The following is a 72,089-nucleotide window of genomic DNA, read 5'->3' on the forward strand; positions in this document are numbered from 1 at the left end:
ATAACGCAAATATAGCGTCCGTATCCACAACAAATTCTCTCCATGTGAACTGAGTTACATTGACCTAGTGTTAAGCATAACGGAGTTATGCCCCCTTACCCTTATACGTGTATGGTCTCTCTGTCGTTGTCTGACGTCATAGAAGAAAATCCATTTTTGACATTTGTTGCGAGTCATTTTTAATGTTGAGCGTATAATGTCATGCATAAGCACATAAATCCAATTCAAATATACTTATGTCGTTCAGATATCAGGCTGTATTTTCTTCGCTCACTCTTTCCTTAAAGATGCCCAAATAAAAAAATCGTAGCACAGTGCTTTTATCGGTGAGCGATAAAAAGCGGAGAAATTTACTGCTTTTTAACGCATAACAAAAACTTTGACAAATTTTAGCAAGGTCTATTTCTCAAACCGCAGAGGTAGTTGCACTTATATTTATACCAACGGATAGCAAATTTAATATTCTACATTTCTGTGTAATTTTATAGCCGTACGTAGATCCAGCACCAAGCGAGCGCAATTCTCGCACAACGTTCACTTTTCAAAGGGTATGAAAATGTGCGCCTGAAAAAAACCTCGGCAGCCAGGGGGTTAAGAGTGCTGAGTACAAGAGATTGGCATCCCTCCTAACAGTGAAGTGAAGATTCATGGATATCTGGATAAACCGCTTGATTATCACTCCACTTGTGCAGTACTACATGCCACCAGAACTTCAGCAATACCAGGTGACCTTGACATTGCTCCAAGCTTAGTCTCCTACAACAGCAAACAGAAGACGGGGGGTGATGTTTATATCTGTAATGTGACCACTAGGGCTGTTGCTATATCTCCTAATGCCATACTATGTGAACTGCAGCCAGTGATCGTTGAAGATGTACCTCAGACAGCTGACTGTGTTGATGAACCATTGATTGAGAAGATGGACTTTGAGGAAGCTGCGGTGACTCCTGATGAACTGGCCAGAGGCAAAGATGTAATCAGACAGCACTTGGACATCTTTTCAACAGGGGATACAGATGTTCGTTATACCCACAGGGTGGTTCATAGGATTGAGCTGACTGATGAGTGTCCCTTCAAGCAGAGACATAGACGGATCCCACCTCCGATGTACCAGGAAGTAAGAGATCATCTGCAACAACTCCTTCTTTGTGGGATCATTCGCAAGTCACATTCACCATGGTCATCTAATGCTGTATTGGCAAGAAAGAAAAATGGCAAACTTAGACTATGTGTTGACTTCCGACAGCTCAACATTAGGATCACCAAGGACAGCTATTCTTTGCCGAGAGTGGAAGAGATGTTTGATGCTCTGGTTGGATCCAAATACTTCACAACGTTGGATATGAAGAGCGAGTATCATCAGGTGGAGTTGGCTGAAGAACACAAACTTTTATGAGTATACCAGGATGCCCTTTGGTTTGTGCAACAGTCCCGCCACATACCAGCGACTGAGGAACGAATGCTTTGACGGACTTCATCTTAAGATCTGCTTAATCTACATCGATGACATCATTGTGTTCTCGTACACTTATGAAGAACACTTGAATCGACTTGCCAGGGTTTTCAAGAGGATCAGAGGGTGTGGACTGAAGTTGACACCAGACAAGTGCTCTTTCTTCAAGGACATTGATCATCACTTCTAAATGCCCTCCAAAGAACCCAAAGTTCTTTATGTAAATAAGCTCTGTGGAATGGAACCAAATTATGAAATATGTAAAATGACTGAGAAACACAGGACAGATGTTTTCCCGCGTTGATACCCTGTGATTGATTTATATATATAGTAGTATACACAATGGTGGAACTGCGACAGGTCCTCACCAAAGGCTTAATTTTAAAAAATTAAGCCTGTGGTAAGTCGCAGTTCAACCATTGTGTATACTACTACTGAGTTGCATGCAAAATTTGACGAAAATCGGTAAAATAGTTTCTGAAATATTTGACTTTTAAGTGAGCATAGGGTTAGTCGGGAAAAGGCAAAATGTCCAATTTTTTGTCGTAATTAAGTTTTAATTAATCTAATGAAGTCATCGAGAGTGTTCCAAATGCCGTTTTGTTATAGCGTAACCATCTGCCGAGATGCATGCAAAATTTCACGAAAATCGGTCAAACAATTTAGGAAATAATCACTTTTTAGTGAGCATGGGGTCGGTCTGGCGAAAGGCTAACAATCCAACGTATTGTCGTACTTGTTATATATTATCGAGGCGAGAGGTGTTTTTAGCTGAATGAAACGCAGGTCTCGGAAGTCATCACCTCGCAATCGTCTCGCGGTTGCTTTGAGCGAGCGCCGTGGACGAGTATAAGTGTGTGTATCTCTCGGCTCGGTTATGATCATGATGCACGGCAGGCTGACTAGCGAGCCACTGGAAAAAAAGTCCACATTTACAGGCTTGGAAATGTCTTGGAAAGATGATGTTTCCAAGACATTTCCTATTTGGGAAAGATGATGTTTCCAAGACATTTCCCATTTTGGAAATGTGAGATTTCCAAAAATTTCCAATTTTGGAAATGTCCACAAGGGGAGATAACTGGTGGGTAAGTGTAAATGATTGTAGTTTGCACGCCACAAGACCTAATCCCCTGTTAATTGATGAGTTAAGATTCAACAATTAACAAGGCGTACTACCTTGCTGCCTTGTTAATTCATGAGTGACATAGTCAAGTCAGTCCCAAGACGGCCTCTGGAAAGAAAAATTATGATAACCAATTGACTCAAGTTCCGGGGTGTTTAATTTCTCGTTTTGCCTGCACGTACTGTTTTGAGATTGAAATTAATGGACCGTACTAATCCTTACAACAGTGGGGATTAAAGCTATAGTCTGTTGTAGAAAAGCAAGTATGCGAGCGCTTGTTGGTAAACAGTAAAGTTTATAACATTTTGTTTATTTCATATAGCAATAGCAAATATACGAATATGAGTTATTTGAAAATATGGTGACATTTTTAATTTTACTAATATTGTATGTAACATCATATGCATACACAATATTGCATGTATACAAATATACAAAAATGAATTGTCTGACAAACATGATGCAATTTTAAATTAGCAAATACATTAATAAGCGTCAAATGTTACACCATGAAATATATACTTTTGTTCACTGTGCATTATACATAAATACATACAAGTGTATTGTTTGTTTCATATGACACACTAATCACGTTCACTATCCCACCAGATTGTGCAGTTTTATAACCCCATGCCTCAATCATGTCATATTTGATTACTTTTAATGACTAAGTTGACTAATCATTTTGAACTTATTCAGTGTGGTCGGCTAGTGACCTTGGTGGTGAGTGGGTACTGAACTCCACTTACTTGAACAGACTATAATTGTGCAGGCACTGGACTGTTAACCCTAATCCGCTTATAGCCAAGTAAAGTGCGGGCAAAAAGAGAATTCACCCAAGTTTCTATGCCTCTCAAAGAAGCCTGTGGAAGGAAGGTACATCTTTGAAGGGCATTTAGAAGTGGAAGGCATAACAAAAGGAAGATTTATAGATGTCAACTTCTGTATTGTGACCTGATTTTTTAGCTGATGAAGGAGCAAGCATACACTCCGAAACGTCGTGTTATTCACAATAAAGAAGTTGACATCCATAAATCTTGCTTTTCTTATTAAAAAGGTAAGTTATTTAAATCTGCTGAGCTGTAGGTTTGTTAAACATGTCGCGATGGTATTATCGCTCTAACACACCTGAGAGATTCGTCAACAGTATTGTATGCACAGGCGGTGAAAGTTGTATTGTATTGAATTTGGTTGGTTGCATATTGCTTTGTGTTGAGCTGTCAATTTGTATGAATGTGTGAATGAGCAACCTCGCATAATTATGACATTAAAATCAGACTGAAATTAACATGAATCCATGGTCAATGTCGCAATATTGGTGAAATGGTAGTATACGGAAGTTTGTTTCAGATTTTTTATAATCCCTTCTTTCATGCAGATAAAATTATTTAAAAACTAATGCCGTCCTTCTCTCAGAGTGAGGGAAGATACTTTATGTAGTGTTTCTTATCAAATTAGATATTTCTTTTTCGTCTGAACAGAATTACCAAATTACGTATGTTTTGTGTGAATGTGTCGCGATGTACTCATATATAACATCTAACTTGATAGGTATTAAAATCAGGCCGTTTGTAACCATAATGACTATATTGGTTGGAACACTCATATATAACATCTAACTTGATAGGTATTAAAATCGAAACTAAACTATATTGGAACCCTTGAAGTACGAACTGATGAATAGTAACATTTCTCATGTCATCATGTGAAATACAAAACATTGAATGAAATAAATGCCGTACGATGAAATGGATCAGAGAACATTATAATGGCATAAATGACGCTTAATGACACATGTAATGACAGTAAATATATAATCATTATGTTAGTTAACTCATGACCAGACACATCAAACTGGTACTGATAGATTTATATCTAATATGTAAAATACAGTATTTCTTAGTACCTGAAATAGGATTACACAAATTCGGAATGAGATGTTTTAATCTGAAATCAAATTATTAGGATGCAGTTTACTAAAGTAGAACTTAAATAATCTTCAAAAGTGTGGTCATTCGCAAACTGAATCAGATCTCACTTATACTGCAGTAAACAGTATGGGGATACATAACGAAACATATCACTTAAGTGATAACAACTCCCTGTTTATTGAATAGAGCGGCATTTCGATGTACATCGTTCAGGATAAACAAGCTGATTGAATGTTGATTGATTCCATCACTTTGACAGTGGAGTGGATTTCGACTTTGTCATACTGAAGTTGATTTACAGTTAGAATCTGTCAATCAGCTGTTCAATTATCATCCAATCAGCCTGTTTACAATTTGTTGATCTTACTCTCCTGCTGCCTCCATCCAACGATGTGCTACTTGCTAAATTATCTGTTACTTTGCTGGTTGTCATTATGCATATATACTTCTATTCACCTGGTTGTAGTAACTTTATATTGATAACGGTGTGGGAATAAACATGGAAACTCCCCTCTATGCATCAACAAGAAATTGGCATTTGTAAAGTCGTAGTCTCTCATAAGTCTGTAAAGATTGGCTCAACGTTTTATTATTCCCTTCTATGTTCATATGTATGATGTTGAGGTGAGATTATCTGTCTGTCTGTCTGTCTGTCTGTCGTACTTGTGGAATGTGGTGTCCTCCCACTTTGCCAGTTTCATTGTCAAGCAATTAATTAACGTTAATGGTGCAACAAAAGGGATTAGTTGGGGATTCAAGACTTTGCCAATTTATTTCATTTTACAAAATTTACAAAAAATATATACGATTCATGTTATATATAAAGTTACAGATATACAAAAATAAACAAATTATACACATATAACATAAAAGTTTATAGTCACATAATCTTTCTTTAACATTTTTCATCATTTTAATCAGATGATTACTGTTATACATTTAGTTACAGATAAATGAATGATACATATATAACTGATAATCATGTAATGTCATTTTAATCAAATACAAACACCATACAAATATTTACAATCCAACTGAGTGGGAGACAGCATAAGAAATTGATATTTGAAGCTACAAATTGTGAACACTTATTGATTAAAATTGTTTTGCATGTGGTGAACACTGTTCATGGCTCACCACGCTCAGAAACGGTTCACTCTCACTTAGCCAGAGTCTTCCTAAATAGGTCTTGTTAAGACAACATTGCGCTATGACTAGGTAAGAGATGCGAGCCAGGTAATTAGCATTAGCCACTGAAGCGTGAACCTTTGTTCTAGGGCTATAGTGTATATCTACAATGCGACACGATTGAATATATATGCAAGTGTGTGTATAGTTTAAACAACATTTATTCTTGTACCACTAGTAGTGTACAGTGGGATTGACAAACAGTGTTTCCCCTATATTAATGTCGCTCCCCAAACTAATGCATATTACAACAGTCCTTCAAAGATTAGATAATGCAGTGTCCCAGTTGCTGCATCCCAGTCAAATACGACAATGTGAAATTTAGTTATTTCTCAATCCATAGTTCTGCACAACTTCGTGTCAACAAGGCTGTCCCACCGCCCAGTGTCACTTATAATCTATACAGGAATACCTATGTGAATGGAATTTGTAAGTGTAACAGTTAAAATGTTACCTTGTCGTACACGTGTTGAGTGGTATTGGCACTGTTTATCACTGTTAAAAAGTGGATGCTAACATACATACATAGGCTTGACTTAAGAACTGGTTCTTAACAAGCAGCAAAACAACATGACTTTAGAACCGATTGTTGACTTTGTGAATAGGCTAGGATTCAGAAGTGGTTACTAGCACCAGGGATACTCTACAACAGGGATAGGTCACTCGCTTTCTTTCTTTACCATTTGTACCAGTGACTTGGTTCGTTCCCAGCGCAACTTGGGCTGCGTTTAACAGTACTTCAGCCAGTGTATTGTATCAGTCGGAATTTTACAATGAATTAAGAGCAAGAATTATATGTGAATGAATGAAAACATAAATAAAACACATAAACAAGAACAAAATAAAAATTCAGATATCTTATTGAACATATGTGAATGAATGAAAGAATAAATGATACACCACAGCCATCCATGTATAACACTCAAGCATCACAAGCATCAATGACGTATCAGAACAGATCTGCGATATGTCATATTTTTCACACACCTCAAATACACCCTAACAAAAAAAATTAAATTATAAAACTATCACTATTACTTGCAAACACCTTTGAACTGATGGTATATTCCCCTCATAAAAATTGAAGGTGTATGTGAAAGATGTTTTAGAACAATAACTAGAAACACTCAAACAACGCCCTGTAGTATTTCAATGGCAGATTGGCGATATGTCATATTTTCACACACCTCAAAAACACCCTAACAAAAAAAATTTTAATTATAAAACTATCACTATTACTTGCAAACACCTTTCACCTGATGGTATATTCCCCTCATAAAAATTAAAGGTGTATGTGAAAGATGTTTTAGAACTATAACTAGAAACACTCAAACAACGCCCTGTAGTATTTCAATGGCAGATTGGCGATATGTCATATTTTCACACACCTCAAAAACATAGAATATGAATTGTTGAAAGTTCCCACATAATGTGTCAACGTGTAGCTGAAATGCATGTTCCACCTTCAACGAAAGTTTTAACACCTAGGTAGCCAAGCGGTTTATTGTCAGACAACAACAGTGCTGCGATGTTGACGACCTCAGAGCTCACTTTGGTTTGTATGAGGAGAGAACATTTGGCGTTGGTCATTTAATGTGCATAAATGTGTGGGTGAAGATTTGACAAATGTACTACCCTTATATGAGAGACACGTTCTTGAGTTTTCTGTTATTGGTCTAGAATTGTAAAAGACACATTTCATTGAAAGGTATTGTAACTGGGTATTGAGTCCTTTACATGTAACAACACATCACTTTATCAACATATATCATCATGTCCGCGCCGTGGGATTGTGACTTTGATATCTGATATCATTTTGGTTGTAGAGCGCGGCCACGCCCTTTCCACATCCTTGAGGCATCTCTGCTAAAAGCAGAAATGATTGTTTCATAGCAATAGCTAGTAATATATTTCCCCCGAAAGAAATGGGAGCATTATGGTACAAGTCAAAATATGGGAATATCATAAGACATCATTTTTCTCACTGATGCGTTAAATTTGGAAAAGTCCTCGACATGTCTACCATAAAATGGTTTGGAAAGCTTTTCTCAAATGTCAGAAACGTAATCAAACAACACATGAGCAAGATCATTTGAGGCTGTTTGAAATCTTGGCAAAAGAGTAGTTCAGTTTGGACCCCAAAAGTTGTCAAATGTTGATACTAAAGGCAGGAATGTTGCTCGATTACTGCTGGAAACTAGACGTCATCCCTTTGGGGATACAGTTTTGTGGAGAGATTTTTGTCACTCTCAATTTGCTGCAAAGATCTAAATATGATATTGATCATGAGGCCTTCTATATTTCTCGTTCTGGTGGGAAAATCAATGGCATGGAACTGATTACTGATTACGTTAGAAGATTTTCGATGTACCTGTAGTTTAGGTTATATTTCCTGGCCAAAGAACTGAGCGATCATGAAGGTTTCAGCTCAGCACAGTTTAACCCTTGTTCGTAGAAACAAATACTTGAAGATTTTCCGCTTGTAAAAGGGACACAACCAACATCTGGCACCTCTGAGCCAGAATTGGCTAATCATAAAGAAACAATAAAAAGGAAGGGAAGTGGACCCTCCTGCACGTGGAGGTGTCTGCCCATCTACTTCAAGCACAATAGAAAACGGATGTCTTCACATTACAGTAGAAGATACTGAAATTAAAGCTCTTCTAATGACATTTATAAGTGATACACATAATTAGTGGTTGGAATCTCCTGATGTCTATGGACTCTTTCTTTAATGTCTTTGTTGTTGGTTGTGTACAGGACTTCCTCGTGATGATGTGGTCTTGGATCTTGCTGATGTGGCGGATCTCTGGTCGAGTTTGTTGACCAGATGTTAGGTGTTCTTTATGTCCGAACTTTACAAAAATATATCTGTCAAGAAGTTGCCACATACATAAATCTAGACATCAAACTTAATATGTTGAACATCTTATGAAACACTCTATTAAAATTTAAACTATATTTTGGATAAACGTTTGAATTCGTGAACCAAAATGTAGATCCTTATCAAACAAGTCATCACTACGAATCAATGATAAATCCTGGTTTGTGCTGAAATTATATTCACAGTTATTTGAGATTATACAGCAAATTTAGGTATCACTCGGATAAGTGAGTGGTGATGTTTTCCTGGATAACTCAAAGTCGCATCCTGAATCAAGCGTGGGTTGCTGGTGATAAGTTCACACCCAGATCTCCACGGAATATATTCACGAGGAATGATGAAAGGAATCACTGCATTCGGTGAACAAGTTTCCGAGATGATAGAACATTTCCGTATTTTTACAAACTGTGGCCATAACTGTATAGAGATCGAGATGACCGTAACACACATATACACACATTAAAACACATACACACAAACAGACACATACACACATAGTAGATAACTAAATTATAAAATTAAATTAAAACATATATAATTGCGTCTTGACCAGACAATCCACTAATCCACTAACAAGAGCATCGATCAATCGATCGATGTAAGTGACACACAATAACGAACAGTCAGGTCTCTAAACCTAACCACCTGAAACATTTGGTTGTGTCTTACGGAAACTTTATTTGCCATTGACTACTTTAAATATTCTTGGTCTGCCAAGACAGGGATCCATAGTGCAGTGGTGCGTTTAATTATTCAACAGTTATTCCCTTGCTTGAAACTGCTATATAACTGATGAAGACACTAAACATGAAGTTGACACTTCCAAGGGCTCCTTGGCCCATAGTTTTAATCCTCTTTCAAATGTATCTGGTGTCGGTTACACATGGAAGCGATGATGGACAGGGTCATTTTCGAGCAATACCATCCCTGGAAAATTATATTGTCATGGATTCTGCTTTGTGGGTTCGAGGGAACGTCAGAGGTATAAGCCGGTGCACCATGATGTGTTTGGCGGACGCGTCTTGTGGGTCTTTCTTCTACAACACTGTCACTGGGAGCTGCATCGGGCACAGCAACGTTCTTACATGGACGGCAACTGCTTCTGCAGCCTCGGGTTCTGTTTACTACAAAAAGAACGTACCATCTGGTAAATATGTTGTTTATGTATATCCTTAAATGTGTCGGATGTATTTCATATATATGTGTATTTCAAGTAGAAATACAGACACTTCATCGACGTTATCATGCCAAGGTCATTCTCAATACCATCATAATTATGAAATACCTGATATACATTGTATGTTTTTGTGTGTTTTTTTAGTTAGCTGATAGACAATTGTGTATATGTGTACGCGTGACTTTATTTTATTGCCTTACAGACAAGAAATATTTAGTGTCAATCAAGGTAACAAACCCATTAAAATTAAGATATCTCAACTAAAACATTATTTCATTTTACGGTTCTGACCATATCGAAAACGTGTAAATGATCAAAATAGTGATGACACCAGGTGTTCCTGTAATAGCGAGCGCGCACTATTCCACCGGCGGTACCCATCTCAAACACATGCCAAGGAAAATCAATTGTTCATATGAAAACATACGGGAAAAGAAGGCACGAGTCACAATAAGGAATTCCATCCAACAATCCTGTTTTACTCTGATGCGCTTAATTTGTAAATGCTTTCCAAATGTGTTCCACACTACACAGGTGTGTATTTTCAATACTTGAATGATGTAACCCTGAACAAACAGTTTGTAACCATCACGACTCTCACATAACTACCACAATACACCAGTCTGTTCATCACCCACAATCAACAACATACATAACTACCACAATACACCAGTCTGTTCATCATCCACAATCAACAACATACATAACTACCACAATACACCAGTCTGTTCATCATCCACAATCAACAACATACATAACTACCACAATACACCAGTCTGTTCATCATCCACAATCAACAACATACATAACTACCACAATACACCAGTCTGTTCATCATCCACAATCAACAACATACATAACTACCACAATACACCAGTCTGTTCTGTTCATCATCCACAATCAACAACATACATAACTACATAATACACCAGTCTGTTCATCACCCACAATCACAATCAACAACATACATAACTACCCACAATACACCAGTCTGTTCATCACCCACAATCAACAACATACATAACTACCACAATACACCAGTCTGTTCATCACCCACAATCAACAACATATATAACTACCACAATACACCAGTCTGTTCATCACCCACAATCAACAACATACATAACTACCACAATACACCAGTCAATCATCAACAACATACATAACTGCCACAATACACCAGTCTGTTCATCATCCACAATCAACAACATCAGAATACAAACATACACAACTCTCACCCACAATACCACAATACACCAGTCTGTTCATCACCCACAATTCATCACCATCAAATCAACAACATACATAACTACCACAATACACCAGTCTGTTCATCACCCACAATCAACAACATACATAACTGCCACAATACACCAGTCTGTTCATCATCCACAATCAACAACATACACTAACTACCCACAATACACCAGACTGTTCATCACCCACAATCAACAACATACATAACTACCCACAATACACCAGTCTGTTCATCATCCACAATCAACAACATACATAACTACCACAATACACCAGACTGTTCATCACCCACAATCAACAACATACATAACTACCCACAATACACCAGACTGTTCATCATCCACAATCAACATACAACTACATACACACTGTTCTATCAATGCAATCCACACATACACCAACTGTTCACTACACATCATCAACAACATACATAACTACTACACAATACACCAGTCTGTTCATCACCCACAATCAACAACATACATACCAGACTGTTCATACCCACAATACAATACCAGACAGTCTGTTCATCATCCATAATCAATCAACAACATCCACATATACTACCCACATCCACAATGCACCAGACAATCAATCAACAACATACATAACTACCACAATACACCAGTCTGTTCATCATCCACAATCAACAACATACATAACTACCACAATACACCAGACTGTTCATCATCCACAATCAACAACATACATAACTACCACAATACACCAGACTGTTCATCATCCACAATCAACAACATACATAACTACCCACAATACACCAGTCTGTTCATCATCCACAATCAACAACATACATAACTGCCCACAATACACCAGACTGTTCATCACCACAATCAACAACATACATAACTACACCACAATCAACAATATCACCAGTCTGTTCATCATCCACAATCAACAACATACATAACTACTACACAAATACACATACTGTTCATCACCCACATCATCAACAACAACACAGACTGTTCATCATAACTACCCACAATGCCACAATAATACAACAACATCAACAACATACTGTTACACCAGTCTGTTCATCATCACAATCAACAACATACATAACTACCACAATACACCAGACTGTTCATCATCCACAATCAACAACATACATAACTACCACAATACACCAGTCTGTTCATCACCCACAATCAACAACATACATAACTACCCACAATACACCAGTCTGTTCATCACCCACAATCAACAACATACATAACTACCCACAATACACCAGACTGTTCATCAATACACCAGTTCCACAATCAACAACATACATAACTACCACAATACACCAGACTGTTCATCACCCACAATCAACAACATACATAACTACCACAATACACCAGTCTGTTCATCACCCACAATCAACAACATACATAACTACCCACAATACACCAGACTGTTCATCACCCACAATCAACAACATACATAACTACCACAATACACCAGTCTGTTCATCATCCACAATCAACAACATACATAACTACCCACAATACACCAGACTGTTCATCATCCACAATCAACAACATACATAACTACCACAATACACCAGTCTGTTCATCATCCACAATCAACAACATACACCACTGTTCATCACACAATACACCAGTCTGTTCATCATCCCACAATTCATCACAACAATCAACACATAACTACCCACAATACACCAGACTGTTCATCATCCACAATCAACAACATACATAACTACCCACAATACACCAGACTGTTCATCATCCACAATCAACAACATACATAACTACCCACAATACACCAGTCTGTTCATCATCCACAATCAACAACATACATAACTACCCACAATACACCAGACTGTTCATCATCCACAATCAACAACATACATAACTGTCACAATACACCAGACTGTTCATCATCCACAATCAACAACATACATAACTACCACAATACACCAGACTGTTCATCATCCACAATCAACAACATACATAACTACCCACAATACACCAGACTGTTCATCATCCACAATCAACAACATACATAACTACCACCAGACAATACACCAACATACATAAGACTGTTCATCACCCACAATCAACAACATACATAACTACCCACAATACACCAGACTGTTCATCACCCACAATCAACAACATACATAACTACCCACAATACACCAGTCTGTTCATCACCACAATCAACAACATACATAACTACCACAATACACCAGACTGTTCATCATCCACAATCAACAACATACATAACTACCACAATACACCAGACTGTTCATCATCCACAATCAACAACATACATAACTACCCACAATACACCAGTCTGTTCATCACCCACAATCAACAACATACATAACTACCACAATACACCAGACTGTTCATCACCCACAATCAACAACATACATAACTACCACAATACACCAGTCTGTTCATCACCCACAATCAACAACATACATAACTACCACAATACACCAGACTGTTCATCACCCACAATCAACAACATACATAACTACCACAATACACCAGACTGTTCATCGCCACAATCCACAATCAATAACATACGTATTCACCCCCAATACTATTTTTAAGTACAAGAAGAAAGTTGGGGAATAATGTTTATACAGGTTATTGTCATTCGGTTGTAATGTCTTGGAACGAACTTTCTTTCTATTGACTACTAACATACTTGCATATGCTACTGAACTTATAATGAATCTCGGTGCCTTCAGTCAACCAGCATCAGCATCGATCCAGCTGAATTAAATATGGAACGTCGATACAAAAGAATACCAAATCCTGACTATCCTCAGAAACAAATTCCGGTCTTTGTTGATAAGATGATCGTGCATCTAAACATTCTGATGGGGCGGTGATAGGATGTCTGGAGGTTATTAATATTGTTATACACACAGCACTCTGGTGAATTGGAGATGCAGGTCTATGGAAATGAGTGTGTAGCTTCCAATACGTTTTGATAGAAACCCTATTCGGTTGACTGTTGCTGTGTCATTTTACATCATGGTACCTTAAAGTCTTAACGCGAAACGTCTACAAACTAAGTGGTTGCTGAATATGTATATATATTATTGTTCACATTGATTTTATACATAATACACATTAAAAATAACCCACATATTTAATAAGCATATCAGGCAATACATGCCTAAGTGTGGTTAAAAAGAAAATGTAGTTTATCTTCAAATATGGAAATCTCAGTGAAAGTAACAAATATCAACCATATTATATGATAAAACAGTATCATACATATACACATATAATGGCTTTGCAAGTATTTCAAGTATTACACACGATCCCGATCCAAAAACATTTTTTTCTCTAAAATCAATAGCCATAAAGAAAATTATTTCTTAAGGATTTCCGCGAGTCCAAAACATACTATTTAAAGGGTAGCGCTGATTCATTCTTTAAATAAGATAAGCAGTATAAACTATTTTAGTTTAAGCATATTAAAACAAATATCTAGGAGAAAGAAAACATTCCGAAGGCAATATTACTCAAATGACATTTACAGGTATTCTGCAAAAAACAAGAGTAAATAGGTGAGTTATCATTATAAATTGTAGATATGTTCTAACACCCATGAAGATCCGCGATAGAATTGATCTTCAACAACCCATGGGTTGGTTAATTGGGTTGTCAAAGATGGAAACGTTGAATTTTCACTCAATGTCCTTTCATATATCCGTATCAATATCATTCCATGCTTAGTCCAAATAGTCCAGACAACATCGAAGAAAGAGAGACAGATCTATCTTGTGAAGAATGAGATGTCAGTTAGAGAACGAAGTTTGGTGTTAAATGCTATGTAATTGGTTTGGATCTAGTTTAGAAAACTGAGAAATAATCATTCTTGTGTAAAATGAAGAGTGACACTTAAATTTTAACATTTAGAATAGGGCTAAAACTAAATTTTCTCTGAACAAACTAATGTTGCGTGTATTGCATTAAATGTTTCTATGGATATCTGGTTTCAGCTGATACCGTTTGAGGATGCCACATTAATTAACTTTTAGTTATTATGGGTCACAAAAGTTAAAAGTGCTGAATGTGGATTTGAACTTCGACATTGTATTGAACCTAGGCTATATACTTTCACCTGTTAAGAGTAAGCTGAAGAGTAACCTCCCTTTGTGTTTTGGGGGGTGTTTTTTTGTTGTTGTTGTTTTGGTTTTTTTGTTGTTTTGTTTGTTTTGTTTTGTTGTTGTTGTTTGTTTGTTTTTGGTTTTTTTGTTTTGTTTCGTTTTTGTTTTGTTTTGTTTGTTTGTTTTTTTGGGGCTTTCGGTGTCTTCGGTTGGATTCTGGAAGCTCTGAGAAGATGATGGTGTGGCATACCTTTTGTCAGAACACTCTAGAACTGTGTAATAGGTATGTACGGGATGGTTGCTGAGATGATTGGGGGGATCACTTTGGATTTACGCTCATGTGTCTGCCAACATTGACGTTTCAAGACCGACCACTCAAGAGGCCTCGTCTGCATTGAACTTTCAACAGCTGTCAACAAACTTCAATCAGTATATCTACAAGGATCAAGACTTGGCTGACTATAGACATTTAGTTAATATTTTAGATTTGTGACCCAATCGTATTGCATTAGAAACCTGTACTGTCATTCAGTGTAACCTTGTGTATCTTTTATTCAAAATATAATTAAATATTATAGACTCGTTTGTGTTTTATTTTACTGGTTTAAAGGGGACCCACAAGAACTTTCTAAGCCGTAACAATACTTAAAGAGGTTTAAAGATATACACTTCACCGATGATGAGAGGTATACGAGTGGACTCTTGTCAAATGTTGTTTTATTTTTTATATATTTTCTTTTACTTGAATCACGTCTTTCAATTTGACTTGACTTTGCATGTGTTTGTGACAAGTATCACGCTTACAGTTTTGCGAACGCCCGGTGTCATCAATATTTCATAGTGTTCAGAAACACATGCTTAATATGTATAGTCGGAATTGTATAATGAACTCTGCGCAGAGATTTCTAGCGAGTATTGAAACGATTTTGTTACATTCATCAAACACATTTTACAATCAACTGAGATTCGGTTTTCGGAGTCCCAGAGCCTAAAACTCCTTTTTAACTATTAGTATCCAGTACCACCAAAGGTAAAGGAACGTATCAATAAAAGCCTATAACAATACAATTGGTTTTGGGGATTTGATACGGCTCTGTGACTTTGACGTGTATGTTAAATCTTCCAAGACAGTGGGTATAAACACAAGATGTGTATCTGTGTGGTCCTGGAGGTATAAATCAATGGCAGATAGTTAGATTTTGAATTTGATTTCACTATATATTTATTCATTTATCGATCAAACTTTTCCCATGCGTATTGGGGACTTGTCAGCCAAGACTCAACAAGATTAAACAATTAAACTACAAAATCGTTACATCTAAAGGACTGACAAGCAGCATCACATCGTTGGTCAGAATTCTTGACGGTTTGTTTGTTTGTTTGTTTGTTTGAACGTCGCACTCAGCAATATTCAAGCGAAAAATGGTCGTGGTCTGTAAACAGGCAATCCAGTGATCAACATCAAGTGCCTCGATCTACATAGTTCGGATACGATGACATGCGTAAACCATACGACAATCTTCACGGGTCGGTTACGGGGCAGTCATTGGCGGATCCAGGAGGGGGGTGGGGGGTGTCCAGGGGTGTTTTTTTCGAACCACCCCACCCCCCTTTTGAAAATGCCAAAGACCATACAAAAGGGGTTCGAACCCCCCAAAAACCCACCCCCTTTGGAAATTCCTGGATCCGCCTATGCACAGTATTCTCATCTGCAGTGTTGGTTGTAACTTCTAACTTCTAAACGCTATGTAGTTGTTTGGATGCATTCAGTTTTCTTCTAAGTCATTATTGGCATAACCTTCTTCTCAAATTAACAAAATTTGACAGTTGTCCCGTACTTACTACACACAGTTCTAACAACATATACCAATTCTGGTTTCACATACTTTAACAAAATCTGGTACCAATGACGAAAGGATACAGTTGAAGTAACATATGGTTTATTAAAACATTTCTGTTACGTTCCAGTAACTGCTGCTCTCACAACTACTCATTCTTCAACAGCAGCAGCAACAACAACGACATCACTTCTAACCACAACTGAAGTTCGGAAAACTACAGCAGATCAAACGATGACAGAAACAACACCAACAACACCTACCACCACTACTACAACAACAGCTACAGCCACCGAACCTACTACAACACCTACCTCTACAACTTCTATTACTACAATAACCAGTACAACCACAGCACCCACAACATCTACCACTACAACCACCACCCCTACCACTACAACCACCACCACTACCACTACAACACCTACCACTACAACGACCACCACTACCACTACAACACCTACAACTGCAGCAACACCTACCACTACAACGACCACCACTACCCCTACAACGACCACCACTACCCTTACAACACCTACAACTACAACACCTACCACTACAACCACTACCACTACAACACCTACAACTACAACGACCACCACTACCACTACAACCACAACCACCACTACCACAACACCAACAACCACAACCACAACAACCACAACTACGACGACTGCAACAGCCCCTGTAACTGGACCAGTAACTTACATATACCATTGAAAACGTTGAAAAAAGTTGGACTGCCGCTCGTGCGGCATGTGTACAGAATGGAGGCGATATGGCGTCACTGGATACGCAGGAGAGGTTCAACGCAGCGAAGGTGTTCCTAGACGGTGAGTCGACTGGTATCGTATTGCAGAGTTAGAATTATATACCATCCGAGATACCTTGCCTTTATCTATATCTTGCTACGTGTAGTCATCATATGGCTGAAATACTGCTGATGTCACTTAGTCTTAACTCACTCACTCACTCTTGCAACATGTCAGCCTAAAATTATTGAAAGTATATAAAGGAATCAAAATATTGACACACGAATTTCCCTCCTCCCTCCGAGTGTGATTAGAAGAAAGATTATACCGTGACGTAACTTTAAATGACGTCACAATGTAACGGTTACAAACACTAGGGTTGCCATGACGTTACATTAGCGGCTTACAAGGACATTGGTAAATACAATGTCCAAATACATGTTTACCAATTCACAAAAGGACAGATTATTTTAATCAGATTTTTCCTTATATTAGCTTTACCATGAATTTCATCAGGTGTATTCAAAAAAGGAAATATTTTGAATTTTATTTCCATTCATGTTGCGCATTTATCGAAGTGAGCGCTACATTCTATCAACAGCGCTGTTGAATCCAGCAGGAGAGCAGCAAAATGACAAATCTAAATAAAACTAACATTGACTATTTACTAAGTAGGATATATGAGCCATTTGAATTATGAATGGAATGCATGAATGCTCAGCTTTATATATAATATATTTATATATATATGGTATGTTGTAAGAGAAACCAACCATATGCACGCGAAACATCGAACTGCTTTCAAATCTTGACTTGTGGCACTTCACGTCGAGGTATCCTCAGTTTGATATTTTCTCCATATGTAATCCTTTTTAATAATTTTATCAATATTTTTGTTTTTTGGGGGAAAAGAAAACACTGAAGTTCCTGTTTCTAAACAAAAAAAACAACTTTCGGTTTAATTAGTTATAAACAAAAACAATCCGAATGTTACATGATGGATTGGGTGAATATCCACATGCATAGTGATACCGAAAACTATCACAATCCATTTGAAACGTCAAACCATTTGGCTAGAATTTATTACATGGTCCGATTACGTAACTTTCAACGTCTTTATAACATATTTCTCATATTTATCGAGCTTGTAATGATCCGACATTAGCATTGTTGACGGCATGATCCTCGCAATTCTTTTAGTTGACTAGACAAGAAGAATATTTGAAAATACGCGTTCTTAAGCAAACTCTGAAAATAATAATAATAATCACAATATTTGTACCTGTATCCATCCTCGTGAAACCGGAGTCACCTACGGCAACGTACTCATCGAGGCAAAATATGCAAGAGTTTGGTAAAATACCATTGAAAAATATTTTTTAGAGATTCAAATTCCGGCGAAATGCAAAATTTATTGCATGAGTAGTCACCGTGGTTACCGTTGATTGACCTTCGTATCAACTGCTTTTGACTTATTCCCTTTGTTGTGTACTTTATTGCCGCCGGTATGTGTTTGTGTGTGTACGTCCGTGCGTGCGTGCATGCTTGTGTATATAGCAGGTGAGGTTCAACAGTGTACAGTAGTACAGGTGTTGGGGAGTCATCAAATTAATGGAAACCTGTTGGAGGGTAATTTGTGTTGTAAATTATTTTGTTTGGATTTCTTTACACATGTATGTTTGGACACTGTTTATTTAATACATGTTGCAGGGTTATTCGAGTTGTGGATTATTTTGTGGATTTCTTTACATATGTCCAACTGTACACTGCTTAATATAATCTTGTACGTGGTTGATTGCTACATCAGGTTGCCATCTCTGGTTGCCATCCTTGCCGTTTACTTACTTGATGACAACTTACGTATATAGGTTAATCATAAATTGCTCCCTTTCCTTTTTTAAGAGAGGAAAGATAAAGGACTCACCCTGGCCAACAGTGTGTGGGTTGGAATCACCCGAAATAGCGCTGACGGACAACTCTACTGGACTAACGGTGCCCTCATGGACGCAAGCGACATATGGTCCTCGGGGTATCCACAAAGTAGCCACAAATGCGGATATACGTCCACTGTCAAGATGAAATATGTGACCTCCTTTTGTACTTACCAAGCAGATTTTCTCTGTCAGACTCCTGCTTAAATCACACTTATCTGGGATGGGGAAAAGGAAAATGTGTATTTTATATAAAAACGCCACTCGAAAAGATGGTTTATGTTCACCAAACAGATATAAATGGTAATTTCCTAATATTCCTATTTTGCAGCAAATACGTTTCCCACGCATTGAACTATATGTACAGAGGTTTCTATACACTACAGATATACCTATATACACTACCGCGTCTGCTCTCAGTAATCTGCTTATTGACTTGTATATTTTTCGCGTCTTAGTGCATCATGTAAATCAGACTGATGCTTTTTTTTTCAATGTTGAGTGTTGTACAGTCACAATCTCTGCAATCATATGTGTTAGTAAAGGCAAATATCGACGCGAAAATTATGAGGAAATTATAGTGAGTGAGTTTAGTTTTACGCCGCACTCAGCAATATTCCAGCTATATGGCGGCTAAGGAAATTATACTGAAAATCAGTGATAACATTAGGTGAGTATGTCATGCTATATGATATTGGTACCTCTTCCGATAACACAAACTATTTGTTCAAGGTTACACAATACCTAGTTTGTCCGTAGACTTGCATAGCACTGTTATATTCTTAACAATTGAGTTACATGTAATAACAACGTGTGTGCAGTTTGAAAGAAGAAGCATAAACATTGACAAGCTTTGTCAGTTACTCTTTCGAACACTAAATGGCACCTGTTTCTATATGTTTGTAGTCACATTCATCACATGTCACTCTGGAAACAATCTTTGTTAATATTGATACACATTTTATTTACTTAAAGAAACTAAGTTTAAAAACTCACATAGAAATCGTACACAAGATGATCCAGTCACAGCTGTCAGATGTCTCAATCTGCACTGAACGCTGCTGTGAAAACTGCTGGCTGAGAGACTGATTCTGATTTGGTGGAGCAGAGTCTCTAACTGTGGGCACCAGCAAGGACAGAACATGCTGGGTCTTCTGCGGGTGTCCTCCTTGTATTGCTTGACAATGATCCGTCGCTTCAATATTTGCCGGGTCAGAAAAGATCGTAAGAGGCGGCTAAAAGGTAGTGAGGCTCGCTGACTTGGTTGACACATGTCATCGTATCCCAGTTGCGTAGAGAGATGCTCATGATGTTGATTCTCCAGTCCCGGCTCGAATATTTACGGAACGCCACCATATAGCTGGAATATTGCTGAGTACAAAACGCTTCAATATTTTAGGGGGCAAATGTACCAGTGTGAATAGTCGTATGAACAACACATTGCACAACAGTTCATTTTCTCGCGGATAATGAGGATGTCGTTCATGTGGCAGTATCAATTCCATTGTGACTGAGTAGATATGTAGTTCTAACTAATTTTGAAACAATATCTTCTTTCCCTGATTGGAATCAGCAACTTAATGTATGATTGCTTAATATTGTATTAGCTTGTATAATGATTGGGTTTGAAGTTGTAGTTCTGACAAAAGGGACAATAAGCTTCCCTTATATTTTCTTCCCTTGTATTTCTGAACTTGATGCGGGAAGAATACCATTCACCGTCCATCAAATCAGATCCGTCCATCGAGACAGTCAATGACTCAACACAATTAGTTTGAAAATGGATACCAGTCACCTCTCTCATTCCTATTAGAACAAAACTAAAGAGGATTAAAACATCATTCAGATGCATATTGAACGCCAGTGCTCTATCGAGAGAAGATCATTGTGATATACAGGTTGTATTGTACACTTTGGCTTATCATAATGCATGTATATGACCACAATGACATCACAGTAACATCTACCCACATGTTGTATCTATCCATCATAGTCTAATATATTATTATATTGTGACCCATCAGTGTTTGAAGAAAATAAAGTTAGTACAGACTGTGTATTTCGTCTCTTTTTGTGTGTATATAACTAAAAATGAAAGAAATTTGAAATTTTGTACAGATAAACAACATCAACCGAGGCTTTAATAACAGTCATCGAATGTCCCAACGTACAGTTATTAACGTGTGTGACCCCCTGAGAGTCAATTACTGCCTGGCACCTCCTGCCCATGGACGTAACCAGATTGCGGATGACAGCCTGGGAAATTGCAGCCCACTCAGCCGCCAAGACGGCATCCAGCTGTTGTAGTGTCTGAGGTTGTGGTTGTCGCCGTCGCACACGTCAATCGAATTCATCCCATAGATGCTCGATTGGGTTTACATCCGGGAATCTGGACGGCCATGTCAGAACGCTGATGTTATTTGCTAGGAAGGTTGTGGTGATGCGTGCTGTGTGATGACAGGGCATTGTCCTGCTGGAAAACTCAAAAAGACATGAAACAAAACCCATTCACACTTAGGAAGGGTTTTCTTTTCTACAGTGTGTTATGCGGTGTGTAATGCTTGAACTTCACGCTGGAAACTAGTGTCATCCACGGTAATACTGTTCATATGACGCGTGTGTTAATGTAAATATCTCTGAGAAATAGAATATGAATTATAAAAAGTTCTCACATAATGACTGACTGACTGAGTTTAGTTTTACGCCGCTTATAGCAATATTCCAGCAATATCACGGCGGGGGACACCAGAAATGGGCTTAACACATTGTGCCCATGTGGGGAATCGAACCCGGGTCTTCGGCGTGACGAGCCAACGCTTTGACCACTAGGCTACCCCACCGCCCCTTCTCACATAATGTGTCAACGCGACTCTGAAATGCATGTTCCACCTTCAACGAAAGTTCTAACATACCATGTTAGCCAAGGGGTTTATTGTCAGACAACAACAGTGCTGTGATGTTGACGACCTCAGAGCTCACTTTGGTTTGTATGAGCAGAGAGGAATTGGGCGTTGGTCATTTAATGTGCATAAATGTGTGGGTGAAGATTTGACAAATGTACTACCCTTATATGAGAGACATGTTCTTGAATTTTAAGACACACATTTCAAAGAAAGGTACTGTAACTAGGTATTGATTCAAGTACAACCCGTCCGTTTATCAACACATGTCATCATGTCCGCGTCGTGGGATTGTGACATCGATATCTGATATCATTTTTATAGTAGAGCACGACCACACCCTTTCCATAGACATCTCTGCAAACAGCAGAATCAATTATAGGCTTCCGGCTATATCATGAACATGTGTTTATGAATAGCATCCATCATGAACACATGCATATGGTACAAGTCACAATCTGGGAATTGCATCAGACGTCATTTGTGTCACTGATGCGTCAAACTTGGAAACGTCCTAACCACGTCCAACATAAAATGTTTTGGAAAGCTTTACTCAGCCCTTGAATGTTGTAACCTTCAAACATCATCTGCGCAAGCGTCATATGAGGCTCTTTGAAACCTTGGTAAAAGAGTAAGTTCAATTTGTAATCAATGGTGGAGAACTGATTACTTGAAATTTTATTGAACGTTGTCAGATCGTCGAAGTACCTGTAGTTTGAATTAAACTGCCTTGTTCCGAGTAATCTTTAAGCATCTGGAACATCACAGTTTAATCCCTGTTAGTATAAACAAATTCTTGAAGCTTTTACACTTGTAAAAGTGACACAACGAACATATGACGTCACCATTGGCAAATAATAAACAGACAATAAAAAGGGAAGGACCCGGGCCCTACCGCACGTATAGGTGTCTACCCCTCAACCACGCCATGTACACCTTTGGAGGTTGGGATCCCATGGGAGTACACGGGGGTAGACCCCCTTCCTGCTCATGATTTTCTTTATATCCTCCACGAACAGCTCAAATTGCATTATTCAGTGGAAACATAGAGAACTAAGTAATAGGTTTAACACAAAATTTATAGATAACTCAAAGCTTAACTCCAACTTCTTTCGAAAGCTGCCGCGTGGTCTTCAGTGTTAGTGTTACACTAATACACATGAAGACACAGAAAGGTCAGAAAAAACTCCACCGCAGTGTGTTGCTGTCCGCGTGACTATACACATTATTTTCACTTTGTGCTCACCTTAGTTTTCTTCTTCTCTACAAATGACCGCAGTCTCTCCATGAACAGCTTGCTAAACCCTGTATCCCCGTTGGAGAAATATAGTCGTACAACACTCTTTGACCTACATAGAAATGACCATTTCCCAACCAAACCTGTAACTCCACGGTTACGATTATCAACATGGCACCTCACCAAAGCCAATAGGCCTTTGTTTTAAATCTTATCATCAAAGAAACTAAAACTTGACTCACGTATTGATGTTCACAACCCTGTAAAATATTCTTTGATAAATTCAAAAGTTAGCTCATGCATACTTTCCAGTCTTCATCATATTAACACATACCTATACCATGGTTAAGTGCCGGGAGAGAATTAAGGTCAAGCATGTCCTGCGTATCTGGGATGATTTTTCCATTACAAGGGATACATCTTTCAGAGTTAAAATAGTACCCCTTTTGAACCATGTACATTTTAATAGGATGTTTTCAAAAGACACTCAAGATACTCCTGAAGCTTGATGTCCAGATTTATGTATATGAATATTTGGTAGTGTGTGACCGAACTGCTTGGCAGATGTGTATCCGGACACAAAGAACACCTAACATCTGTCAACAAACTCGACACATCAGCAAGATCCAAGACCACATCATCATGTGGTGAGCTACGTAAGTCCTATCCACTACGAAGAACAGGCGTAAAAGAAGCAAAGAAAGGGTCCATAGACATCAGGAGATTCCAACCACTGATTATGTGTATCGCTTCCAAATGCTACGTCTGTAATAAACGAGTCCTGACCTGACAATCCAGTGATCAACATCATGAGCATCAGACTACGCAACGGATATGATGATCTTGACCAAACAATCTCTGAGCCTGGAGGCCTGAAACATTTTGTAGTCCTTTACGACAATCATTGTTGCGTGAAATTACACTTCTAATTAACAACTTACTAACACTATTCTTGTACTGATCCATCTAAAACAGTGTTCAATAGTTCAGTGGTGCGTTTGTTTGTGTAATAGACATTCCCTTGCTTGCAACTGCCACAACTTGAGGGTACACAAGCCATGGAGTTGACACGTCCAAGAGGTCCTTGGCCCAGAGTTTTAATCTTCTTTCAAATGTATCTGGTGTCGGTTACACATGGAAGCGATTATCGACAGGGTCATTTTCGAGCAATACCGTCCCTGGAAAATTATATTGTCATGGATTCTGCTTTGTGGGCTCGAGAGAAGATAGGAGGTATAAGTCGGTGCACTTTGATGTGTTTGGCTGACACGTCTTGTAGGTCTTTCTTCTACAACAGTGTCACTGGGAGCTGCATCGGACACAGCAACGTTCTTACATGGACGGCAACAACTTCTGCAGCATCGGGTTCTGTTTACTACAAAGGGAACATACAATCTGGTAAATCTTTTGTTCATGTACATTCTTAAATGTGTATTTTCGATAAATGTGTATTTTAAGGAGAAATTATATGTGAGGTTTTTCCAAGGTAACAAGTGGCTCTTTATAAACGAATTTCGTCAAAAAGCTGTTGATATGTTTCGTCAGAATTAGTTAATGACTGTATGACTGTATGATTTGACACTTGGCATCGTGACACCCACTTGAAAAGATGTGGTGTCAAAAGTCAGTTCACAAATTCAGTATCGTGTGTGTCCATCATTGGCGTATTTGGCAATATCAGCTAAAAACAAAGAGTTTCTCTGCAGTAATTTATGGGTTGCACTGGGTCAGAGAAAGACACAATGTATTTGGAGTAAAGCAGGGGGAGATAATTTTAAGATATCGAACACTCTCATGTCAATAAATGTGAATTCAGACCCATAATGTTACATTCCACAAAGGTCAGTTGTTATTATTTACATCTAAGCAGCTTCTGGGATTGATGTACAGCCCTTATTTCATGTCTAGGAAGCTGAAATGCACTACACTGAGGCATTAAGGGACACTTGTCGAGAAGATTTCCTAATGTATGAGGATGACCGAGTGATGGAATTTGGTAGTGAGAGTGAGACATTTGTGGTGCCTTAACTGGACTGGAACACTTAAATGTACTATATGTACCTACATGTCCAAGTACTGCAACTTCTACAAGGCGGTGAGAGCATATCAGGAAACAAAGGGTATGCTTGATAAGACACTGCCAACAACAGACTTCAGCCGGCTTACATCGAAATACCACATTGGATGTGAAGCTTCTTTTTCTGCTGTATTTGTGAAGATACACCTCCCCATTCACCAATAGGCATTCTACAAGCTGAAATAGTGTTGAGATTACATTAAATGTCAAATCATAAAATCTATAACAGCAATGAGACCGCAGTTGTTAATAAAACAGAAATTCATTTTAGAAAGTCCTATGGGTAGCAGAAAAAGGGGTATATTTTTTAAAAGGAAAAGAAAATTAGGTCGTTGCATATTCAAAGGGGACGAGGCAGAAAGAATTGATCCTTATGCTACACTGTTTGCATTTTAAAGAGCAAAAGGGTTTGTGACGTGTTCCTTGCTGTCGGTGGTAGAACACCTTTCATGATATTCTTACATCATTTGACTTCAAATTGACCCTCAGGAGATTAACTTAGACACTCACATTGCTGTGGCTTGGTGGTGATTTTAAACTAATTTGTTGTCAAATTCATTCCAACAAATTTAGAAGCCAGGGAACTACTACTTCATGGTACAAGACTCGCTCGCCAGAGGTCTTTCCCACTGTTCGACCACAAAGAGCAAACAGCGTTCATATTCTGGACACTACAACAGTCTATTCCGCTCAAAGAAAACAGCCCTATCTTTACTCCCAGTACCAGTACCTTTAAATTTGCCTCTACATTAATGCTAACATGTTTCCATGGTGAAAGAATAAACACAGGAAATCATGTAAAGTATGAATTACTGAAAAGTGCTCGAACCCTACAGGTTACACACCACCAAATGTTTTCCCATAGACTTCTATAGTAACCTTATAATTTTTAAAAATAGACAAGCTATCAACAGCCATTCCATGTACACATGGAATTTTTACACTCTGGCCTTTAAACTACAATAAAACACAATATCAGGCCAACTTGTCCGGCTCGTTTTGCGAGGACAGGAAGCGGAACACATCAACCCCAGTTCCGCGCAAATGTCACCTACTGGAAAATATCTGTACACACAATAAGCATAAGTCATGGTGATGAAAATGACAGCACAACACCTACCACTACAATAACCACACCTACAACTACAACAACTACAACATCGACCACTACAACCACCACCACAACCACAACACTTATAACCACAACAACCCTCACTACGACGACTGCAACAGCCCCTGTAACTGTAACTTACATATACCATAACATTAAAAAACGTTGGCATGACGCTCGTGCGATATGTATACAGAATGGAGGTGATATGGCGTCACTGGACACACAGGAGAGGTTCAGAGCAATGAAGGTGTTCCTAGACGGTGAGCATACTGGGATTGTATTGCCTTGTCAGAATTATACTCTTCCGAAAAAGTAGGGGAACCTGAACTTTCAATTTGGATAGGACGTATAAGCGTTAACAAACTTTTCAAAGACAGACATATAAAAGTATCACCATTTCCCTTGATCACCACTCCTAAACACAATGCATGGGATACACGTGCAGTAGCCCCATACACGTGCATGGGGTGTCATTTTGATTTTGAGGGTTTTCAAGAAGGTCGACACATTTCTGTAGACCATTCATTTTGACAATCATCTTGCATCTGTTGATCACACAGTTGTTAGTGTTTGTTTCTAGCCGGGTTTGTTGGGTTTGGTTTTTTTCTCAATTTGCAATACTGCGTATTCAACGTGATGAACGTTTACGTGCAATTGGCATGTTGCAAACAGGCACTACCCAGCGTGAAGTGGTTGATACCTTCAATGTTTCGAAGTCAGTCATTAGCAGACTTTTTTTTCTTTTTTTTTTATTGGTTCCCAAGATTAAAATATTATATATATACAAAGCCGTGATACATACGACTTAAATGGCTACATGATGTACAGGTGAGATATTACTGTATTAATATTTTTATAAACATGCATAATTCATTTAATAGATAATGTATAGATAATGTCAGGTACAAATCAATACAGTTTGAGTCATCTAAGTACTGGGGAGAGAAGGCTCCATTTATGATTGAAATTATTTATTTTATTATTTTTTGTTGATATATGAATTTTCACAAACAATATTTCTTTTAGAGTTTTTATATATAAAGTTAGATTTGGAAGCATATTTTTAATACTGCATAAGCGATTATGTCTCTTCGCAGCAATGATGATGTATTTATTTCACGTTGAGTACCAAACCAAATCATGTTTTTGATAATTTCAATGGATGTGGATACAAATTGTTAAGTCAAATTTGTAGGTTTATCCAAAGGGTTTGAGTCTCCTGACATTCCCAGTACACATGACACACACTCTCATTTACATCTTTGGAAAAAAACCACAAACTGTTTTCAACTTTTTGCATTTTGACCAATTCTTTTTTTGTGTAAATAATACCTTGTAGAAATCTATATTGAAAGTCTATAAGCTTTGTATCTTGCAATCCCTTTCTATATACAGTAAATATATTTTTCCAATCCAAGTCACTTTCAGGAAATAAAAGATGCCATTTATTACAAATGTTTGGATATTTATCAATACAAATAAGTTTATCATAAAAAATTCTGCAGCCTTTTGATGCTTTTACTAAATTTATCTGGCATTGGTTAACATTCAAATTACTGACTGGAATAGAGAGACAATGCTTTAAAGTATGTTTCCAAGACATACTCTGGAAAAGATATCATCAAACCCCAAATGTTGACCAGGTCAACAACAAGAGTACAGTATCGTTTCATTCGGAACGAGGCTTTAAGAAATCGAGCTGTAACGAGCTGTAATCGAGCTGTAACCCGTGTTCGAGTTACGGGTCAAACGGTTAGGAATCGTCTCCATGCAGCTCACTTGCATGCTCGAAGGTCCTGGGTTGTGCCAGCCTTGACTGATCGTCACATGGCTGTAAGAAGAGAATGGTGTAGGGCACGTAGACACTGGAGGTATCGACCTTGGTCACGTGTCATGTTTTCGGATGAGCCTAGATTCACTTTGGACTTCCTTAAGAGGAGTGGTCGGGTCTGGCGACGAAGAAATGAACGTCACGCCAACATCAACGTGAGACCACACGATCGATTTCGAGGTGGGTCACTTATGGTGTGGGGTGGTGTCACTATGACTGACCGAACCCGTCTCCATGTTGTGCAAGGAAGGGTCACAGGGCAGTACTACCGGGAAAACATACTGGCACCCTTTGTTGTCCCATTTCCTGGGCATTTGTCGTCATTTCGTCTTTCAGGATGACAAGGCCCGTGCTCACGGTGCACGTATCGTCAATAACCACCTCCAGCAACACAACATCTATCGTTTGCCATGGTCCAGATCTTTCCCCAATCGAAAATGTCTGAACCATGTTAGGGAGATGTGTGCGTCAACGTGAAAGGCCGCCGACTACGCTGGATGAACTTGGTCGTGCGCTTCAGGAAGAATGGAACAGACTCCCCCAACTGGTCATTGAGAGACTCATACGCAGTATGCCTTGTCCGCTGAATGAATGCCTGACCCTTCGTGGTGGAATCACACACTACTGAATGAAAGTCGTACCCATGCAAATATCACTTCATACACCAATCATCTTTCAAGAACGATTTCTGTTCAAACAACTATGGTCATAAGGAAGTGCAAGTGGTGATGCACTCTGAAAACATTCATTTTCATCATATCAACAATGATTTATCCGATATATCTCTCAATCGTAAATTAAATATGAAGTTCCCCTACTTTTTAAAGAGTATATATACTATCCAAGATTAGATGCCTTTAACTATATCTTGCTACATACCAGCCAAAAATTATTAAAAGTACAAAAAGAAATCCGCAAAATAATGACACAACACGAATTTCCCTCCTGCGCATTTCAAATTTATCATCAGGTAGTGATTACAGTTACAGATTTTACCGTGATGTAACTTTATAATGACGTCACAATGTAACGGTCACAAACACCGTGACGCGGCGTTGCTATGGTGTAACATGAGCGGCCTACAAGGACAATGGTAAATGAATGTTCAACTACATGTTTACCTATTAAACAATGGACACAACTTTGTCATTACATTATTCACCTTTGCTTTACCCTGTATTTAATCAGGTGTATTCATTTTCAAATATGTTGAATTCTATTTCTATTCATGTTGCGCGTTTATCGATGTGAGCGTTAAATTCTGTCAATGCTGCTGTCGAACCCATTGGACATCTCTAAATAAACCTAGCAATAACTATTTACCAAGTAAGATTTACGTGTCATTTGAATTATGTACGAAATGTATGAATGCTCAGATTTGTACATACACTTATATATAAACAGCCACAAACAACGGCCATGGTTAACTTGTGGCACTTCACGTGGAGTAGTAACAAACAAACAAACACACACACACACACACACACACCACACCTTTACATAAACAGACAAAACAATGATGCATAATGATTGGTCAGGTGCGTTTTCCGCTTAACCCTCCTTGTTTTCAATAATATGATAAATTCATATACTTTTGCATCATTCATTGTATCCTTATGAACAGAAATAGCCACATAATTATAAAAGAGAGTGTTATCCTAAACACTATATTCGTGTGCTTTAAAGTACACGGTCATACCGTCAAATACATGTAGTGTATCTACTCAAGACAATAATTCACGTAAATGGTATTAGTCAGTTTATGTTCTGTCGAAACAACGTTAAATTCTGACAGACCTTTCATACAATTAATGGAAATTAATTGAGATATAGAGAATCTCACCCAAGTGTCTTCTGATATCAATTATATCAACACGAGTTGATAAAGTTACAAATATCCGAGGCTTGCCGAGGATATTTTAACTTTTATCAACGAGTGTTGGTATATTTGATATCAGAAGACACAAGGGTGAGATTCTATTTATCATCCAAAATCACGCTTCATTAGTTTTCAATGAAAAATGTACATCTCTGAACGCAGTACTGCCATTAGGCTTGCAGTGAAGCGATGTTTTAGCATTGTTACGTCATCAAGTTCATGACGTCATAGCATTGTCAGGGCATTGTACAAAATCTACTGTCAAAGCGATATCCCCTAGGAGATATCGTTTGATCTCACACAAGCAATATCTCCTGTGGAACACAGTTTTGGATGATAAATATTAGTACTAATCAACATACCATTGTCGTCTTTCTCCGACCTCGCAATAATACATAAAATAAGCCATGACGTCAACTAAAATGTTTAATATTTTCATTACAATTTAACATATGGCTAGTACTCTGTTAATAAAGGTACAAAATTAGTAAAACTACATCTACATACATAGGATGGTAATCTAAACTAATTTACAATCCGCTATCACATGCTTTCTCGCATAGAGCCATCCAATTCGTTATTGCATGCTTTCTCATGCAAAACGATGTCATCATTTCATATAAATTGTTTTACTACCAAAACGTATCCGGTTACAGTGTTGATCTTTGTATTGGAATAGCTTGATTCACCATGTACAAAATATCACGAGAAATAGTGTCCGTATCCACAGCAAATGCTCTCTTAGAGACCTGAGTTGCAATGACCTAGTATATGCATATGCGTGCGGTGCATGTCTAGTACCTATGCATAGAAATCAATAAATTAATGGAAACGTGTTGGAGGGTTATTTGCGTTAGTTGTGGATTATTTTGTGGATTTTTTTACACATGTAATACTGTACAGTGCCAGATATATTCTTGACGTGGTTGATTGTCACATCAGGTTGCCATCTCTGGTTGCCATCCTTGCCGTTTACTTACAAGATGACTACTTACGTATAGACGTTAATTATAAATTGCTCTCTTTCCTATTTTAAAGAGAGGAAACAGAGAGGACTCACCCTGGCCAACAGTGTGTGGGTGGGAATCACCCGAAAAAGCGCTGACGGACAACTCTACTGGACTAACGGTGCCATCATTGACGGAGGCGACATATGGTCCTCGGGGTATCCACAAAGTAGCCATGATTGCGGATATATGTCCCCTTTCTCTGGGTATACATATAAAAGCTACTTTTGTACATGGGAAGGAAGGTTTCTCTGTCAGATACCCGCTTAAATCACACTCATCTGGTTTTGGGAAGAAGAAAATGTGTATTTTATATATTGGAAAAAAACACGACTCGAAAATATGGTTTATGTTCACCAAACAGATATAAAATGGCAATTGTTTATTACACTTTTTCTTGAAACTACAAAATCTAAAATATTATACTTTTTATCAGGTGCGTTTCCAAGGCATTGGCCAGTATGCACAGAAACACCTATATACTAGAAAAATAGCTGTATATACTACCACGTTTGATATCAGTACTCTTTGTATGATTTTCGCCTCTTAGTGCATCGTGTAGATCAGATTGATGCTTCATATCTTCAATGCTGAGTGTTGTACTGTCACAAGGGATATCTCTCCAATCATATGTCTTAGTAAAGGCAATATCGAGGTGATCATTATAAGGAAATTATACTGAAAATCAGTGATAATATCAGGCGAGCATGTCCTGCCTTTTTGGTACCTCCTCCGATAGCAAAACCTACTTTGTCCATAGATTTGCATAGCACCGTTATATTCTTAAAATTATGTGTGTGATATCAAAGCAGAAATATAAACACAAAATATTGACAGGCTTAGTCAGTTGCTCTTTCGAGCACCAAATGTCACCTGTTTCTATATATTTGTTGTCGCATTCCTCACAGGTCACTATGGAAACATTATTTTTTTGTTAATATTGATAAACATTTTCAATTACTTGATCAATGTAAATACAAGATGATCCAGTCACAGCTGCCAGATGTCTCCATCTGCACGGAACACTGCTGTGAAAACTGTTGGCTTTGAGACTGATTCCGATTTGGTGGAGCAGAGCCACTAACTGTCGGCACCAGCAGGGACAGAACATGCTGTCTCTTCTGCGGGTGTCCTCCTTGTATTGCTTGACAATGATCCGTCGCTTCAATATTTACCCGTGAAGATCCGGGTCAGAATTGGTCTTCAGTCATAAGAGGCGATTAAGGGTGGTCAGTGTCGCTGATCTGCGTGACACATGTCATCGTATCTCAGTTGCGTAGAGAGATGCTCATGATGTTGATTCTCGAGTCCCGGCTCGATTATTCACGGAACGCCACCATATAGCTGGAATATTGCTGAGTACAAAACGCTTCAACATTTTAGGGGCAAATGCACCAGTGTGAATAGTCGTGAACAGTGTGAACAATTCGCAGATAATAAGGGTGTTGTATGTGGCAATAACAATACCATTATTTTAATAACGCAGTTCAGCGTGTACTGTTTACCGCCCAATTACTCTATTAAGCTGCTTTGGCAAACTTTTAATTTCTTTATCAAGTAATCAACTGAATTTATATTTATAAAATAATGAAATTTTATCAGAGGCTCAGGCCGGCTTTAGAAAAGGTTATTCTACAGTCGATCACATCTTCACATTGTTTAACCTTCTCAAGTGCGGAAAAAAGAAAGTATAATGTGCATTTGTGGATTTCCAAAAAGCCTTTGATAACGTTTGGCGCGTGTGACTTTGGCTAAAGCGTACGCCAAGGACAGAATTTATCACCCACTCTATTTGCTATTTTTATGAATGATATTGAAATGTCTTTTGATAAAGATTTTTGTAAAGGTGTGGAGCTTAAGCCTGTAGATTTTAATGATATATTAGAAGATATCATCAAAATGTTTGTATTATTATATGCAGATGATGCAGTTCTCTTGGCTTCAATCCCCATAATCTTTTCATGCCATTTGTTCGACATGGAAACGTAATGTCAATATTTCTAAAACAAAAGTTTTAATATTTGGTGGTTCGAAGAAAGATTATGCGTAGTTTTTAAAAAATACGGGAGATTTACGTTAAGAAAAGAAACAGCTGTTGAAAAAGCCACAAAAGCAATGTATCTTGTTTTTAGAAAAGGCCGGAAACTGCATCTAGCATACGAATTACAATAACGTTTATTTGATTCCATGGGGTTGCCGATTCGTCTTTATGGTTGTGAGGTTTGGGGATTTGAAAATACATCATTATTGGAAAAAGTACATTAATTTTAAACTTTCTTAAACAATTAGCACTGTTAAGAAAAAGCACCCCAAAGTTTATGTGGTATGTGGAGTTTGCAATTGATATAAAATTGAGAATTATTTCTTTTTTTAGGGGTCGACTTTTAACAGGTAAATCTTCCAAATCATCCTTACTCATCTTGAAATTACGTTTTAGCGACACACATTTTGGAAAAAGTAAGCATAAATGGATAATGAGTATTAAACACATTTTGACGAAATATATCTGGAATTCCCAAAATTTTGAAATTTTGAATAAACTAAAAATTACAATTAAATGTAAACTAGAAGATGCGCATAAGTATGTGTGGTTGTCTGCGGTAGAACATTCATCAAAAGGTATCTTATATAGCTCCTTATCAAACGTAGATTTAAGGTTAAGTAAATATTTGGATATTTTATATGATAAGTGCTCAAGGGCATTGTTACGCTATAAAACAGCAACTCATAACTTACCCATTGAAACAGGCCGCTGGAGCAATATTCCAAAACGTGATAGAATATGTAAACTTTGTAATGGTAATGACATTGGCGATGAATTCCATTACGTATTTATTTGTTCTCACCTTATAAATGCAAGAGTTAAAATATGTAACCTCATATGCCAGTGTGTGCGGCCTGAGTTGTAATAAAGTTCAGTTCTTTTCAGCTCAGTTCAGTGAGTAGATATGTTGCTCTAATTAATTTTGAAACAATGTCTTTCCCTGATTGGAATCAGCAGCTAAATGGATGTATGCTTAATGTTGTATTTGCTTGTGTGATAATAGTGTTTGAACAAGTTGGTATAAGTTATAGTTCTGACAAAAGGGGCATAAGCTTATTTCTTCCCTTATTTCTGAACCTCATGCGGGAGGAATTCCATTATCGACCAAATCAGTGTCGTCCATCAAAACAGTCAGTGACTGAACACAAATAGTTACCAGAATAAAACTAAAGAGGATTAAAACATCATTCAGATGCATATTAATCCCTACTGCTCTTTTGAGAGAAGATTATTGTGATATACACGGTGTATTGTACACTTCGGCTTATCATACTGCAGATATATGACCACAGTGACATCACAGTAACATCTACCCATATATTGCATTTATCAGTGTTTGAAGAAAATAAAGTCAGTATAGCCTTGTATTTCGTCTGTTTTTCATCTACTATATTGCAAATTGTAGAAGAAGTGTCCATCTTATACCTTCTGTTCTTGTGAGTGGATAAGTTGTTCCCTTAGTTGGACCACGAAACAAACAAGTTTCTTGTCTACAGAGTGTTATGCTTTGATTTCGAATCCCGGATAGTTATTTGGTATGTCAGCACCAGCAACATTCTCAAGGGTTTCACTGAAGTTCTACCCGCCGATGACCCTCAGATACAACTTAAAGCTGACTCGTCGTGGTCTGACGGGGAAAAATTAAACAGGGCATTAAACAAGACCCATTCACACTTACCAAGGGTTTTCTTTTCTACAGTGTGTTATGTGGTGCGCTATGCTTGAATGGGTATACATTACAAAAGACGTGTCCCTATGACTTCATGCTGTGACCCTATGAACTTGCATGGAGAGCAGAAGGTCGCGGGTTCGATCCCCGGCCGCGTCATACCAAAAATAAAATATGGTACTTGTTGGTCCCTGCCTGGCGCTCGGCATTAATGGGTACAACAAGGACTGGTCGGCTCGGAGTCAGTATAATGTGTCTGAGTAGGGTATTCATGCTTCACTGCGGCATGGTATCTCAATGGGCTAGCACTATAAAACCAGCTGAAGTCTGGACTAGTACAAACAGCCGCACATACACCACGGTAATATTGTTCATATGACGTGTGTTAAAAGTAAATATCACTGAGAAAAAGAATATGAATTATAAAAGTTTCCTCATATGTGTCAAAGTGACTTTGGAATGCATGTTCCACTTTCAACGAAACACTTAGTTAGCCTCGTTAATCGTTGTGATGTTAACGACCTCAGAGCTCACTTTGGTTTGTATGAGGAGAGAACATTTGGCGTTGGTCATTTAACGTGCATATATGTGTGGGTGAAGATTTGACAAATGTACTACCGTTATATGGGAGACATGTATTTCAGTTTTTCTGTTACTGGTCTGGAATGTTAAGACAATTCAGTGAAAGGTATTGTAACTGGGTATTGAGTCAAGTACAACCATGTATGTCAAGATGCCCGTGTCGCGAGATTGTGACATGGACATCTGATATCATTTTGGTTGTAGAGCACGACCACACACTTTCAACATCCATAAGAAATCTCTGCTTAAAGCAAAATCAATTATAGGCTTCTGGCTATATCATGAACATGTGTTTATGATAAGCATCCGTCATGACAGTAAGTCATCTATTTCCCCGAAGATACAAGGGAGCATATGATACAAGTCAAATCTGGGAATTGTATCAGACATCATCTGTGTCACTGATGCGTCAAACTTGAAAACGTCCTCAACATGTTCAACACAAAATGTTTTGGAAACCTTTACCCAGCCCTTGAATGTTGTAAACTTCAAACAACATCTGGTAAAAACCTTGAGCAAGTTCAATTTGTACCCCAAACGTTGTATATACTAGTTCTAAAGGCAGGACAGAGATGGTGCTCGACATTTAGGGCACAATTACTATTGGAAACTAGACGTCATCCCTTTTGTGATACAGTCTTATGGAGAGCTTCTTGTCACTCTGAATCTTGAAGCATAAATCTAAATACGAAATAGATAAGTTGTCTCGATGGCCTCCTATATTCCCAGTTCAGGTGGGAAAATCAATGGTAGAGAACTGATTGCTTGAAATTTTAATGAACGTTATCAGATCAGGGTGTACCTGTAGTTTGAATTAAACTTCTTGGTTCCGAGTAATCTTAAAGCATCTAAAACAGCACAGTTTAATCCCTGTTAGTATAAACATATTCTTGAAGCTTTTCCATTTGTAAAAGAGTCACAACCAACATCTAACGTCTCCTTTGGCAAATGAGTGAGTGAGTTTAGTTGTACGCCGCACTCAGCAATATTCCAGTTATATGGCAGCGGTCTGTACATAATCGAGTCTAGACCATACAAGCCAGTGATCAACAGCTTGAGCATCGATCCACACAATTGGGATACGATGACATGTGTTAACCAAGCCAGCGAGCCTGACCACCCGATCCCGTTAGTCGCCTCTTACGATAATCATGAGATACTGAAGATCAGTTCTAACCCGGATCTTCACGGGTCGGCAAATGATAAAGAGGCAACTGCAGGAGGCCAGGGTAATCGGTGAGTGGAGGATACATGTCTTAGTGCAAGTGAAAAACAATGTAACGCTCCCACGTTTTTGTGAGACCTCGTAAACTGTGAACCAAGCCGAAGTCATCATTCAGTAAGACAAAGCTAAGCAATAGCAGGTTTCGTACGGAACCACAATGTACGGCACCTCCCATGACCCTTAAATCGTTAGATTTGAGCCCGATACATCACCAATGGGATCGGCTTGAGCGTGACGTTCGCCTCGCCTGCGGTACACTCGGGCCCTGCCGTCGGCAAATCTCAATGTGAATCGAGATTCGTCGCTGAAGACAACCGAATTCTACCGTCTTAGATTGAACCTTATGTGTCTTGTGGCCCACACCAGTCGGTTGCGGTGATGAAGAGGCGTTAAAATTGGTCCCTTATGTGGTCTTTGGGTGCGAAGTCCAGGGTCACGCAAGCGATTTCCGACAGTTTGTGCAGTTATCCTTCTACCAAACATCTCCCTACTTGTGGAAGTTGCAGTAGCAAATCTGTTCCGAAGATGACGTATCGTATTGTTTGATCTTCCCGGAGTGACGTCACACGTGACGCTCCCGGCCTCGGGCGGTCGGCAACAGTTCCGGTTTGATTCACTCTCATCCGAAGAACGTCGTCATATGAGCGAAATTTTCTCAAGTACAACGTAAAACCCAATTTCACCTCACTTCACCTCATCGGAAGATTTAAAGATTGTTTGTCGTGAGCAATCAAATGCTCTTGCAACAGCAACCACAGACTGACCAGCATCCAGCATCCAGCATCCAGCATCCCCATAGCACGTTGACGTTCTTGATTTAAAAGGCGTGTCATTCCAAACAAAGATTAAAATAAAAAGTTGAGTTTGTTTTTCCAGCTCACATTCATTAACCAAACATGCACCGAATGACCTCATGAATTTGCTTTTCACACGTGCATTTCGTGTTTTTCATATTGATAGGCTACAACGTTCCCGAAATGAAAGCATTCACACTGTTTGGTACTGTTTAATGTACTTGTCAATTTATTTCACTAAACAGAAAAGAAAAATGTTGAAATTTATCAGTGTCAAGTTGTTGTTTTTAGTTTTTCAGAGTACATTATAAACCATGATTTCAGATGATCAGTTTGTTTTAGTTTCGTCCCACACCTGGTTGTGTTTCTTTTCTATATCTATAAATCACTGTTGTTGGAGCATGCGGCAGATAAAACGGTTCACTCCCATTATTACTACTCCCCGTTTTACTACCCGTCCAATTCACAATCTGTTCCAGTCAAATGGTTTTTAATTACTAGCTCTCTCCTCTCCGTCAGGTAGACTGTTCCACCATAATAATATATATCAAAACAATTATAGCTATGCAAGATTCATACAATATTTATTCAGCTAATTCCTTTTCAAGGGTGGTGCAGGAGCTCTATTGTACAGTTGGGCAGTCCTCCTCCTATTCATTGTCTCGATGCCCTTGAGTGCATCATCAACAGGCAGTTGGCGGAACTCTTCATTGTAGATCGGAGGCACTGGAGTTGACTCATCCCTGACTCTTCTTCTTAGTGTGCTCATGAGTCTAACTATGGCTGGATTGTCGCTCCGAGATTGTGCTCTCCTGTAACTGTTCTGGTAAAATCTCCAGTTGTTGACAAATTGCTTCTACGTCTTGGAACAACACGCTTACAGTAATCAGCCACATTACCAGTCTTGTTCACCTTATACCGAAATCCTGCATGCAGCACTTGTCAGGCTCCTCTCTGAGGTGCAACAAACTCTGCTCGCCGAACACCAGCCATAGATAACCCAAAATCTCTGTGACTGGGTCTTATATACTTGTTGATAAATGTGACAGTTAAAACATTTTAATGCTGTATCCCTATAACTGAAAAACTGCGAAGAGGAACCAAAGTATGACGATTACCTGTACCTTTTCAATCAGAGTAGAGGGATTATCTTAGCTTGGGTTCTAATGTGGAGGGACGACGTCCAATTTCCAAAACAAACAACCTCTACTATACGTATGAATAGTTTTATTCAGAGTAGAGTAGTTATCTCCAAATATCAAAACAAACAATAAATGATCACAAAATCCCTGATGCACTTAGTTTCTAATGATTCAAACACGGGTAGTCCCCGGGAGTCTCCCTAGTAGGTTTATTTCAAAGAGTAGACAAACTGGGAGTAATCAGCTTTACAGGTACAGTACATTATTAAGTGTAGGGGTGCTCCATTATATGTTTATGTTCATGAGTAAACAAAATGGGAGTAGCCATAATGAGAAGATACCGATAAAACATTCCACTCGGGACACAAACTTGGTGAAGATGGTGAAACTCATTATATATCCCATAAGTATAGTTTTTATAAACGTTTGATTTCATGAACAAAGAAATAGATCCTTATCAAACAAATCATTACAGTTAAAAATTTCATGTTTGTATGTAATGTATGTAGTGATGTTTTCCTGGACAACTCAAATCCCGTAAGTTGCATCCTGAATCAAGCGTGGGTTGCTGAAGATAAATTGTAACCTGGACGCCCACGGGACATATCATCATGAGAAATGATGAAAGGAATCACTGCATTCGGTGAACCAGTTTCCCACATCATATTTTAATTTTGCATAATTGCAAACAATGGCCAGGAGTGTAGAGACCAAGATGATAGTCACACACACGCATGCACGCACGCACGCACACATACATACATAGATATAGATATATATATACACACATACATAAATATATATATAAATATTATATTATATTATATTATATATATTATATTATATTATATTATATTATATTATATTATATTATATTATATTATATTATATTATATTATATCATATCATATCATATCATATCATATCATAGTATGTATGTATGTATGTATGTATGTATGTATGTATGTATGTATGTGTATGTATGTATGTATGTATGTATGTATGTATGTATGTATGTATGTATGTATGTATGTATGTATAATATATACAGTGAGACCTCGGATACCCGGACACCAGATATCCGGAAACCTCGCCTCCCGGTCAATTTTTAGAAAAAACCTTTCTCTTACGTTATAAAAGTGACTGTCTATAACGGATATTCGGTTTCCGTTTCCGGACGGTACATTTTACAAACAAACCGGCTAAATCAACACAAAATTGACTCACCTATCCGCACGAAGCTTTGATCTACCGCTAACCGTGTGAAGGGAAGTGCGAGAGTCCCACGTGTTTTGACACGAGACGTGGTGTCATATATATTATTGTGTCTACTCACGGATCGAAACGAAGTGTAGTTGACAGAAAATGTATATATTCACCGCTACAATCTCCCTGAAGAGTAAAGAACGAATAATGTTGGAGAAAAAGGCATTGTTTTTATTTATCTATTCAATATATATATATATATATATATATATATATATATATATATATATATATATATATATATATATATATATACACAGTATTACATGTCCATATATAAAAGACATCCTTAAAATAATTCCACGACACTAAACTAAAAAACAATTTTCTTTTACGCAATTATAGTAGCGTGGAACCATACTTGTTACTGACAACTTACCAACCCTCTTTTTGTACTGATCCACCTGAGACGACACAGTGTTCAATAGTGCAGTGGTGCGTTTGTTTATGTAATAGACATTCCCTTGCTTGCAACTGCCACAACTGTTGGATACACAAACCATGAAGTTGGTACTACCAAGAGGTCCTTTGCCCAGAGCTTTAATCTTCTTTCAAATGTATCTGGTGTTGGTTACACATGGAAGCGATTATCGACAGGGTCACTTTCAAGCAATACCATCCCTGGAAAATTATATTGTCATGGATTCTGCTTTGTGGGTTCGAGGGAACGTCAGAGGTATAAGTCGGTGCACCCTGATGTGTTTGGCGGACGAGTCTTGTGGGTCTTTTTTCTACAACACTGTCACTGGGAGCTGCATCGGGCACAGCAACGTTCTTACATGGACGGCAACTGCTTCTGCAGCCTCGGGTTCTGTTTACTACAAAAGGAACGTACAATCTGGTAAATGGTTTGTCCATATACATTCTTAAATGTGTATTTTCGATAAATGTGTATTTCAAGAAGAAATCATACGTGTGACTTTTCCTAGGTGCTGGTAACGAGTGGCATTTTATGAACGAATCTCGTCAAAGAGCTGTTGTATGTTTCGTCAGAATGGGGTTCGCCGCCACACTAATCCGCTTGGGGGCGCGAGTGTACTATCGGTTATTGTGGCGCTGATCTTGTACTGGTTCATTATGGCCTATGCGCTGCGCCAACGTTGCGCCAGTCACCGTGCAGAACTCAGCGGAATCGAGAGCGGAAACCAAGCTCGGTTACTACTGACGCGATGAATGCCCTTAGTCCTAGATTTGATGTATATAGATCCTTTAAAACAATTATTGAACCTGGGAGATATTTACGAAACATTACAAGCAAGAAACATAGAACTACAGTTATAAGAGTCAGACTTGTTTTGACAGATATAATTATTAATACGGATAAAAACAATCACTGGCCAAAACATTTAAGATTTTGTTCTGTTTCTATGACGGATATCGAAGACGAATATCATCTGTTGTTTGTATGTGATGCACATGACGATTTAAGAAAGGAGTATGTTCCACAGACATATTTGTGCCACCATACTGGGGAAACATTTATCAGATTTTTATCATCAGAAGATGAATCTGTTGATGTAGAATTAGTCCCATTTTTAACGCATTCGTTGACATGAAGAAAGAGTTCTTCTTCTGGCATCTTATTACACAATGTTATGACGCTTTTCACTATTTGCATTTGGCTACCATTATATAGAGTATAATACCATGTGTACGGACCGGAGGTCTTATTAACAATAAACTGTCTTGATCTTAATGCAGGAAATCCGTTGTAGCAGTTGCACAAGCCCCGAGCGTTAGTTATCCGACAGTCTGATTACTGAATTTTCGTCCTTGATGGCAACCAATTTTATAATATTAAATGTATGATGTTATGCATAAGCATACAAAACCATTTCACATATTTTTATGTTGTACAAATATCAGCCAGTATTTTGCCCGTTCACAGTTACCGTAAAGATGTCAAATTATGAACATTGCACAGTACCTTTTTTCGGTGAAAGCTGAGAAATTACAGTTGCTGAACGCCCAATAACATTTTGCGCAACACTTAGCAGTGTCTATATTTTCAAACCGTCTGAATTTGCACTTGAATTTACACCGTCCCAAGTGCCGCGCGAACGCAATTCTCGCACAGCGTTATAATTAGCTTTTCATGACCAAAGAATCTGCGTCAGAAAAAAAAAATCAATACTGGCATCCGGGGTGTAAACTTTTACGATGGGTCTTCAGACAGGTTTAACCCGAGGCAGGGTAATATGTTTGTCTTCAGTAATAAGTCAGGTTACGCATTCAGTAGGACTGGAGGATAAAACGTCCGGCATAGTTAGTTAGTTAGTTAGTGAGTTAATATTTAACGTCACATCGGCCATATCGTGACGAAAGCAATTTATACAATAAAAAGTGAAATGAGAACATGTGACATTGAAATGGAATATATGTACGTTATAAAAACCTGTCGACGAAGGACAGTAAAACAACTAGAATATCACAATTACAACTAAAACTAGTGTGGAAAGTTAAAACTAATAGCACTATTTGGACAATACAATGTATAAACAGGCTATAGATCGCCAACACCAGAAGGTAGATCACCATACCAGGACCATGGGGACTTACAGTACCTTTGCTACCTGCATGGACCCTAGTTGGATTTACACCATCCCTTCAGCTGCTGGCGATTGTAAGAAATGTTAGCCAAAATTAAAATGACAAGAATACTACGTTTAAAAATCCTGGCAAGTTTAAATTGACTTTGAAAATTTTGGGACTTACGTACCCTCTCAGGAGGACAATAATTTTACAATACTTCAACCCCCCTTGTGGATACAGCCACTAACAATCTAAGGTATTAATTTAAACTTCCAATCATAAAATATTTATCTATTTACAAATTAGTTAACAAATCTAATTCTTTTAAAAATGCAATAATTAAATGAGAACTGACATTAGTAAAAAGATCCTTCATAGTTCGTGCTTTGAAATAGTTATCCCTTGTGATGGAATATTCAATACAGTCAAGCAGGACATGCTTGACCGTGATTCTTTCATCACAAGGGATACAAAACGGAGGATCCTCACCTTTAAGCAAATATTCATGTGTATATCTTGTTTGGCCAATACGACATCGTCGTATGATGACCTCTTCAAATCTGGACTCACAACCCAAGTAGGTGTAACCAATGTAAGGTTTTATTTCATGTAATTTATTAATACCTACTTGGGTGTCCCACTTCTTCTGCATCAGATCACGGATGCAAGTTCTAATGCTAGCTTTGTAATCAGAGTATGGAATAAGAAGTGGTGTCACAGATTTGTTGAGTGCTGCCTTGGCAGCAAGATCAGCCATTGTATTCCCAGAAATGCCAACGTGGCTGGGTAACCAACAAAAGACGATGTCGCATTGGCCAGTAGCAAGTTCATTGTACAATTCAATAATTTCTAATAAAAGTGGATGTTTACAAGAAAGATTTTTAATAGCCTGAAGACACGAAAGAGAATCGAAAAAGATGATATATTGTTTATGTTTACAGTGTTTATTAATATATTTGAGAGCTGTTAAGATGGCGTTAGTTTCTGCTGTGAAAATAGTGCTGTTATTTGGTAATCGAGAAGATATTGTTCTGGATCCAATGACAGTGGCCGTCTGGCATAGTGTTGTGTTTGTAAGGGTTGACCGATAAGGAAGAGGCAGAGTAATTCTTTGGGAGCATTTTGAACCAACGGTCGATCTTAAATGATTGTCGTCCAGAGGAATCGTACTGCCATCCACCATAACTGCAATGCATCGACGACTGTCCTGTCTTGCAAATAAATTGCCAGTACATGTCCATCGTTAACAATATCAAGGGTACCAGTAGTACAGTAGTATAGAGTGGAATTCACTCACTACCAGTGACAAAACGATTTGAGAGTGAGCGAGTTAAGAAGTTTAAGTCACATCGGCAGTATTTCAGTCATATCGTGGCTACATCAGGTTCTAGCTTCATAATAATTATTTAAAGGTAAATCATAAAAGCCTGTCAACGTAGGACAGTAAAATAACTAGATTATTACAGATATTAATCTAAAACCAGTAATTAATTCTAAAATATTTTAACTATAGATGACACGACACTATAAAAACAGGCTATAGATCGCCAACAACTGAAGGTAGATCACCATACTATGGACCATGGGGACTTACAGTACAGTTACTTGGACCCTAACTGGATTTACACCATCCCTTCAGCTGTTAGTAATTCATACAATCTTAGCCATAAATTAAAATACCGTATACACTACGGTTAAAAATCCTGGCATGTTTAAATTGACTTTGAAATTTTGGACTTACGTATCCCATAAGGAGGACAATGGTTTTACAATACTTCAACCCTTTAAGCAAATATTCATGTGTATATCTTGTTTGGCCAATACGACATCGTCGTATGATGACCTCTTCAAATCTGGACTCACAACCCAAGTAGGTGTAACCAATGTAAGGTTTTATTTCATGTAATTTATTAATACCTACTTGGGTGTCCCACTTCTTCTGCATCAGATCACGGATGTAAGTTCTAATGCTAGCTTTGTAATCAGAGTATGGAATAAGAAGTGGTGTCACAGATTTGTTGAGTGCTGCCTTGGCAGCAAGATCAGCCATTGTATTCCCAGAAATGCCAACGTGGCTGGGTAACCAACAAAAGGCGATGTCGCATTGGCCAGTAGCAAGTTCATTGTACAATTCAATAATTTCTAATAAAAGTGGATGTTTACAAGAAAGATTTTTAATAGCCTGAAGACACGAAAGAGAATCGAAAAGATGATATATTGTTTATATTTACGGTGTTTATTAATATATTTAAGAGCTGTTAAGATGGCGTTAGCTTCTGATGTGAAAAAAGAGCTGTTATTTAGTAATCGAGAAGATATTGTTCGGGATCCAATGACAGTGGTCGTCTGGCATAGTGTTGTGTTTGTAAGGGTTGACCGATTAGGAAGAGGCAGAGTCCATTTTGAACCAACGGTCGATCTTAAATGATTGTCGTCCAGAGGAATCGTACTTCCATCCACCATAACTGACGACTGTCCTGTCCTGCAAATAAATTGCCAGTACATGTCCATCGTTAACAATATCAAGGGTACCAGTAGTACAGTAGTATGGAATTCACTCACTACCAGTGACAACACGATTTGAGAGCGAGCGACTTAAGAATTTTAAGTCATATCGGCAGTATTTCAGTCATATCGTGGCTACATCAGGTTCTAGCTTCATAATAATTATTTAAAGGTAAATCATAAAAGCCTGTCAACGAAGGACAGTAAAATAACTAGATTATTACAGATATTAATCTAAAACCAGTTATTAATTCTAAAATATTTTAACTATAGATGACACGACACTATAAAAACAGGCTATAGATTGCCAACAACTGAAGGTAGATCACCATACTATGGACCATGGGGACTTACAGTACAGTTACTTGGACCCTAACTGGATTTACACCATCCCTTCAGCTGTTAGTAAGTTCATACAATCTAGCCATAAATTAATATACCGTATACACTACGGTTAAAGGTAGTAGTATGTTTAAATTTACTTTGAATGTTTTGGGACTTACGTATCCCATAAGGAGGACAATGGTTTTACAATACTTTAACCCAGACGATTTGGGAACTATACCTGATTTGAATGACTGAATACACTGAAAGGTTCGCCGCCTCCAGGGACTGGACTGGTCCCAGTGCATTGCTTAGCCTACAGTGATCGATATAGCCTCTTTTCCCAACGTGGTAGGTTGGTAAATCACGTTACACTCTCATCCATGTTTTAATGTTTATCACCTGATTAAACTGTGGTTACAAAGGTACATACAGGTGGTGAATCAAGCACCTGATTAAAGCCCATTGTCATCCTTATGTCATCTTTCCTTTATCAGTATCAAATCAGTAACCCGTAGTCTCATCACCTGATTAAACTGTGGTTACAAAGGTACATACAGGTGGTGAATCAAGTTCATTGTCATCCTTATGTCCTTTATCAGTATCAAATCAGTAACCCGTAGTCTCATCACCTGATTAAACTGTGGTTACAAAGGTACATACAGGTGGTGAATCAAGTTCATTGTCATCCTTATGTCCTTTATCAGTATCAAATCAGTAACCCGTAGTCTCATCACCTGATTAAACTGTGGTTACAAAGGTACATACAGGTGGTGAATCAAGTTCATTGTCATCCTTATGTCCTTTATCAGTATCAAATCAGTAACCCGTAGTCTCATCACCTGATTAAACTGTGGTTACAAAGGTACATACAGGTGGTGAATCAAGTTCATTGTCATCCTTATGTCCTTTATCAGTATCAAATCAGTAACCCGTAGTCTCATCACCTGATTAAACTGTGGTTACAAAAAGTACATACAGGTGGTAAGTTAAGCCCATTGTCATCCTTATGTCCTTTATCAATATCAAATCAGTAAACCGTAGTTACATGCGTGGTTACATACAGTCATGGTAACAAGTACAAACTTTAACCATGTTGTTCTTTACATTGCTTTCTGGCATAGGCACCTCACCTGGCGGTTATCCAGTGCCCTCTTCAACACCAGGAACTACCATTGCATTGACTACAACTCCTCAATCTTCAGCTACAACCCCAACTACCACCCCAACTGCTACAACCGTTACCAAATCAACTACAACCTCCACAGCTTCGGTTATAACTGCAAACAGCGTATCAACAACTAAATTCACAACTCTAACCAACTCAGCAACAGTTACTACCAGCCTAATTAGAATCATTACACCTACTCCAACAACTACGTCTCCGACAACTACGACTACTGGTAGAACAATAACAACCACAACCCCCACAACGTCCACTTCAATAAATATATCAATGTCCACTACGACGACCACGACCACGACCACGACCACCATAACTACCACACCTGATACTACAACCAAAACAGTTACAACTGCGACCACAACCACTACAACTACAACTACGACCCCTACAACTACAACTACCACTACGACCCCTACAACTACCACTACGACCCCTACAACAACTATAACTACCACTACCACTACAACTACTACTACCACTACAACTACAACTACAACTACAACTACCACTACCACTACGACTACGACCCCTACCACTACAACTCCGATAGCAACAACTACAACCTCTGTCATTGCATCGGATCCTGTTCCCTTCGTGTACCACCACTACACCCTATCCTGGGACGCGGCCCGTGTCGTATGTCAGAACAATGGAGGGGATCTTGCCTCCCTGGACTCTGCACAGCGACTGCAAGACGTCATGGACTTTTTCGATGGTATGTGGAATCTTATGTAAGGTGATGATGATGGATGATCAGAGATAAAATATTCACGTTCTTGCTTTAAAATTCTGTTACTGTAGTTAGGTGGAGGCTTTTTCCAAATTTCATGCACCAAATGACAAGACGTTATGTCTGATAAAAACAATTCTCTTGTCTTTTCATTTTGGGTTAGGAAATGCCGGTGAAGCAGGATTCGATCACCTTTATGCGAACAATTATTGTCATCACAATTTGTTAGTGATTCATAACACATGCACATGTATTTGGCTACATCGTAAGATCGATTCTGCTTGTTGTTGCAGTTGTTATTTATCTATCCACTGTGCTTGTTTTGCTGGACTCCCTTGGAACCTAGATCACAACGACCAATTTTCTACAACAATATTCCAACCATCAGCATATAATTGTTTCTCCAAATACGGAGACTATAAATACTTTTTCCCTTTGTTAGATCAACAGTCACTCATAAATTTTAAATAGGATTATATCATCCGTGAGTTAATCTATCGTTCTCTGCACAAAGCCATGCAACAAAGCCATGCAAGAAGGTTAAATGTTTTAATGAACAAAATCAACATCATATGTTGAGCAGGGCACATATTGGTCTGTAATTTCAGATTATCGATCGAAGGGGAATTCTGTCTACAATTCTGTGCATGCTGGCATGAAACGAAGCCCCTCCGACAATGTACTCTACTGGAACAGTGGCAACACCGTTGGTAGCATCACCGTCTGGGCACCGGGCTACCCGATTTCATCGGAGGGCTGTGGGTACACTTCACCATTTGAAAGTTTCCAGATGCGGACCGTGGCTTGCACCCATCTTTTGGCCTTTCTGTGTGAAACATCGGTCGTCACTACAACCACACAAGCCCCAGCCACAGTATCGGATCCTGTTCCCTTCGTGTACCACCACTACACCCTATCCTGGGACGCGGCCCGTGTCGTATGTCAGAACAATGGAGGGGATCTTGCCTCCCTGGACTCTGCACAGCGACTGCAAGACGTCATGGACTTTTTCGATGGTATGTGGAATCTTATGTAAAGTCAAACTGTAAGTTTTTCAAAATATTCAAGAAGATATTTATATCCTGATGATAGGATTTACATTATTCAAGGTCTTAGTGAATTTCTCAAACAGTGTTACGGTAGAAATGTAAAGGACATTTCAAAATTTGGAGTATTGGTGACAAAGATTATAGCCGATACAATATCCTAGTCGGCGTTACATACAGCTAAATTGACGTGTTGCTCTTGTGTACTCGATGTTACCGGGGCGGTAGGGTAGCCCAGTGGTTAAAGCGTTCGCTTGTCACAATGAAGACCCGGGTTCGATTCCCAACATGGGCACAAGGCATGAAGCCCATTTCTGGTAGCAACACTTCAATTTATCTGTATGTAACGTCGAACAAACAAGAGCCAGAATGTGATGCCTTCTTCTTATATCTATGATGTCAAAATAGATATCAACAAAATAATTTCTCTTAGCGTAAGACAACGCCACAAAAAAGCAGAGCTGACAGTACGATTTCAACAATAACATGTGCTTGTTTTTTTTAATCATTGTCAAAAAGAGATTATACGAGGTGTTCGCGAAAAGGTTTTCAAGGCTGATAGAGGTAATCCTGTTCTAACCCTCCGTCGGCATTTGATCTACCGAAAAGAAGGGAACGTAACGTCAAATCAAAATAGGAAATTGTATCGGCTATCATTTTTTCACAAATGCTAAGAAACATACTGATTGTTTATTTTTTATCTCTACATATCATCCCTATGATACTCCCCAGCCCTACAATAACTTTGTTTCTCAGGAGAACGAGGGCATATTGACAGAAGAACACTTGATCAAAACAGAGAATGCAAGGATATCATCTTTAAATCAGGCTAGCATTCCAAACACGATGTTTGTTTCTCTATGGCGTATGGCAGTTGTCCTTTCCCACCATAACTGGTTCATGACAATCAATGTTTGAACAAGGTTAGACCTGTGAAGATCCGGGTTAGAACTGGTTCAGCAACTCATGCTTGTCGTAAGAGGCGACTAACGGGATCGGGGGTCAGGTTCGCTGACTTGGTTGACATGTCACCGTATCCCAATTGCGGAGATCGACGCTCATGCTGTTGATCTCTGGATCGTCTGCTTCAGACTCGATTATTTACTGACAGCCGCCAAAAAGCTGGAATATTGCTGAGTGCCAAACCAAATAACCAATGAATAAAAGTCACATTGAGCATGTAACCTATTGGTCTGTAATTTCAGATTATCGATCGAAGGGGAATTCTGTCTACAATTCTGTGCATGCTGGCATGAAACGAAACCCCTCCGACAATGTACTCTACTGGAACAGTGGCAACACCGTTGGCAGCATCACCGTCTGGGCACCGGGCTACCCGATTTCATCGCAGGGCTGTGGGTACACGTCTCCATTTGAAAGTTTTCAGATGCGGACCGTGGCTTGCACCCATCCTTTGGCCTTTCTTTGTGAAACATAGGTCGTCTTCACCAGTGCCATAGTAGATGAAATATATTAGGTCCTACTCGTATCACCACTACACATTATCTTTTCATACAGCTCGCCGTGTATGTCAAACAATGGAGGGGATCTTAATAACCTGTACAACGACAAAAGATGTCATCTAGTTTATTCTTTGTTGAATCTCTTGTGTAAAGTCGGAAACAGAAACAAAAGCAAAAACTTTCTGAAATCAATGTGTCGTCTTTTTCTAAAGGGTTCTGTTTCCATACAATGCTTACACAGCTATCCAGGGACGTGGTAACCTGGTGGTGAAAGTGTAACGCGGAAGAACCGGGTTCGATTCCCCACATGGGTACAATGTGTGAAGCCCATTTCTGATGGCCCCTGCCGTGATGTCCCCCGCCGTAATACAGCTAAAAGCGGCGTAAAACCATACTCACTCACTCACTCACAGTTATCCCTGCTATGGCATATTTTGCAACTGAATGAAAAATATATCCCCTATGTGAATAAACATTTAATACCAGAGGAAGACATTACCTCCAGGTTCTCATCACTCACACCAGTCACACCTCAGAATCTATCCTACACAAGAGTGGATGAGTTTATTTTTACGCCGTACTCAGCAATATCCCAGCTATATGGCGGCGGTTTGTAAATAATCGAGTCTGGACAGGACACTCCAGTGATCAACAGCATGAGCATCGATCTGCGCAATTGGGAACCGATGACGTGTCAACCAAGTCAGCGAGCCTGACCACCCAATCCCGTTAATCGCCTCTTACGACAAGCATAGGTTACTGAAGATCAATTCTAACCCGGATCTTCACGGGTGCTTACACAAGAACAATAACACTAACACTACGAATAATAACGTCTTCTTCATGTTTGTGGTTTTGACTCAGAGGTCCACAACAATTCAGTAAAGTAACCTTCAATCACCATGATGGCGGTGGGGTAGCCTAGTGGTTAAAGCGTTGGCTCGTCACGCCGAAGACCCGGGTTCGAATCCCCACATGGGTACAATGTGTGAAGCCCATTTCTGGTGTCCCCCGCCGTGATGTTGCTCGAATATTGCTAAAAGCGGCGTTAAACCAAACTCAGTCAGTCAGTCAGTCAAACACCATGATGGCACATCTTACTGGCAATATCTCACTGTGTTGAGTATAGAACTTACCTTTGTTTCAAAACCAATCGATGTTACATCCTACGGTTTATGCACAAGCATTTAGTAATTGCTTAGGGACTATGTAAGGTTTTTAGAGTTCCTACCAATACTATAGAAATGCCGCAGCGGGAGACACCAACAATCTTGGTGTATAGACTTCTGTTTGTGCACTGAGCCCGTGTCTTTTGTGAAATGAATCACTGATGACGCGCAACCACCACTGCTTCGAAACCAAAGTGATTTCTCAACGCACTGATATGTTTGCACAAACAATCTGTTTTGCTTCTCTGTTCAAATGGATTCACTCGACAGTCGGCTGTAAACATGTAACTTTTAAACAAGGATTGTGCCTTGTATATAATCAATAAAACAAGCAGTTTCTTTACTGTTGTGTTTCTTTGGAACTGTAGCGTTTTGGAGTAGCAATGCAGGATTGGTTTCCTGTAATAATAGTGGAAGGCATCACGGTTTCAACTGTCCAGGCAACTGATTGTTTGTTTGTTAGTTGTTTTAACGCCGCACTCAGCAATATTCCAGCTATATGGTGCCGATCTGTAAATAATCGAGACTGGACCAGACAATCCAGTGATCAACAGCATGAGCATGGATCGACACAATTGGGATACCATCACGTGTCAACCAATTCAGCGAGCCTGAACACCGGTCGCCATTTTTGGTCAGTCGCCTCTCACGCCAACCATGGGTGGCTTAAGACCAATTTTAACCCCGGTCTTCACGGGTCGGCAGCTGATGGACTAAAGGCAGCATTAAAAGATCAACCCTGTACTTCATGAAGCATCCAAGTGTTGGTGTAATGAACATGGAAATAATGTCTGGTTATGGTCATGGCACCATCAGATCTTGAAATATCAGGATAGCTGCAGGGAAGATTTTGAAAAGATTATATTTCTTTTCAAGAATGGTTTCAATAAAAAGTACAACCAGAAATTATTGAGAATTTAAAGATTGTAATTTTTTTATTTTTTTCAGTCATTACTCACGTATTAAATGTGAATATTAGCAGAACATAACTCCAGATTCAAAGACTGGTGAACAGTTAGTATTTTGTCAAGTTACCATAGGCAGCAATGCAGGCTTCAATGCGGCGGGGCATACTACTGATCAAAGAAGTTAGAAAGTCGTGGTCCATGCTGTCCCAATATCGGACCACCTCTTCTTTCATTTCAGCAATATTTGTCAGATCTCTTATTGACACTTTCCTTCATAAGTCCCCAAACATGTTCTATTGGATTTAGGTCAGGGCTATAGCTTGGCCAATCTAATAATGTCATATGTTGGGTCCGAAACTAGGACTGTGAATGCTTTGAACGATGTTTTGGGTCGTTGTTCTCCTGGAAAATCAAAAAAATTCCATAGAACAAGTGAGCAGATGGAAGTAAATGTCCCTCGAGAATATCTGTGTACCGCTCACTGTTCATATTCCCTTCAAATACACAGATGGGCGTTGCCCCTAACACAGATATGCCACACCACACGTTAAATTTCGAACTGTACTTTGGGCGCTGATTCAAAGGTTTTTCAGTTTGTTTGGTACAGAATTTCAGTGTATTAGGAAACAGCCACACAGAACTTTCATCTGAGAAAATCACATTGTCCCAGTTAAAATGTCTATGCTGTAAGCACCAGTTTAACCTTCGCTCCTTTTGTTCAGGTTTCATGATCGGTGATGGAATTCCTCGTCTTTTCTGCCAACCCATTGCATGCAGCTCAGTTCTAATTGTCTCCTTATTGACAGCCACAGTTCCTCTATCAATTATATCCAGCCTTAAGTTTTCTAAACTCCTTCGTTTGTTTTTAGAAACAAGAATACCAAGCCGCCTCCTGTCACCGACAGTCAATTTTCAGGGCCTACCTGAGCCTCCCAGGTGCTCAATGCCATACCCATTTGCAATATTTTTCAAAACACGATAAACAGTGGACAAAGGGATGCCTGTTCTACTTGAAATCACTTTGGCTGATCTGAGGTCCTTGTTAGAATACTCTAAGATCAACTTCCTCTTCTCTAAATCATCCATACTGAGGATCACTGAAAATGTCGTCTGCTAGCAAGTAAACAAAAGGGGGATAACTCTTTACAAACTAATGAAAAAGGATTAACGGAGTTGTCTCTCTTGAATGAAACCAAGCACTTGATAGCTGGTCATGGTTGTTTATACTAGATATTCAATTAAACATATTCCTAAAATTCTCAATAATTTCTGGTCATACTATAGTATAACCTCTACCCCTAGAAAGCACCTACTAGTTCGTACCAGCCGTCCACAACGAGGATAAAGCGGTTCAATACAGAACAAACTTCATGGAATGCCACTCAAAGAAGATAAAGCGGTTATCATGGATGACCTTATTTATATGGTACACAACAAAGTCCGATGTACTCTGACTTTCCATGTATCTGTATCACAAACGTAGCTGATTCAAAAAATCCAAAATACAATTTAATCTGCTGGCTAATCCTAGATATGCTGTCCGATCCTAGTCTAGATATGTATTCCATGAGGTTCACATGCATCAATGATTCAATGATTTATGGGTGTTTGACTTCCTTCTGAAAATGGTCCCTTGAGTATTACAAACACAAATAACTCCACTATCGAATAGCGACATTGCCTGCGATCACAGCCTTTCAATGGAACGTACCTTAAAATAGAATAACTCTGCATGCGACATGTTGACAAAATTGAAACAACAACAACTGTATACATGTATACACAAAAGAATTTAGCGTGAGACTAATAAACAACAACAACGGTATTCACTTAATAAGAAAAAAATAATATAATAATTTGTATTTGTTTTGTTTTTTCATTCCAGATACAAATCTGTTACATTTAGAGGTCCATGCCCAGGTTACCAACGGACCCCGTATCGCATATGTCACGTTACACTGATCTGGAGTTTTTTCAAGAATTACAAGAACACACACACAGACATCCACTGATACATGAATAAATATTGTTTGTAGTTTTCAATAATCTATTATTTCAGAAAAAAACATTCTGTTGACTGATCCTTTGCAAGAAAATTAATGAATTAAATAGATTAGTAATTAAATACATTAGTAATTTCGGGAATTCATTACCACTCGGCTGCTTCGCTCTCAAAAAGCTTGAGATAAGGCATCCAATTTATATAAACCTTGAGTTGATTACTATCTATAAGATGCTATTTCTCTCTCGAGTATATCTGTATGAATTATATAATAAATATAATTAAATAAGTTTATATACCAATACAAAATTACCATAAACGAATTACAATGGTTGTACACAACAAAGCCATGACAGTATATACACCTATGGCAATGCATTAAATAAAGAATTAAATACACACCAGTAGTAATAGAATAAAGTCAGTGATTATCATATATCATAAAGTCAGTAAGTGAGTCACATCGGCAATATTTCAGCCATATTGTGACTTAACAAATTATGAATTAACAATAAACACAATAACATTTTAAAACACATGTCGACGATAGACAGTAAAACAACTAGATTATCACAGGAATGAATTTAAGACTAGTAATTAAATCTAAAATATTTTACCTATAAATGACAATACAATATAAAAACCGGCTATAGATTGCCAACAACTGAAGGTAGATCATCATACTAGGGACCATGGGGACTTACAGTACATTTGCTTCCTGCATGGGCCCTAGCTTGATTTATATCATCTCTTCAGCTGTCAGCAATTTAGATATATCTAGCCATACATTAAAATAACACATATTCTACGATTAAAAAAAGAAAGTTTAAATTTACCTCGAAGGTTTTGGGACTTACGTACCCTCCATATATCATAAAGCACTAACAGTGGTCAAGCTTTTAAAATAAGGCTAGGTATCTATATACAACCGCTTGCACACTTACATAGTCTTTATACCCTCCAGAAAGTTCTGCACGATCGTTCTATAGCTGTTCCGTGCGATTCTAGATAGCACCTGACTCAAACAGCTTTAAAATGTGATAACGTCCAGTCGACTATTTATATTTGGCCTTCCTGACAACTAATTATTGTTAAAGCATTATGATTTAAACTTTTACTAAATCTAAACTCTATCTATTACAATGTAATACAATTACAACATTGATCCACAATAAATTACACAGTCATATAACAGGACATTCCATTGAGTCGATACAGCTTGCGATTCTTCCTCGTCAAAAGTAAACCATAAAACGTTTAAATGTATAGCTCCCAGTTCCAAAGTTCTGGTGCCACAATACATTCTTCACAGTGTTAAATAACACTTTAGTAAATAGCCTTGATACAAAATGCCAACAAATTCAATTCATTAGTTTGGGAGATATCGCAAGAATACTCGCTGTGACATTGAAAATTATCTGAAGATCACTGAATTCGACTGGCGTTAAACGATACTCCCAACACATTTTGGCACTTTTAAGCAGAATATATTAATTCTTTCTTGTGTTTTTTGCACTAAAAAGTTAGACATGTGCAAAACAATAAAAATTTCGCTGTGAACCTAAAATGAGCATAAGTTCCCCAATCAACTGGTGTAGGGGGAATCCCGCCAATACACCTTGATTTAAAATTGGATAAAATGTATTAATTCTTTCTTGAGTTATCGCACTAACAATCTTTATATTGGCAAAACCCTCAGTGCTGTGACCTTGTAAATTATCTCAAGGTCACAATATTCAACTGGTGTGGGTGAATCTCGCCACGACACCTTGGTACCAAACTTGAACAATATCCATCATTTCTTTCTTGAGTTATTGCCCTAATAAGCTCATATGATGTATGAAATGCAACGAAAAACGAACACACGCGTATTTACGAATGATTAAATCTGTTATTACAATTTACGTAAATATTTATTACATTTTACCGCAACTAAAATTATTACAATTTACGTAAATTTTTATTAGAATTTGCGTTTTTGTTACTTTATACGTCAAGGATTATTACAATTTGCTGCAAGTATTACAATTTTCATCGTAACAACTTTCTTTTCTAATAAAAATTCAAAATCTGTTGTTGTTTAACGCCGCACTCAGCAATATTCCAGCTATATGGTGGCTGCCTGTAAATAATCGAGGAGATTATACGAGGTGTTCACGAAAAGATATTCAGGTTGATCGAGGTAATCCTGTTCTGACCCTCCGTCGGCATTTGATCGCCCGATAAGAAGGGTGAGTGAGTGAGTTTAGTTTTACGCCGCATTCAGCAATATTCCATCTATATGGTGGCGGTCTGTAAATAATCGAGACAGGAGACTAGACAATCCAGTGATCAACAGCATGCGCACGGATCAACACAACTTGGCTACGATGACAAGCATTGGTTGCTGAAGACCAATTCTAATCCGGATCTTCACGTATGGAGAAGAGAGAGGGAAGGGCAAGCACTGCAAGTTGCTGTTTAGTAAGTTGTTCAAGGTTCATATTTTCCGTGTCTGCGAAGTTTGACTTCGGCTCCGTTCACGTTGATGCGTTTTGCTTCAGCATATATCCATTTAATTCAGTATAGCCAAGGCTCGCTAAATACAATGTTTATTCCTAATGCAGGATATAAACATCCCAAAACACACTCACGCGATAACCTATAATATATTTGGACAAACCACTTGTCACTCCACAAATTGTGAATGCAGTGAAAGATGATATGAAGAGCCTAGACGAAAGAAGTATGGAGTAAAAACACGTCCGCAGTTAACGAGCACATTATTAGAGGAGAATAGAACAGGAAATGAGAAAAATATCTGCTGATTTTATACTTTTCTGAAAGTTGTTACCGCGCTTGAGAAGACACTGAGGATAACTCATAAAGAAGGCTTCCCAGGCAAGGTGTTGACTTACAGAGCAGATCAACGAGAAGCAAGAAGCATTTCTCCGATGTCAAGGAAGAAAGGGTTCAAGAATATATTATTGATGTCGATCAGAAATAGTGCGTATTTGGCAATCACTGGAACACTAGAAATTGCTATTTGAGAACTAATCCCCGAATGTTTTCCAGAGCAAAAAAACAATTCTGTTGAAGCAACAATGGTCCGAGACAAATGGCAAAGGAAAACTGTATCGAGGCTCTGATTATGTCTCTATTACATGCCAAACAGACATATAGGGCTTTTGTAAACATAACACCTGCTAAAGCAGCTTTATACATATCCTTGAGTGAAACTGCCATAGCTAATGGATATACAGAACATGACGTTGACAATTCCAAGAGTTCCTTGGCCCAGAGTTTTAATTGTCTTTCAATTGTTTCTATTGTCGCTTACACGTGGAAGCGATTTTCGGCAAGGCAATTTTAGAGTAATGTCATCCCTGAAAAATTATATTGTCATGGATTCTGCGCTGTGGGTTCGTGAAAACGCCTGGGGTAAATCTATGTGCACCATGATGTGTTTCGAGGACGTTTCTTGTAAGTCCTTCTTCTACAACAGTGTTACTGGGAGCTGCCTTGGTCACAGCAACGTCTTCACATCCACGGCAACAGCTACTGCAGCGTCGGGGTCCGTTTATTACAAAAGTAACGGAAATGTTGAAGAAGCTGGTAAATATGTTGTTTATGTGCATTAGGTAAAGAGTGGGTTTTTGACAAATGTACATGTTTATATCCCAGAACTCAAAATTCATTGATTTTTCCGGCTTCGCAGAGCTGTATCGATAAGTATCAGAAACACCTTACTGCATTAATTGCTAACATTATTCAATTATTTGGTCAGCTGGCATGGAAGTTTTCCTTTTCGCGAACAAATGGTTTTTACTCTAAATGACAGTGATGCTCGTGATAAAGTCGGTATCGTACAACCTACACTATTTTTAGTAGATTTGTTTTGGTTGTGGAAAGCGTTTTGTCACTTTTTTGTAATCTGAGGTACACAGCTTTTGATGCCCACATGGGTTGACCAAGGTTTGAGGTGTTTAAAATGAAGATACATTACTAATATAAATGCATGATAGCAATCACATATTAGCAGCTATTAAGTTTTATGGCGTTTATAAAAAAGTTGCCAGACGTTGCTTCCCTAAAAACAGATATGTAATTAGTTGTTAGGTAATATTATGTGTAATCCAAAATGACCGCACTTACTTTTAACACGAAGATGATGTAATTTCATGACCTCAAAGGCCATTTCAAACTGTAAAAGCTGTATTGTTCAAAATGTATTTCTTCGTGTAACTGTCTTAATTTGATGGTCGGTGAAGGAGTGAGTTTTTACGCCGCACTCAGCAATATTAAAGCTATAAGGCGGCGGTCTGTAAATAATCGAGTCTGGACCAGACAATCCAGTGATCAACAGCATGAGCATCGATCTGTGCAATTGGGAACCGATGACATATGTCAACCAAGTCAGCGAGCCTGACCACCCGATCCCGTTAGTCGCCTCTTACGACAAGCATAGTCGCCTTTTGTGGCCAGCATGGGTTGCTGAAGACCTATTCTACCCCGGATATTCACGGGTCTCCATGAAGGATGGGGAGCAGGGTTGTTGCATCTCTTTCACATCTTCATTGTTCAAACTGAAATGGAAAGAAGAGACGTTTGGAAGCTAATGGTGATATTTCTTATCCTTATTTTTGGGCACAGTTTCTATTTGCCGAATCAAGAAATCAACTTCCATCTCTTTAGCTTCATGTAAAGCCACCGAATCTATTTGTGGTGAGGCCAACAATGTTTCAGGCTCTTTCTCGTGGGGTGTTCACAAAGACAGTAAGCTATCAGTCTACAGCGATGCTATGGCGATGGCGAAGATAATAATAGGCTAAAACATATCACCGCAACCTCTCAACGTGCTGGATTGACTACAAAAAGCATACAACTCTGTCCCTTATGAATGGATTCTGAAGTTTCTTCATTGTATTGACCTCCCTGAGCGACTACTTGATGTCCACAAGACTTTAGTGAGTTGCAGGTCGACTCAACTTGAGTTGTACTCGCAAGGGCAGGTGCAGACTTCAGAATTTATTCCAATCAGAAGGGGGGTATTCCAGAGGGATTCATTTAGTCCTTTGCTTTTTTGTTTGTCTCCAAATCCTTTGAGCTTTCTGCTCAACAGAGAGGAGGGTTACCATCCCGGACCTCCTCAGCACAGATCCCCAACATCGCTTACTCATCTGCTTTACATGGAGCTCCTTGCCAAAGGAGATACCAGTTTGAAAAAGCAGGTTCTCCTTGTCGAGTCCTTTTCTAATGATATTGGCATGACATTTGGACTCGACAAATGTAATACTCTTCATTTGAAACGAGGCAAGGTAACTAATGATGGATCGGTCAAGTTACAAGGGGGGGTAAGTTATTGAGCATCTTGTGGAAGATCAGGCCGACACCTATCTTGGAATGCAAGTTCGAGACAAGCTCCAGAGTGCCCAAATTCGAGACAAACTTCGGGCCGAGTACAAATCTCACGTAAGAAAATCTGGAGCTCAGAGCTAAATGCTCGAAACAAGGTCAAAGCCACCAATACTTTTGCTGTGCCAGTCCTTTCCTATTCCTTTGGAGTAGTTGACTGGACAAAACCAGACCTGACCAGAACCAGAAGGATCATGTCTGATCATGTCAGAGCCCACCACCCTCGTTCCTCTCTTAACCGTTTATTTATGCCAATCAATTCTGGAGGTCGGGGTTTGATTAATTTGGAGGATCTTCATGATAGAATGTTATTGTGCACTTTTGCACATATTTATTTATTGAATTATCCCCTGGTGATGCATGTCAAGACTCATGATCAAAGCAAGGAAGTCCACAGCTATTGTAAGCGTGCCAAGGTTGTTGGACAGAATCTGAAATGTAAGGTTTATTTTGCTGATGGCGTTGTACTGCTGGGCGGTACAGCGATGGGGGTAAACCAAGTGAAGTTAGTCACCAAGTCTGCCCAGAGTCGGTCTTTTGTGGAGAAGCTTTCTGAGAAGCCATTGCATCGTGTGTAAATGCAGTGTGTGGAACAGAATAGCAATCCCACCGACTCCTTCGCCTGAATGAAGTCGGCTGGTCTGAAATGTGAAACTGAGGGCTTCCTTTTTGCTGCTCAGGACCAGTCACTTCCAACTCGTAATCGCCAAAATGTGATTCTTAAAGAAAATATCAATATGAAATGTAATGAATTTACAGAGACCGTCCAACACCTTGTCAGTGGATGCCCTTCTTTTCGCACAAACAGCATATCTTAAACGACATGATGGCATGGCTTGCTGCTTTTACTACCGTCTGCGCCAAGTCTGTGGCTTTGACTCCGAGGTCCATCCATGGTACGACCCTGAACATGTCCAGGGCGGCATTGAAAATGATGCTTTCAAACTTCTGTGGAATAGGCCCATATACAGCCTCAGAAGAATTCCTGCCAACAAACCTGATCTTGTCCTTTTGGAAAAAAGCCAATGAATTTATTTATATCAGTGAATTTTCTGTCCCTTTTGATAGATATGTGATTGGCAAGATTCAGGAAAAGCATGATAGATATGCGGACCTCGCCTTTGAAATGTCTCGCTTGCATCCCAAGTACACTGTCGTCAGGCTCCCAATTGTTCTCGGTGCCCTTGGTTTGGTACCTCCTGATCTCTTGGCGCAGATCAGGAGAGTGCCCGGGTTCTCCACCTGGAGCACAGCCCTTCTGACACTCTGGGTAATGCAGAAGGCTGCAGTGTTGGGGAGCTTTCATATTCTCAAGAGTGTTCTTGGTGGGTTCGACTAGGCAGTGTTTCCTGGGAGAAGTCCCATTCGCTGTCTGGGCTGCGTGTGGAGGGGGTGAGGGCCCTGAGCTGATGATGAGCCTTACCAGCCTGACTGTGCCAGGATCACCCGAACCCTCTCTGCTGCATTTTCATCTTTAATCTGTAAAACATAATAATAGTTAAAGCACAAATGTCCATACATAATGCATGCTCAAAGACAATGTCAGGACGAGAAGGTTTTTGGAAAGGGCTAAATGTTGTGGGAGGCTGCAGCATAAGAGAAAGTTCTTTGACCAAACTTTAACTGTTCTGACTTTAGGAATGCACAGAAGATTATGTTTCTTGGAGCGGGGGGATCTTGTTAGTTTGCATAGAGAAAGGAGGTCGGACAGATATTGAGGTGCACTTCCAGAGAGACATCTGAAGGCGAGAATGCAGAGTTAAAGTGATGCGCTTTGGAATGGGCAGCGAGTGGAGGTCCTTCAACACAGCGTTGATGTGAGCTGACTTGGGGGAGAGAGTGACTAATCTTGCTGCTGTGTTCTGGACCCGTTGCTGTCTACCAATCTGGGATTTCGTTGCACCAGCAAAGAGGCTGTTGCAGGCTGAGGACAAGGATAATAGCTGACTCCTTTGTGAGACGCATTCGGATGTTTCCAACGTTTCATAGGAGATGACGAGGGATGAGGAGTGGGCCACGGTAAGGTCTACGGCAATGGAGGTTCCCGCTGTTAAGACGTCTGCGTACTGTATCAGTACTGATTGGTTTTCCGTGTGTCCCCACTGTCTGGCGTGCTGTTTCGGATGCCTGCATGAAGGGATTCTGGACATGCTGTCGCACAACATGGCGGTCCTGTCGTTTTGTGGTCACCCTTGGTCTGCCAGTACAGGGGAGATCATTTGTGGTGTTGGTGGCCCGGAAACGTTGCTACAGCCTGTAGATGGTCTGAACGTTGACCTGGAAGTGATTGGCAACGGCTTGTGCAGTGTGGCCAGCTTCAAGTCTTCCTAGCGGCTGGTTCCTCTGTGGTGTCGTGAGTCGCGGCATCCTGCTGACGTTGTAATGTGAATGTTTCAACCAGGTTTGGGGATGTATTTTGAGGGCTGGTCCTTGTGAACAGCACGTGCAGCATGAGTTGCATGAAAAAAATGGAGAACACGGTACCATCTCCAGGATCAGGTTGCGTTTTTGAGACCATTTCCTGGGTTCCATTCTGAGTTTGGGAAGGAATGTCTTTGCTCAGGTACAGTTGGAGATGTTGTCAAAAACATACAATCAAAACATTAAATGAGTTTACAGTTATCCGTTACTGCGAAGGAAAATTCCAAACTGACATTTCTTTTGCTGCTGAGTATATATACTTCATTAAAAAATAGTTTCAGAGCTGCATGTACATGTAGAGATGGAATACGAAGATTTGAAAACAAAAACATGAGCTAGCTATCTGGTTCAATTACTCACCCCTAGCTATTTTGGCGTATGGTAAAGTACATTTTATATTTAAGTCAAACTGAAAATAGCATTACACTAACTTCATGGAATGATTATTTTTTAGAATAACTTTGATTGTGACACCAGTGTGAATACCACTGACTTTGTAGACGATAGCAACAGCACATTTATACCTGGAAGTCAGACACACGACGTAACTAATGATATATTCAGAGCCGGGGCGAAATTCAGTCAAGCGTTAATATACTTAAATGCATTAAGGCACTGTGAAAAGTCTTGTATTGGCGTGTCCTCTAGGTCCTCTTGACATATTATCATATTTCATATAGAAATCACATTTAATACATCGTATGATATTAGATTGGCAAGAATTGTACAATTAGATAAAATGGTCATTTAAAAATAACGCGAAAACGCGCCTTTTCCTTCCTAGGTATCTTTCGTAAAACTATGCAAACATTTTAAATACCACTGGTCAGACAGTTTTGATATGACAAACGAAGAACAAACATGTTTTGGAGCAGGCTAGTCTACCAAATACAATATTTTTACGCTTTCGGCATTAATTAACAAAGGAGGTAAGTTCTATGCATTTTTGTAGATTTCTCATAGCAGTCAGTTCAGTACAGAGACAAAATCTATGTTCTTCATTCAAAATTGTATAAAACATGAAAAAGTATTTGTGACAATGTTAAAGCCTGTTTTCCTACAAATACAAATGTTCTCACAGAAGTATTTGATTGTGCTGTTGGTGTCACACAAGGTTGTGACCAGGTTCACAACTCAGTAATGGTGAAATCCTTTATTGATAAGGCTTTAGTGTCGCCAAGTTAGGGTAAAGAAAAGCAGGATAGACAAGTCTTTCACACAAAAATGTTGTGTTAATAATGTGTTTATACAACAGATATAAGTCAGTCATCCAGTACATTCAGTCCTTGATTCAACCTTCTTGATTTCTGTGGTGTTGGGTATTGTGTCATCAAACGATATGTTGACAAACTATTGCAACAAGTCACATGCATATCAAGACATACGTCTCTGAACACGAGTGAAAGATATCCTGGCATTTAATGACATTATCAGGATAACCCCCATAGTTAAGGCTCTGTATAGTCGGTATTGCTCTAAGACAGTGCTTCAGGTTGTGCCAGACTTTTGTTTTGTGTCAAACTCCGCTTACAAATTACAAATGCAATATAGTGTGTCAGCCATTCAGTCTACCAGAAGTAAAATAATTTTACAACATTATGTATTCTCGCCATCAATTTAAATGAAAAATTTGCAATTGGTTACCTCAAACGCAGTTAGTTACCTTAAATGAACAATAATACAATATGACATCATTTCCGTGTAACTCATCAATCAGCTTTGCAATTTGCTAACATATCGGAAAATTATAACATTCGAATTTGATGCCTTTATGGGTAAATATTGTATATAAGCTATATATAGGACGTGTTTAAGAAAACAAACACCTTTTTAAATCGAATGCTTTTAAAATAATTATTGTCTTTAACAGTAAATAATACTGAATACGATGTTGCTCCAGACCATTTATCGATCATTCCTGATCCTCTTTGATAAGTGACAAGGCGAGTTCACACCAATTTCGTTTGATGTGGAGAATGTTTACATTCACTCTGAAATATCAATTCCCAAAGCAATACTTACGTTAATTAGTGATAGCTTGGATCTTAAGTCCTGAAGTGGACTTGATTACTGAAGTGGACTTGATTACTGAAGTGGACTTGATTACTGAAGTGGACTAGATTACTGAAGTGGACTTCATTACTGAAGTGGTCTTGATTACTGAAGTGGACTTGATTTCTGAAGTGGACTTGATTACTGAAGTTGACTAGATTACTGAAGTGGACTTTATTACTGAAGTGGACATGATTAGTGAAGTGGACTTGATTACTGAAGTGGACTAGATTACTGAAGTGGACTTGATTACTGAAGTGGACTTGATTACTGAAGTGGACATGATTACTGAAGTGGACTTGATTTCTGAAGTGGACATTATTAGTCAAGTAGACTTGATTTCTGAAAAGGACTTTATCACTGAAGTAGACTTGATTACTGAAGTGGACTAGATTACTGAAGTGGACTAGATTAGTGAAGTGGACTAGATTACTGAAGTGGACTTGATTACTGAAGTGGACTTGATTACTGAAGTGGACTTGATTACTGAAGTGGACATTATTAGTCAAGTAGACTTGATTTCTGAAAAGGACTTTATCACTGAAGTGGAGACTCTTGATTAGTAAAGTGGACTTGATTTCTGAAAGTGGATTTCTTTACTTATTACTGAAGTGGACTTGATTACTGAAGTGGACTAGATTACTGAAGTGGACTAGATTACTGAAGTGGACTAGATTACTGAAGTGGACTTGATTACTGAAGTGGACTTGATTAATGAAGTGGACTTTATTACTGAAGTGGACTTGATTTCTGAAGTGGACATGATTAGTAAAGTAGACTTGATTTCTGAAGTGGACTTCATTACTGAAGTGGACTTGATTACTGAAGTTGACTAGATTACTGAAGTTGACTTGATTACTGAGTGGACATGATTAGTGAAGTGGACTTGATTACTGAAGTGGACTTGATTTCTGAAGTGGACATGATTAGTAAAGTAGACTTGATTTCTGAAGTGGACTTCATTACTGAAGTGGACTTGATTACTGAAGTTGACTAGATTACTGAAGTTGACTTGATTACTGAGTGGACATGATTAGTGAAGTAGACTTGATTACTGAAGTGGACTAGATTACTGAAGTGGACTTGATTACTGAAGTGGACTTGATTTCTGAAGTGGACATGATTAGTGAAGTAGACTTGATTACTGAAGTGGACTAGATTACTGAAGTGGACTTGATTACTGAAGTGGACTTGATTACTGAAGTGGACTAGATACTTGCATAAGACAATTTGACTCCAAGCAAATATACAATATAATGACGTAAGATGTTTATTGATAGAGTATGTCATTATTCAGCCAAATACGTTGTGAACATGAAACAAAAGGATAAACCATTACACAAACCATCACACAGGTAATTTCGACATCTGGTTATTACCAGTGAATCCAACATGACTTTACAAAAATACATTTTTTCAAATCATATACAGTACAAATATACCATCCGCAGGCATTTAACTACTTGACTTTCACTCTCTTCAGTAACAGAATGTCTAAATGTTACATACAACTGTTTTCGTCATACAAAATGACATACAAATGGATATTATCCACTGATCACGACAAATTCAGTAAAAGTTATTCTCTATGAAGGTCAGTATGATCCATTATATGGATGTGAACGTAACGGTCTCCTTCACAACATATTCGTCTATTTGATCGCAGTCAACACAAGAAAAAAAGATGATATGCCAAAAAAATACAAATCTTGATTAAGTCTTGTAAAAGTTTTCTAAATATCATCTTGACAAAATTGTAAATGTCTTATAAACCTCATCTTTACCTCAGAATTTTTTGCAGTGTAATGGGAGTGGTTGATATCTTATATGGATGCTTCTTTTTTCATCAATACAATTGGTTCACCGTACTCACATTAGTGGTAACCTGAAGCAAATTCATTTTCCATTATGTCACAAAACAACATTCCAATGAATCTGGGTATGCGTGTAATCCCCTTTCTTGGGAAAGTATACATTGTATACTATAATAAATTTTCTAGTACGCCCCTAGAAATACGAATTAAACCTTTCATTTCTCTTATTTCTCAAATAATGGCATTTTCGTTAACTCTCTTCTCCACCTTGGCAATTCGCAAAACCACATATAGGCCTAACATTTACCAGATTTAAGAAATGAGAAAAAAATATAACACCGTATAAGCAAGAATTTAATCAGTGAAATAGTAAATATGATGCATACAAATCTCTATTTACAGTTAGATCCATGGACAGTGGTACAGTTGCTTGTGCCACTGTCATTGGTTCCCCAAAAAATATTCAGATATAACAGCTCTACTTTCACAGCAGAAACAAAAGCGATTTAAAAAGCCCTTACATATTTTATAAAAAGCAGTCTTAATATAAACAATACATACTATGTCGGATTGCCTTCGGGATAATAAACATGTGTCATGTAACCATCCACTTTTAATCGAAATTCTTTAATAACCAAACGATCTTGCTACTGGCGAAATGACATCGTCTGTTGCTGGTTACACAGCCATGTTGGAGGCTCTGGTAACGCAATGGTTCATGACCGCAGCACTCAAAAATCTGTGACACCATTTCTGATATACTACACTGATCATACACCTGTCATTAGAGATAACATACGGGATGTAAGAAGTTGGACACCCAAGTACGTTTAAATACAATACAACAAAACCCACTTTTGGTTACACCTGCTTGGGATGTTAGTCCAGATTTGAAAAGGTCATTGTCAGACGATGCCGTACTGGCAACATCAGATACGCTCGTAAATATTTATTAAAAAGGTGAGGAGCCTCCATTTTGTATTCCTTGTGATGAATGGCGAGCTCCTGCTTGATTGAATTGATTTTTCTATCATAAAGGATAACGAATTCAAACTTTATCTATGAAGGATATTTTCAATATCAGTTCATAACTATATTATTGTTCTTGTAAAAGAATTGAATTACTTGATAATTTGTGATAAGCATATATACTAACGGCAAAAAGTAACTGTGCATAACATAAAATTGCATAAACTATAAGTTATTTGAAAAGTTATAAAAATAACCCTAAATAAAAACGTAGCAAAGTACTTTGCAAGAAATTTGATGTGACGTATCGCGCGTGGTACAAGCAATTTGTTTGGTTTTTTTGACACCTGAAGTTCACACACCTGATATTGCGACTGATAACAAGGTCCCGGAAGCGAGACCACATCACTCGTCAATTTCAACCTCAACTGCGCGTACGTCATGAGACAGCTTACAGCAAATCAGCTTCTCCGCGCTGGAGACTGGAATGGCCCAAAATGAAGTGGCCAGACATCTTGGTGTCCATCGATAGCCGATCTCACCTCTGTGGACACGTTTTCAACATAATGGGAACACGAGATATTTGCCTCGGACCGGGCGTCCACGCTTGACATCACGTCAGAAAGACAACCACATTCGGCTGACCCATCTAAGGAATCGATTCCGGACTGCCAGTTTGACTGCTCGGACCATTCCTGACTTACGTCCAATCACTTCCAGGACTGCACGGAACCGACTGAGGAAGTACAACATCCGGTTCCAACGACCCGAAATACGTCCAATTTTGCTCCAAGGTCACCGACAGGCACGTATGCGGTACAAGAGTGTTGTTCACTGACGACTCGAGATTTCATCCGGACAGCTCAGATGGCACGACAATGGTATAGAGACATGGGGGTGAACGGCGACAGTGTTATGGTATGGGGAGCCATCACATCTCATGGTCGGACACAACTTGTCATTGTCAACAGCAATCTCACAGGTCTACGATACAGGGCCTAGGGATGAGATTGTTAGGCCTCATGTACAGCCGTTCATTCAAGGTGTATTCAAGGACAGAGACGTAAGTTCACGCTTTAGCAAGATGATGCCCGTCCACATGTCGCTCGTGATGTGACAGATTTCCTGAGACAGCAGAACATTCCGGTAATCCACTGCCCAGCTGTCCCCTATCGAGCACGCTTTGGATGAAAAGGAGCCGACGTTTACGTCAAACCCAGAATCAGCCATTGACGTTTGGTTCAGACATGGAACAACATTCTCCACGCATTATTCAATCGCTCAGTGTCGTCTATGTGTCGTCGCCTGCAACAATGGTGGGCACATACAATACTGAATTTGTGAACTGACTTTTGACACCACATCTTTTCAAGGGTGTGTCAGATTTCGATATTATCATGTAACAGTTTAGTGATTAAGGAAAACACTACGGATCATGCTGTTATCTTTTTGCATTAAAAAAGACATAACATCAAATAGTGCACATTTACTTTTTTTCAGTAATATTTATTGTAAATAGATATAAGTAAGTAAAATATATATATTGGTAGAATAAGTCATTCTGATTGCTAGTGTTTGTGCCTTACCTTGCTGTTACAGGTTCTGTTCGCTACACCTTCCACGACAACGCCATGACGTGGTCTGTCGCCCGCTCTACATGTAAAGGCAATGGCGGAGATTTGGCCTCTCTTGACACCACAGCGAGAGTGCAAGATGCAGCAACATATTTTCAGGGTAAGTAATTCCTCTGACATGGAAATGATACCTTTGCTGGTTGGAATGTTGATTCTCATGGGGGTGATATTACGACTGTAGGCAAAATTATGGACACTATTGCGCCTTCCTCATGACATGTTTTCGCCTGTTTTGAGAACAGCTATTCATAAAGCGTTTAATGACATACGTTTTGTCCTTTCTGTGTAAGCATACAAAATACCTGTATCAGACAACAACAAAAATTTAAATAAGTAGGCTTGAACCGCTTACTGATGTTAAAACTGTCAGTTGGTATTTCAGTTGAGTTGAGGTGAGGTTTTACGTGGAATCGGCATTGTTTCAGACATATAGTGATATTTGTGGTAGACATAAAAGAACCATTTCAGTGATTTCTGTCCACATGCCTAAACTAATTGTTGTAATCGTAGTTCTCGAACAGACGCACCGTGTTGGCAGAATCTGGGTGGGTATGAAGCGAAGCCCCTCCAACTCCGCCCTCTACTGGAATAACGGCAACATCGTTGGCAGCGCCACTACTTGGGCAATAGACTACCCCAAGCCACAAAGAGACTGTGGGTACATATCGCATTTCGATAATTTAGTGATGATGAACCATCACTGCTTCTGCCATATGGCCTTTTTGTGTGAAACTCCAGCGCACTAGCCATGCAAATCAGCGCCATGCAAACCAGCGCCATAGGAATACGGTCTGCGTTAAAAAAGCCTCACGACGAACACTGTTAAGCAGTCTTGGTATAACAACCTTTACTGCTAAAATAGTTATGGACCATCGGACAAAACATGTTGTGTCCATCAGTCTAGGTGCTATAGCCTATACCTCTTCAAAAATACTAAGGTATATCTGAAGTTTCTTTAATTTATAATACTATAATTAATCCGACATGACAGTTTGTCCGTTGTAGTATGAAAGACTCCAGTGGTCCTTGACCTTTTAGTAGTATGATTACCTTAGAGTCTTGGCACCGTGTTGTACGCTGGATGCAACGAAATGATTATAGTGAGTGAGTGAGTTTAGTTTTACGCCGCACTCAGCAATATTCCAGCTGTATGGCGGCGGTCTGTAAATATTCGGGTCTGGACCAGACAATCCAGTGATCAACAGCATGAGCATCGATCTGCGCAACTGGGAACCGATGACAGAAATGATTAAATGGTATGCGGATGCCGATGACTTAATGTTGAAATAATTTTTCGATTTTTTTTTCTTTCAGTGAGTGAGAAATGAGCAAAATCTCACTTGTACCAGATCTGTACGCTGACATGATTCACCTGTTGTTAACTTGATAAGAAATACACCTTAGATGATGCACCCTTTTGAATGCAACCTAAAAAATTATCGGCGGTGAGGCTTTGTTGAATATGTGTCATCCCACAGTGTGCACCATTTTTTACATCAATCACTGGATTGTCAGGTTCAGCTTTGATTATTTACAGGCCGCCGTGAAATAATCGGTGTGTAAAGTGTGGCGTTTAACAACACATAAACAAATCCAAAATAAACCTGACACGCAGTTTATAACCACAGTACTCACCAAAAGTACTCACTTAATCATTGCGACTTGTGTTTACGATTGTGTACACATTGTTGTTTCTTCTTCACTTTGTGCCTGTAGACTTACTCACCAAATGTGCCTGAAAATGATGTGTACTGATTCTGGAGTAGCTTCTTTCGTGATGTGTTACTGTGACACAGGGTGTTTTTGTTTCTCAATGATTTCAAATTGTCTATCATTTTCAGTGGCTTTGGGAGCAAAGAAATATGACCTTGCGATTGTGTTTACGATCAGTGATCCGCGTGTCCTGACATGTTGGTCAGCATATCCCAAAAATGTAAACATTGCTTGATTTTAATAGTTTGTTTTCACCTATAAAATAGTCGTGACGGAGTTATCTCCCTTCTGTTTTGTTTACATCCGGCATCGTCTGCTTGATTTGTCATCATGGATCACACTGTTTCCCGTCCTATGTGTAATAAATAGATCAGAAAACGAGTGGGTGTTGAAAATGGAAAATGTTCCAACGCGATATTTTTAAACGTTTTGGGAAATGTTCCAACGAGATTTTTTAAACGTTTTGATTTATTCACGAGCGAAATGGAGTGAATAAATTAAAGCGTTTATTTATAGGTATACATAACGCACACCATTGAAAACTACTTTTGCGTTTCTTTGTGTGCAGAGTATATAATGATTTAAAGCGATCCCATCTCTTGTCGCGGAGGCACCAATAGCCAAGTCATCTAAGATTTCTAATTCGGTATTTCAAAGGTGTTGCAGATACCTGTGATCCATCACACCACTCCCATCAGTCCTGGTATGACAACCTATACTACTAAAACAGTTAAGGACCATCAGTCTGGGTACTGGAGCCTATACCTCTCTAAAATAGTAAGATATATCTGAAGTTTCTTTAATACTATAATTAATCTGACATGATAGCTTGTCCGTTGTAGAGCGGTCCTTAACCTTTTTTTTAGTAGTACTCGTGAAGATCAGGGTTAGAATTGATCTTCAGTAACCCATGCTTGTTGTAAGAGGCGACTAACGGGATCGGGTAGTAAGGCTCACTGGCTTGGTTGACACATGGCATCGGTTCCCATTGGCGCAGATCGATGTCCATGCTGTTGATCACTGGATTGTCTGGCGATTTTTTTTCATCGCGTTATTTTTCAACTTTATAAGTTGAATTTGCATTTTTGACGATTTGTTTCGGTAAGTCCATACCGAAAGGTATCAGAATCTGCAGAGTTGTGTTTTGCGTTGCATGTGACCTTTAAAGACTGCGGTCGTATAGATAAAATATCGCTCATAATTTAAAGACCTTTGCCCCTGTTATAAGTGAGTGTGTTTAGTTTTACGCTGCTTTTAGCCATGTTCCCGCAATATCACGGTGGGGGGACACCAGAAATGGGCTTCACACATTGTACCAATTTGGGGAATCGAACCCGGGTCTTCAGCGTGATGGCCCCTGTTACGAGGAGGGCTGCGTTGTGTTGTCTGTTCGAACTGCCTGTCTTCAGACCACTAGGCTTGTTAAAATATTATGAATGATCGTTGACAAACCACAATTACAAAATCATTACAGTAGACCTTCATTCATAAAAGAGTTTGGAACATTCTACAACATGAACTATGACTAAAGAAGGTTTCGGGACACCTATCAGAAGCACTGCAGACTCATCATATATCTGAGAGGTGAGGTAGTTTTGAAGAAGACAGAGACAGAAAAACCATCAAAGCGGTGGAAACATCTGATGACTACTCATCCTCCAAGGGCAACATCAGTTTCATCGAATCTCCAGTTCACAACAATCACATCACATTTCTCCAGTGACCACCTCCGTGGTGTAGTGGTTAGAGCGTCCGCCCAGAGTGCGGAAGGCCGCGGTTCGATCCCCGACCGCGTCATACCAAAAATACGTTAAAATATGG

At 38.8% G+C, this 72,089-nt stretch overlaps 2 protein-coding genes across 2 annotated transcripts; both read left to right on the forward strand.

Annotated features, from left to right (window-relative positions):
• Positions 1-15,797: 15,797 nt before the first annotated feature.
• LOC124289796 (cell wall protein DAN4-like) lies at positions 15,798-29,275 on the forward strand. Its single transcript, XM_046726462.1, has 5 exons — positions 15,798-15,804; positions 17,087-17,299; positions 17,429-17,660; positions 26,962-27,091; positions 29,135-29,275. Exons 1-5 carry the CDS (start codon positions 15,798-15,800, stop codon positions 29,273-29,275), a joined length of 723 nt encoding a protein of 240 aa, XP_046582418.1.
• Positions 29,276-40,907: 11,632 nt separating this feature from the next.
• Positions 40,908-50,317, forward strand: LOC124289869 (mucin-3A-like). Its single transcript, XM_046726545.1, has 4 exons — positions 40,908-41,247; positions 46,892-47,668; positions 48,292-48,699; positions 49,935-50,317. The coding sequence occupies exons 1-4, from the start codon at positions 40,908-40,910 to the stop codon at positions 50,165-50,167; spliced, it is 1,758 nt and encodes a 585-aa protein (XP_046582501.1). The 3' UTR covers positions 50,168-50,317.
• The last annotated feature ends 21,772 nt before the right edge of the window (positions 50,318-72,089 follow it).

Source organism: Haliotis rubra, unplaced genomic scaffold (genome assembly GCF_003918875.1).
Source record: "Haliotis rubra isolate DU_JTF1 unplaced genomic scaffold, ASM391887v1 Scf45, whole genome shotgun sequence".
Classification (NCBI taxonomy): Eukaryota; Metazoa; Mollusca; class Gastropoda; order Lepetellida; family Haliotidae; genus Haliotis; species Haliotis rubra.

Coding starts and splice junctions, on each gene's coding strand:
- LOC124289796 (XM_046726462.1), top strand. Junction 17,300..17,428: donor TTCTATTACTACAATAACCA/GTACAACCACAG, acceptor CTACAACTGCAG/CAACACCTACCACTACAACG. Junction 27,092..29,134: donor CGACGACTGCAACAGCCCCT/GTAACTGTAACT, acceptor TTCGTCTTTCAG/GATGACAAGGCCCGTGCTCA.
- LOC124289869 (XM_046726545.1), top strand. CDS start 40,908: ATGAAGTTGGTACTACCAAGAGGTCCTTTGCCCAGAGCTTTAATCTTC. Junction 41,248..46,891: donor CAAAAGGAACGTACAATCTG/GTAAATGGTTTG, acceptor TTTCTGGCATAG/GCACCTCACCTGGCGGTTAT. Junction 48,700..49,934: donor CGTCATGGACTTTTTCGATG/GTATGTGGAATC, acceptor CTGTAATTTCAG/ATTATCGATCGAAGGGGAAT.